The 72089-nt window shown below is 42.9% G+C and overlaps 1 protein-coding gene and 1 long non-coding RNA gene across 8 annotated transcripts; one reads left to right on the top strand and one right to left on the bottom strand.

The window, feature by feature from the left end:
* The first annotated feature begins 14549 nt into the window (after positions 1-14549).
* LOC125551660 (uncharacterized) lies at positions 14550-26523 on the top strand. Its single transcript, XM_048714936.2, has 3 exons — positions 14550-15422; positions 24345-24640; positions 26019-26523. Exons 1-3 carry the CDS (start codon positions 14644-14646, stop codon positions 26360-26362), a joined length of 1419 nt encoding a protein of 472 aa, XP_048570893.2. The 5' UTR covers positions 14550-14643; the 3' UTR covers positions 26363-26523.
* Positions 26524-26857: 334 nt separating this feature from the next.
* On the bottom strand, positions 26858-30790 carry LOC147975454 (uncharacterized). Of its 7 annotated transcripts, none has more exons than XR_015600801.1 (7): positions 29941-30789; positions 29572-29769; positions 29386-29487; positions 29221-29298; positions 28685-28758; positions 28494-28561; positions 26858-27315 (listed from the first exon to the last, which is right to left on the bottom strand). It is a non-coding gene; the product is annotated as an uncharacterized LOC147975454 (long non-coding RNA). The 7 variants fall into 7 exon arrangements; XR_015600799.1 differs by having other exon boundaries at positions 29221-29278; positions 29941-30788; XR_015600800.1 differs by having other exon boundaries at positions 29221-29634; positions 29711-29769; positions 29941-30790.
* Positions 30791-72089: the final 41299 nt, after the last annotated feature.

The following is a 72089-nucleotide window of genomic DNA, read 5'->3' as shown; positions in this document are numbered from 1 at the left end:
ATCCTCCCCTTCTTGAAATGAGGTCGTCCTCGACGGAAGCGCATCTTCCTCACCCAAATAAGGCTTCAAATCTGCAATGTTAAAAGTGGGACTAACCCCAAAATCTACAGGTAGCTCAAGTTTATATGCATTGTCATTTATTTTCTCTAACACCTTAAAAGGACCATCAGCACGTGGCATTAGCTTTGATTTGCGCAGATTAGGAAATCTGTCTTTACGCAAATGTAACCAAACAAGATCTCCAGGCGCAAACACAACATGTTTTCTACCCTTATCTCCAGCAAGTTTATATTTAGCATTCATACGCTCAATGTTTTCCTTAGTTAACTCATGCATTTTTAAAATCAATTCAGAACGTTCTTTAGCATCAAAATTAACCTTCTCTGAAGATGGAAGAGGCAACAAATCAATAGGTGCACGAGGTAGGAAACTATACACAATTTCAAAAGGGCACATCTTAGTAGTAGAATGCAATGAACGATTATAAGCAAATTCAATATGAGGCAAGCATTCTTCCCACATTTTCTTGTTATTCTTCAAAACAGCCCTAAGCATAGTAGACAATGTTCTATTGACTACTTCAGTTTGTCCATCAGTTTGGGGGTGACAAGTAGTACTAAAAAGCAGCTTAGTCCCCAACTTAGCCCATAAACATCTCCAAAAGTGGCTAAGAAATTTAGTATCACGATCTGAAACAATAGTATTTGGCACACCATGTAAGCGAATAATTTCACGAAAGAACAAATCAGCAACATTAACAGCATCATCGCTTTTATGACATGGTATAAAGTGTGCCATTTTCGAGAACCTATCCACGACAACAAATATGCTATCCCTCCCCTTCTTTGTTCGAGGTAAACCTAAAACAAAGTCCATAGATATATCCTCCCAAGGAACACTAGGTACAGGCAAAGGCATATATAAACCATGAGGATTGAGTCGTGACTTAGCTCTTTGACATGTAGTGCAGCGAGCAACAAAACGCTCAACATCCCGTCTCATCTTTGGCCAAAAGAAATGTGTAGCAAGTATATCCTCCGTCTTCTTGACGCCAAAGTGTCCCATTAATCCTCCTCCATGCGCCTCCTGCAACAACAAAAGACGAATGGAGCTAGCTGGAATGCATAGCTTGTTAGCACGAAACACAAATCCATCGTTCAGAACGAACTTGTTCCAAGTTCTCCCTTCCTTACAATTCTGCAATACATCTTTAAATTCAGCATCATGAACATATTGATCTTTGATGGTCTCCAAACCAAATATTTTAAAGTCAAGTTGTGAAAGCATAGTATAACGACGAGACAAGGCATCAGCAATAACATTTTCTTTACCCTTCTTGTGTTTAATGACATAAGGGAAAGTCTCAATGAATTCAACCCATTTAGCATGTCTACGATTCAGTTTTGCTTGACTTTTAATGTGTTTCAAAGATTCATGATCAGAATGTATAACAAATTCCTTGGGCCATAAATAATGTTGCCATGTTTCTAAGGTCCGAACAAGAGCATATAATTCTTTATCATAAGTAGAATAGTTCAGACTAGGCCCACTCAATTTTTCAGAAAAGTATGCAACAGGTTTTCCATCTTGTAAGAACACACCTCCTAATCCAATTCCACTAGCATCACATTCAAGCTCAAAAGTCTTATTGAAATTAGGAAGTTGGAGTAAAGGAGCATGTGTCAATTTATCTTTTAATACCGTGAAGGCTTCTTCTTGTGCGGTACCCCAAACAAAAGGCACATCCTTCTTTGTAAGCTCGTTGAGAGGTGCAGCAATGGTGCTGAAATCTCGCACAAAACGCCTATAGAAACCAGCGAGGCCAAGGAAACTCCTCACTTGTGTGACCGTTTTGGGCTGCGGCCAACTCTCAATAGCTTCAATCTTGGCTTTATCAACTTCAATTCCCTGTGGAGTAACAACATAGCCAAGAAAAGATACTCGGTCGGTGCAAAAGGTGCACTTTCCAAGGTTTCCAAACAAACGTGCATCACGTAGAGCAATAAAAACAGCACGTAAATGTTCCAAATGTTCCTCCAAAGATTTGCTATAAATCAATATGTCATCAAAGTAAACTACCACAAATCGTCCAATGAAAGAACGTAAAACTTCGTTCATTAACCTCATGAAAGTACTAGGTGCATTAGTTAACCCAAAAGGCATGACTAACCACTCATATAATCCAAACTTAGTTTTAAATGTTGTTTTCCATTCATCTCCCAATTTCATACGAATTTGATGGTATCCACTACGCAAATCAACTTTGGAGAATATTGTAGAGCCACTCAATTCATCAAGCATATCATCTAACCTAGGAATAGGATGACGATAACGAATAGTAATATTATTAATGCCTCTACAATCAACGCACATACGTGACATACCATCCTTTTTCGGCACTAAAATGATAGGAACAGCACAAGGACTAAGGGATTCGCGTATATAACCTTTGTCGAGCAGTTCTTGTACTTGACGCATAATCTCCTTCATCTCCTCTGGATTGGTACGGTATGGTGCACGGTTGGTTAGCGAAGCACCGGGAATTAAGTCAATTTGATGCTCAATCCCTCGAGTAGGTGGTAATCCCGGTGGCACGTCTTGTGGAAAGACGTCAGCGAACTCCTGCAAAATGTTAGTGACAACAGGGGGCAAAGAGGAAGGCACGTCCTCGAATGAAAATAATGCCTCTTTGCACACAAAAGCATAGCAAACAGATTTGCTAAAATCTAGCTCATCAATATCAGATTTGGTGGCAAGTAAACATGCACTTTTCAATTTAATTTCAGAAACAACAATAGATGGTTTATTATTAGGCTTCATTTGGTGCTCAAATTCTTTTGCCACAATCTGATTTTCACTCTTATTTGTCTCCCGTTTTGCTTTATTAGCTCTATTAATATCATCTTTCAAAATGGAATCAGGAGTCATAGGAAGCAAAGTAATATTTTTATCGTTATGAACAAGAGTATATTGATTGTTTCTACCATGGTGTACAGAATTTTTATCAAATTGCCAAGGTCTACCAAGTAATAAGGAACATGCTTGCATGGGTACCACATCACAATCAACATAATCAGCATATGTAGAGATACTAAAATGCACACGAACAGTACGTGTTACCTTAATCTTGCCGCTGTTGTTGAACCATTGGATGTAGTAAGGATGTGGATGTGGTCTTGTGGTGAGAGATAGCTTCTCCACCATCTCCATGCTAGCCAAGTTATTGCAGCTCCCTCCATCTATGATCACGCGAACAGAACGTTCCTTCACAACTCCCTTTGTATGGAACAAATTATGCCTCTGATTTTGCTCAGCTTGTGTAACCTGCACACTCAAAACACGTTGAGCAACTAAACATTCATACCTGTCAGCATCTTCAGGAGCCATGTATTGCGTCTCATGATCGGAATCGTCTCCACCGTGTTCGTCACGTGTAATAAGAGCCAAAGTCTCCTCATCATAGTCACTAGCGGACTCATACCCACCATCCTCAGTAACAATCATCACACGCTTAGATGGGCATTCTCTCGCATAATGACCTCCACCCTTGCAACGTCGACAAATAATATCATGTGTTTGCCCTGTTGATGCCATGGATGAAGAAGAGCTCTTTGCAGGCCCAGAAGGTGTGCTCTTGGCAGATAGTGGTGATTGTGCCTGCTTTATTGTATCACGGTTGGAGGTGGCAGCCGACGGAGGCGCCGGTGTAGCAGAACGTGTGGAAGTAGATGATGCACGTGGTGTCCATGATGAAGGTCGACCTGCAGAAAAGTTAGTCCGCACCAATGCCTGTCGATCCTGCACTTCATGTTCAGCTTTACAAGCAAGATGGAATAAACGAGTGATATTAGTATACTCCTTATACTCTAGAATCGTCTGAATCTCTCTATTTAATCCACCCATAAAACGTGCAAGCATAGCTTCATTCTCCTCAACAATACCACATCTAATCATGCCAGTTTGTAATTCCTGATAATATTCTTCTACAGAATTTTTTCCCTGTCTTAAGCGCTGCAATTTTTGAAGTAATTCACATTGATAATATGGTGGAACCCAACGAGTACGCATAGCAGTTTTCAAAGCAGCCTAAGTAGCCGGAAAAGGATATAATCTACAATGCTCAGACCACCAAACACATGCAAAACTAGTGAAAGCACAAACAGCAGCAGGAACACGTCTCTCCTCGGGATATTGTAAACATGTAAATCGTTGTTCAGTTTCTAACTCCCAAGTAAGATATATATCAGGAACATATCTACCCTCAAATGGTGGAATATTCAATTTTAGTTTAGGGAGATGGTCATGATCTCGTACCTGAGGGTGAGCCCTACCATTGCCATTATTTGCATGTGGACGACCTGGTGGTTGCTGTGCTGGTGGTGGCACGTAGTTCTGATTTTGATCAACCTCATCCTCATAATCTCCCACATAATCCTCCTCCACATCAGCAGTAGGAGCCACAGAAGTATCAACAGCAGCACCAGCAGTTTGGCCCGACTGAAGAGGGACACGGCTCGCTCGGCGGAGGGCTGCTTCCCGACGTGGAGGTAGTCGGTGTTGTTGTTGTTGTTGCAGAGGTGCGGCAGGAGCAGCCGGTGGTGGTGGTGGTGGAAAACGCGAAAGCAATTCAGCAAACTTGTTATCGAGCTTTGTTTCAAACGTCTTCTCCATGCCATCTATCTTCTCCATGGCCTCTTCAAATCTGTTTATCACATCTTGCACCTGTCCACTCATCATTTGCTTAAACGTATCATGAAGCTCCTTGTTCATTAAGTTCTCCCAGTCAGTCTCGTCGGCTTGTGATCCTGGCATGGTTAGCAGCAATAGAAACACACAAGAATATGATCCTACAGTGTAACGCCCTCGATGCAGCTATAGCTCCCACGTGTCGAGGCACGACTTAGAGACATAACCGCATTGAAAGCAATGTCGCAAGTCAGGTAACCATTACAACATCCCATGTATAATATAATAAAAGGGGGAGAAACATAGTTGGCTTACACTCGCCACGTCACATCAGAGTACATAAATAACATCCATCATACAAGCACACATGGCCCGACTACGGCGCCAAAATAGAAGAAAACCCAACACGCGACTAGGCCCTGAATCAAACCCCAACTAGGCACCACTACTGATCATCGCGAAAGGAAACATAATAACGCTGAGAGTCCTCGTCGAACTCCCACTTGAGCTCGTACTCGTCACCTGGAGCGGAATCACCTGGACCTGCATCTGGAGTTATAGTATCTGTGAGCCATGGGGACTCAGCAATCTCGCACCCTCGCGATCAAGACTATTTAAGCTTATAGGAATGGATAAGGCAAATATAAGTGGAGCTGCAGCAAGCGACTAGCATGTATGGTGGCTATCTTATACGCAAAAGAGAGCGAGAAGAGGAGGCAAAGCGCGAGCGAGAATCTAGAAGAACAACCTGCGCAAGCATTACTCCAACACCGTGTCCACTTCCCGGACTCCGCCGAGAAGAGGCCATCACGGTAACACACTCAGTTGATTCATTTTAATTAATTAAGGTTCAAGTTATCTACAACCGGACATTAACAAATTCCCATCTGCCCATAACCGCGGGCACGGCTTTCGAAAGTTCAATCCCTGCAGGGGGTCCCAACTTAGACCATGACAAGCTCTCACGGTCAACGAAGGAATAGACCTCCACCCGAGACACACCGATCAGACTCGGTATCCCGGTACAACAAGACAATTCGACAGTTAAAACAAGACCAGCAACACCACCCGAATGTGCCGACAAATCCCGATAGGAGCTGCACATATCTCTTTCTCAGGGCACACTCAGATTGTCCAAACTTCCGGTAGGCCAGCCCAGAGTTGCCCCTGGTAGCCACCGGCGGCTGACGGTTTGGACCAACACTCAGAGGAGCACTGGCCCGGGGGAGGGTTAAAAAGATGACCCTTGAGTCTGCAGAACCCAAGGGAAAGAAAAGGCTAGGTGGCAAATGGTAAAACCAATGTTGGGCATTGCTAGAAAAGTTTTAATCAAGGCGAACTATCAAGGGGTTCCCATTATAACCCAACCGCGTAAGGAACGCAAAATCCGGGAACATAACACCGATATGACGGAAACTAGGGCGGTAAGAGTGGAACAAAACACTAGGCGAGAGGCCGAGCCTTCCACCCTTTACCAAGTATATAGATGCATTAAGATAACATAGCCATATAATGATATCCCAACAAGCAAATAAATGTCCCAACAAGGGACGGCCTCCAATCTTCACCTGCAACTAGCAACGCTATAAGAGAGGCTGAGCAAAGCGGTAACATAGCCAATCAACGGTTTGCTAGGACATGGTGGGTTAGAGGTTTGACATGGCAATTGGGAGGCTGACAAGCAAAAGGTAGGCATCATAGCATTGGCATAGCAAGAGCGAGCAAACTAGCATAGCAAAGATAGTAGTGATTTCGAGGGTATGATCATCTTGCCTGCACAGTTGTCAGAGTTGACTGGATCCTCACAAGCAAACTCAACGGGATCCTCCGTAGCGAACTCGTCTCCCGGCTCTACCCAACAAGACAAACAAGCAACAAGGATACAATCAACCACGTGCAAGACCAAGCAATAAGATGAAATGACGATATGCTATGCGGGATGCGATGCGGGATGCAAAAAGCAAGATATGACAGGAAACGCATGAACCTGGCCTCAACTTGGAATTCCAAGGGTGCCACTGGAAATATGAGATGAAATCGCTTGAAAACGATATAAAGAACGCCGGAATCGGAGTTACGGTTTGGAAATGGCAAGCGTTTCAAAAACGACACCGGTCTGCGATTTACAGCAAGTAGGCATCTAAACGCAACGAAATGAACATGCTACAGCCATCAAACATGACAACAAAAGACATGGCAGGGATGTACACAAGATGCTTAACAAAATACTAGCACTGAGCCACGGCCAATTCATCCATTATGGGGTTCAAACAAGCATGGAAAAAATGCAAATGCAAAACAAATTCCAGACTTAGTGAAATTAACACTTGTCTGAAATTTCAGATCACGAAGCCCTTTTCGGAGCAGCAAAACAACATGATACATGACCTGATTAAGACAAGTAAGAACATGTCATGGAGCTACTCAACAAGCTTAACAAAAGACCCAAAGTGACCTGGGGCCAAAAGGGTTCACAAAATATATTAACAGGCACACGAACATAGCTAAAACACAATCAGTTTTCAGACTTAGTGAAAACTGAGACATGCTGAAATATAACTCACGAAGGCATGTAAACGAGCTCGATGCACTCACCACGGTGCAAGTCATGGCAAGAAAAGCATACATCCACTAAGAAGGCATAAAATTCTAGCTAGACATGTCAATAACAATGGCATAGCATGCACGGATCAACTACAATAACATCGGCAAAATCGCAAACGAGTTGACGATCTGCCCAGATTCACCACAAAGCAAAAGTAGAGCTCGATTGACTCAAGCTAGGTTGCACCATAATTGCAAACAAAGACATGGATGGATAGAGCATAACATGGTTAACAAAACTCCTTTACTGATCATCCTCAAAAGAGGCACGGATCACTAGGAAACAAGCTGAACATATGACCTCATGAACTAAATAATCCCAGACTTAGTGAAAACAACTAAGTCTCTGAAAACAGATTTCCCGGGTGCCTCTCTTTGCGAGCCTGCACAAGTCACCACACACATCCTAAAAATGCATGGGTTGCACTTCTGAAAATAAGACAAAATGCTTAACAATACATATGAAGGACTCACAGGCATAGCATGCACACATTAATCATGGCAAAAATGACAAAAGTCTAAGATGAACTAGCAGATCTGACAATTAACTCACGAAGCCTCCTTCTAACAGCATTTTGGGCATCAAGATGAGCTCAAATGAAAATGATGCAATGGAATGAAATGATGTACTCGACGAGTCGAACATTTCGATATATAATATGCCCAAATCGGAGCTACGGATGCAAAGTTACGGCAGGTCAAAGTATGCTCGAAAAATTAGGGTTAGGAGATAAAAGTCAACCGAGGTGACCCAGATCTGGATCTGGCACGGATTACGAGGATCGCCGGTTTAACTGTAGCTCGCCGGAGATCTTCGTGGCCGGAGAGGAAGGAGAGGGCCGGGGCGAGGCCGGCCTTGGCGCGGCTCCCGAGGACGGCGGCGGCTTGGACGGGACGGCGCCGGCGGCGAGGGGCGGCCGGGCGCGGGCGGCGAGGCGGCGCAGGCAGCGGGCGCGCGCGGCGGCTCCGGGCTCCTGCGGCGGCCGGACGCGAAGAGGAGGGCGGCGGCTGGGCAGACGGCGGCGGGGCGGAGGACTGGGCCGCGGGGGCCCGCGTTGGGCTCGGCGGGCCTCGCGGCGGCGGCGGCGAAGCGGTCCCGCGAGGGACACGTGGCGGCTGACGGTTGGTGCGGGCGGAGGCGGCGGACGTTGTCCGGCCGGGGGCGGACACGTCCGTCGGTGCGGGGATCTGCTTTTTTTAGACTAGGGTTTCGGGGAGAGGGAGAGATCCGAAAATGGAGGGGTCTATTTATAGGCATAAGTGGAGCTAGGAGAGTCCAAATGAGGTGCGGTTTTCGGCCACGCGATCGTGATCGAACGCTCTAGGACATGGAGCAGAGTTTGGTGGGTTTTGGGCCAAAAATGAGGGGTGTTGGGCTGCAACACACACGAGGCCTTTTTGGTCCCTCGGTTAACCGTTGGAGTATCAAACGAAGTCCAAATGATACGAAACTTGACAGGCGGTCTACCGGTAGTAAACCAAGGCCGCATGGCAAGTCTCGGTTCAATCCGGAAATGTTTAATCCCCACACACGAAAGAAAGCTAGAAATGGCCACCGGAGGAGAACGAAGCGCCGGAATGCAAAACGGACAACGGGGAAAATGCTCGAATGCATGAGATGAACACGTATGCAAATGCAATGCACATGATGACATGATATGAGATGCATGAAAACGAAAACAACACACGGAGACAAAGACCCGAACCCGAGAAATAAATATAACTTAACGCCGGAAACGACAAGAGTTGGAGTACAAATTGGGAAAGTTACATCCGGGGTGTTACATACAGACTACTAACAAGTGGTGGTGGTGGCGGGTGTCACAAATCCGTCAAGCAAATCTCAAATTCTTACCAGTTCTTACCCAGCAGCAGGCGGTGATCGGCAACCGTTGTAGTCAAAACTCTCAAAAGCTTGGATAGAGCGATTGCCAGGGAGAGTCAAACGCACGACGTAGATGTATGTGGAGCTGGGAAGGCTTATAGTATGGTAGCAAAAAAAGGTCAGCAATAATCAATTCAGAGATGCAAAGTTGAATAAACGCTCAACGACGGTACTGTGCTGGTCCTAGGCTAGACCGTGCTAGAGACGTGAGCCTAGAACACTAACAAAATCACGACGCTGCACGTAAATAAGGGAAAAGCACACTCTGGAACTCTCTTTTTTTTGCTCTTTTTTTTGCGCTCCTTTTTTTGCGCTCCTCTTTTTTTTGCGGAAAATCACTATAATGGCGAGTGTCTCAAAACTCTTCCCTCATCAAACTGATAGGATGGGCACGAAATTTTTTTCACTTTTTTTTCGGAAATCAGGGCAGCGACGACGAAAAAGTGCGACAAAAAATCACTATGATGGCACGTGGCTCAAAAGACTCAGAAAGGCCTAAAAATAGGATAGGGAAAAAAAATTTGCCCGTGAAAATTTTGGCCTAAAAACTGCCCGAGGGTCTCCAGACTCCTTTTTTCCGAGACCTACACAGGCAAGGAAACACGACTCGGAATTTAGATTGATCTCAAGAACAAACCTAATATGAGAAGAACTCGGATTGGTGGTGGATATATGGTTGTGGTATATGGCAGCGGTGGTGGTATATGGTAGCGGTGGTGGTATATGGATAGAGATTAGTGGTGGTATATGGATACGGATTGGTGGTGGTATATGGATATGGATTCAGAGCGGTGGCGGATAAGCAAAAGTGGTAGATGGACGATGATGATGGTGCGGCGGCGGCGTGACAACTTATGACCAGAACTCGAAACTCTAAAAGACTAGACTCTAAGACCAGCAACTTGACACGACGATGCAACCGCAAATTCAACAAAGCAAAAACCCTAAAAAGATTATGCAAAGGCTCAGATTGGTTCGGATATGATGAACTAACCCTAATTTTTTTTGTGGCTTTTTCGTGGACTGTAGGTATGAAGAACAGACTCGATCTAATCTACGAAAAACTGTAAAATCTCACTGAGCAACCTGGAAATCTGATACCACTTGATAGAGGCTAAGGTGTCCCGATGTTTTGATGAGATGGTGGCTATCGTTTTCTGTGGGAGTCGACCTTGACGATCTGACTACGAACGTGCTAGACGTCGCGCCTTAGCAATCGCTAAACCAACTTCCGAGGGTTATTGACCACGCCGGAGCACGATCAACCTGACCACGAGGGTCTGTTTCCTGCGAACAAACGAAGAACAAGCAAGAAACTGAGATTGCAATCGGGATATTGCGAATATAAGATGAAAGCTTTATTGATCAAGGTGGGGTTCTGTGACGTCTTGGTCTGGTCGTTGGACACAAACGAAGTACGCGAAGTTGCAGCTATGGCGAACTTTTAATCTAAACAAAACCCAAAGTCTAAACGATGCCCTAAGGGCTGTATATATGGAGGAAGAGGGGGAAATTTCGTGGCCCTTGAGGGTGGGGTCCGAAACCAACCCTAACTCTTGTTTCCCCACACATACGGACTCTAAAAATAGCCTATACTTAAGTATTTCAAAATTACATGGGCCTGGCCCATTAATAAGGTGACGCGGCACCTAGAATAGCCTATGGACGAATATTATGAAGTGGCATCTTGTATATTTCGTCCAAGACTTCATGCACTCCTTATGGCGGCTTCAAAGTCCTGAAATCATCACTTGTAACTCCGTTCTTGATCCCCTTGCGCATGCCATCAACTCCATGTGTGTTCTTGCTCCAATGTTCATCCTTCTCCAAGCTAGGCCCTTCATTTGTAAGCAAAACAAATGTATCCAATTTAGGCAGCATCATAATCTCATGAACATTAGAATCATTACCAAGAAACGAAAGTACCTAGTAATTTAATTGGCGTGCGCGAGCTCTAGTAATTGGTCCAGTATATGTAACAGTAGGGGCTGTGGGTGTAACAATGGTATTAATGTCCTCATCACCAAAGACACAACAATTGATCATTGATCTCTTAGCCGTGTGCGGTGCCCCCTTCCACCATAATCCTCGATAATATTGTAGCGGTGATTAGGCGAAGCCCTGCGACAGTAGAACATCAAGATCGTCACCACGCCGTCGTGCTGACGGAACTCTTCTCCGACATTTTGCTGGATCGGAGTCCGGGGATCGTCATCGAGCTGAACGTGTGCTAGAGCTCGGAGGTGCCGTAGTTTTGGTGCTTGATCGGTCGGGCCGTGAAGACGTACGACTACATCAACCGCGTTGTGCTAACGCTTCCGCTTTCGGTCTATGAGGGTACGTAGACAACACTCTCCTCTCTCGTTGCTATGCATCACCATGATCTTGCATCTGCGTAGGAAAATTTTGATATTACTACGTTCCCCAACAGTTATGTTCCTTGATTTTGCGTTTCTAACACGGTCGGGGTTTATGGGCCCCTCTTGATAGTTCGTTTTGAATAAAACTCTTCCAGCAAGGCCCAACATTGGTTTTACCATTTGGCTAATAACAACTAAAACTTGCATAAGGACTTCCCGGGCCCTGAGGATAATTAATTAACACCACCGGTCCAGTGCTCCTCATGAGTGTTGGTCCAAACTAGAGCCACTTGCGACGCCACCTGGGGCAACTCGGGTTTTTGGCTGTCGTACGTAGTGTTCATCCAATCGTGGCCTGAGATGAGATACGCGTGGCTACTATCAAGGTGTCGGCATGTCGGGAGGTCTTGCTGGATTTGTTTTACCATTGTCGAAATGTCTTGTGAACCGGGATTCCGAGCTTGACCGGGTTGTTCCGGAAGGAGGATTTTTCTCCGTTTATCGTGAGAGTTTGTGATGGACTAAATTGGGACACCCCTGCGGGGTTTAATCTTTCCAGATGCCGTGCCCGCGGTTATGTGGCAGATGGAAATTTTTAATATCCGATTGTAGAGAACTTGACACCAGATTCGAAATAAAATACACCAACCGCGTGCGTAACCGTGACTGTCTCTTTTCGAGTGAGTTCGAGAAGAGAACACAATGAGGTTATGTTTGACTCGTAAGTAGTTCAACATCACTTCTTGATCATTACTATTTTGTGACCGTTATGCGTAGCTTCTCATCTTACTCTTGTACTCGTAAGTTAGTCACCATACAATGCTTAGTGTTTCCTGCAACCTCATCACTTATCCAATTCATACCCATTAAGCTTTGCTAGACTTGATACCCGTGGTAATGGGATTGTTGAGTCCTCGTGGCTCACAGATTACTACAACAACAGGTGCAGGTATAGGTAATGCGATCATCTGACACGAGAATGATGCATGCTTGTTTTGGAATTCTTATTATGCTTCTTCTTCGATCAAGGGATAGGTTCCAGGTCGGGAGCCTGGGATTAGCAGGGTGGATGTCATTTTTCTTTTTCGTTTGATTTCATCCGTAGTCGGATCCTGCTCTTCTGTATGATGATTGATATGTATTGATGAACTGTTGTATTCATGTTGTAGCTTGTGGCGAGTGTAAACCTTTATCTTGTATTCTCATCTATTCAGTACATGGTATGTTGTAATAATATCCACCTTACGATGCACTCGAAATGCGGTTGTGCCCCAATCATGAGTTCATCACGTGATTGAGATAGAGTCACATATTGGGCGCTACACTGCCACTATTGTATTTCAGGTGCTTCTTCTATAACTTAGTATTAGTTTGCAGAGGGAGTATATTTTGCTGTCCCTTCTCATTTCCTGGCGAACCTCTTACTGTGTACATTTCAAATCGTTGGAAGTTGTCTTATACTATTTTTAAAGGTTTTATCCAAACTACTAGCTGTCTGACTTGCTTTTTCGGAACAAAGTGTTCCAAGGATTGCCTTTTTACATATGATTATGCTCCATATGGCTACCTATGTACACATATGAAGGTTCTGTTTAGACTGTACTCAAATCACGTGGAGCTGTTAATTTTTCAGTTGTGCCATCGCCATGTTTACTCCAGGGAAATGAAATATGCAAACTTCTTTCTTGATTAGTTAAATACTTGCTTTGCCTTAAATACAATCCCCATCTATGTCCCAGGTTTTCTTTTTTAATGAATTTCATACTCCCTGGAATACAATAACACACTGTCCTAATGGACAAGTCCACCAGCACCATTCCATGGGATTTTAGAAAATATATGTGAAATTGTATACATTTTCTAAATATTTATCTTTTCTTATCCATGCTCCCTCTAGACAAATAGTAGGATCAAAAGAAATGAATATTCACTTATGTTCAAATCTAAATGAAGTGTGTTTCACGCTTCTATTTCTGCAATATGTTTAAGAGTATATGATTTAATTTTCCTACTTTCTCAGTTACAATATATTGTGTACTTCATTCTTAGCCTTGCTTTTGGAAACAATATGCAAGCTATAATTACCATAAAGTTCAAAAATGCTAATTTGAAATTGAACAAGCAACAATCCAGTTACGCTGCTTTCTTTCCCTTAAACTTGCTAACGATACGGGCGAATACCCACTACAAATTTATCATTGAATGAAAAACTAAATATGACGATTAGAAAATTGTCGGTCAAGAGGCATGAATAGGAGATGAAAAGGAAATGAAAAGCTAAAACTTTTTGTGAAATTTGTATACATAGGGATCTAAATTCTTAATGTGCGTGCTTGCTCAACAAAGCTTACTAAAAATACACATATTTTCAGCATAGCATGGTTTTCAATGCAACTGTGATGCCAAATTTAAATGTATGTGTATATCTCATTGTAAACAACAAGCCACCGTTTTTTATTAAAGGGCTAAAATTTGTTACCATATTTGCTTGCCCACAACTAAATCAACCAAATAATGATTTGGGAGAGAAGACAACTCCTCTTTAATGGCAAGTGCGATTATTGATGATTGCTATTTCATGCTGATAGATTTTAATCATGTAATTTATAATCATTATAATAGAGAGAGTAATAAAGTAGCTCTGATCATTATAATAGTGAGAAATAAAATAGTTCATGAATTTGTTAGGATAATCAAGTTTTCTCCTCCTTTTATCTGGATGGATTCATCACCAAATATACTACTTGTAAACGATGCCTCTATTTTGCTAAGTGAATAAAAGAGAAGAAGTTCTGTCAAAAAAGAAAAACTAATAATGATTTTCCTTTCCATGTGTACATGAATTTAACGGGTCTTTGCATTATTTGGGACAACGGGTCATTTTTTTTTAAGCATGAGTATGAATCCTGATGAGTTGAGAATATTACTGTCCACCTAACCAACTCAACCATAGGTTGATTCGCTCGGGCACCGGGTCCTTAGTTTGTTAAACTTTCTGAAAAGAAAAGAGATTCGGTTTCCTCCTCTCTGTCCGATCCCCACTTTCTCCTGCAAATCCAATCCAATCCCATCCCGGCCGATACCCTAGCCAGAACAAAATCCTCCGCCATGAAAGCCGCCGCCAAGCCCAATCCTCCTCCGCTGCCATCGGCGGCGACTTCGACGCAGCCGTCGACCAAGGCGGCATCGTCCTCCTCCTCCGCCGCCGCCGATCCCAACCCCAAGCGCATCCTCCCCACCGCGGCCGACGCCGCGCACTCAACCCCCTCGCACCCTAATCCAAATCCCAACGGCGCGCCCAACCCACCCCCGCTCCTCCCGTCCCCGCACGTCGCCCACCTACAGCCCCTGCCCCCGCCGCGCCCGCTGCTCACCGTCGCGGCGGTGGAGGCCGCCATGGCATCCATTCCACCCCCGCCGCAGTATGGTCTCGAGTGCCTCGACCGCCGCACCGTCGCGCTCTCCGACGGCACGGTTCGCACCTACTTTGCGTTGCCCCTAGAGCCTCCACCGCAACTCCGCCAGCCGCCGATATTCCCTGCGCCCCACTTAGGCCCGCCCGGCCCGGGGCCTGGCCTTAACAGGTGGATTCCGCCACTGATGCACGCCGTACCTCCTCCCTGGCCGCCCCAGAAGCGCAAGCGGGAGGGTCAGAGCAATGGTGGCCCCCCCGTTGAGTCCTCGGGCCGCCAACACCAACAACATCAGAAACCAGAGGAGAGGCGTACTGCAAAGCAGGTCAAGGTCGAGACGTCAGAGCTGGATGCGAAAACACTCGAGAGCTCCTTTCTTAAGATGGTGAGGGTGATCAACGAAAACACGGAGGTGAAGAAGAATTACCGGGCCAATGGACAGATTTCCCAGCTGAGATGCGTTGTCTGTAATAGGTTTGTTCTTCAATGCAAAATCTTTGCCTGTTGATTTATTTTGCACATACTCTACCAACTGAGCATAATTAGCAGTTTAGTATAGATCAAATTTCTGCAAGCGATTGCAGTGGATACAGCTTTATTTGTTAGTATTTTGCTACCGCTAGTTCTAGGATATCTGTAGCTATCAATGCAATTTGTTCATTTTTTTTCGCGGGTGAATGCAATTTGTTCTTTAGCTGACAGAGGAAATCTTCTGATTGATGCCTCATGTTCTCTATTAACCCAGAACTGTTCTAGAAGGCAATCCTGTAGCATTAAAAAAGGCCTAGGTGCTAGGCGTCACCCTCTGTATCCCTGAGTTGTCGTGATGTGCCACTCCAGCTTGCATCTTATCGAGCATTGGTAGTTCTATAGTTGTCTAACATTCCTTGTATGAAACTGTTTTAGTTTAGCGTTAGTGTTAGCTATCCACAGCTCAAAACAGTTCTGTTTATTTATGTTTTTGGAGCTATAAAGCATGAAGCTCCACCAAATAGTTTATGCAGGGCATGCCTCTGGGTAAATTAGACATCATGGCTAAATCTGAGAATAGTTTTGGATTAACCGGGTGTATCGATTTGGTTTCTGCTGACGGGTTTGTTTGGTTCAGGTGTTAATAGGTTGACTCTGAAAGAGTTTGGTTCAGTTTGGTTTCTTATAGCAAATGGTTGGGTATGGTCAGTTATAGGCCTGAACAGGTCCAGCTCCAAAAAGTTTAGACCCGTAGTTCATGCCCGGTTGTTGACGTTGGTTCCGTTCGTAATTCTCTAGCCCATTCTTCTCAGCCCATCGGACTTCAATGGCTGCAGCTCGCCTTTGCGCATCGGCGCCGGAGTAGCTCCCTGGCCCCACCTTCGCAGGTATCGCGCACAGCTTGCCGGACTGACCTCCCGGCCACTACCGTCGAGCGTCGCTCACGTGCGGCTCTCTGGACCTGCCTCTGTGGCCGCTGCCGTCGAGCGCCGCTCGTGCGCAGCTCTCTGGACCTGCCTCTGTGGCCGCCACGCGCGGCTTGCCGGACTGGCCTCCACGTCAAGCGCCGCTCACGTGTGGCTCCTCGACCCCGCCTCGGCAGTCGCTGTCGTCGCCCCGCTCGTCAGACTGGCCTCCGCAGCCGCCCGCCGCCCAGATCAGCATTCGTCGTCTCTCCGCAGGCCCTCACCACAGCCGGCAGCCCAAACTCCCGAAACCACCTCGCAAACTCCAGAGCCGGAGTCCACTTCCCCCATGTAGGCAGCAAGAACGGCGTTCGCGAAGACGCCATTCCTGATGGAGCTTTCGTCGAACAGCCTGCAGGCATCCAGGAACCGGCCAGACCCGCCGTAGGACACGGCGAGCACGCAGGGCACAAAGACGCTGCTGAGCCACCCGGACCTCGCGGCGAGCAGGTGTAGGGGACCCGGTACGAGTCGAGCGGGCCACGTTGGGCGAGCGATCAGGGAGTTGAAGCAGAGGCTGGGTCTGCCATAGGACGATGGTTATTCTTACTACTCGAATGGTTTTCAAACCATTTCAGGAACTGGCTTCAACCACGGGTAAGCACTCAGTTTTAGTTCGATTTGGGTGGAAAGTCAAGTTGATTTGGTTTTGGTTGGGCTGACATAAATATACACTTGAGTTTAATTTGGTTTGGGTTGCCACGTTTATTCGAGCAGGTTTGGTTGAGGTATGGTTTAGTTCTCAAACTTTTCTCAGATTTAATCATGGCAAGGGCCATTTTGCCATTTGGCGATTTGCTTACTTTGCGGATACATGACTTGCTATCATATTTTTTCTCCTCCATGAGTTACATTATGGGTTGACTTCTTATGTAGAAAAGTTAATCGCTGTTGCGGTAGCATCAAGTTCGTCGTCGTCTATTGTTTTGTACAATATTGTTTATGAATGTAGTCCCACTAGTTGGTACCTCATATACTTTTGATAATATCTAGTGCTATAGATAGTAGATACCCATCTATGCAGAGGACCATATGAATGAAGAAACAAGGAACCTTGGTCACTCTTGGTTAACTTTCGTGGTTCCTAGAACTTGGCCTGAAACTTTGACCAAGTAGTTTATGCTGCCCACGTTTCCCCACTCTTAAATTTTTGGCAACAATTTGTTCATCATTTTTTTCTTTATATTTGAAAACAAAAGGCTTATCCTTAATTTTCTCTCACACGAGTTTGTTTGCAATGTTTAGTTTTCTACTTGTGGAAACAAATTTGTTACACGTCTTTGTGGTTCTTTATTCAGGTCTGGGCTCATATGCCTACGTTTTTTATTTTCTAACGTTGTTATGGTTGTCTGAATTTTGATGTCGAGTTGCAGTAGCAAGCAAAACTATTTTCCTAAAAGGGCAGAATCCCCGTTTTTTGTTTAAGCACTCGTTCTGTTTTCTCTTGTTCTTTACATTTCCCAACCTATGTTGTTCTTGAAATTTTAGCAACCTTTTGGCTCATACAAAATTGACCAGTTATATAGTTATATACATGTCCTATAAGCCAGTTATATGCTTGATTTTTTAAGACAATTTCATGCAATTTCCTTTTAAAGATGCCCGTATGGATATAATTTGATTACAGGGACTATATAGGTTTGCATGTGTTGAAGTGGAAAGAATAGCAACTGATGTTATTAGGAGGCCAAAGCCAACATATATATGTGTACAAGGGGATACCAAAAGACTAGAATACAAAAGGCCAAAAGACATCGTTAATATAACTCTAACACCCCCCCTCCCTCAAACTCATTGTGGATCCACAACACTGAGTTTGGAGAGGTGAAATCCATGTTGCGCTCTAGTCTGGGCCTTCATGAAAAAGTCTGCTAGCTGTAACTCAGAAGGCACATATTGAAGAGCAATAACATGATCCTGCACAGTAGCTCGCACATAAGAAGCATCAACACCAATATGCTTGGTGAGCTCATGCTTCACGGGATCCCGCGCAATACTGATAGCATCTGTATTGTCTGACAAGAGGATGGTAGGTGTAGTAACAGAAACACCAAAATCCTCCAGTAACAATTGTAACCAAGTCACCTCTGCCGTCGCAAGAGCCATAGCTTGTAACTCAGCCTCTGCGCTCGAACGGGAAATTGCAGTATGTGTCTTCGTCTTCCAGGCAATGAGAGAACCACCCAGAAAAACACAGTAAGCAGAAAGTGAACGGCGATCCGTAGGATCACTAGCCCACGTAGCACCCGAATAGGCATGGAGCTGTAACGAGCTAGAATGGGAGAAAAAGAGACGATGAGAGATAGTGCCACGAAGATATCGTAAAACACAAAGAAGGTGACTACAGTGAACTGAAGTAGGAGCAGAAACAAACTAACTTAGAATATAAACAGGATAAGAGATATCTGGACGAGTGACGGACAGATAGACAAGACTCCCAACAAGATGACGATAACGCGTCGGATCAGACAAGGGCTCACCATCAGAAGCGCGAAGATGAACATTGAGCTCCATAGGAGTCTCAATAGTGCGCTCATCACTAAGAGCCGCACGAGCAAGAAGATCCTGGATATACTTTTCCTGGGAAATAAAAAAGCCATCAAAGGTGGAGGAAACCTCAATCTCAAGAAAGTAATGAAGAGGACCAAGATCAGACATAAGGAACGTCTCATTAAGACGGTCCTTGACAAAGGCAATGTACTCAGAATCGTCGCCAGTGATGATCATGTCATCAACATATAGAAGAAGAAGAGTGCGGCCACGAGCAGAAATGTGGACAAATAACGTTGGATCATGATCACTAGGAGAAAAACCAGCTGCGGTGATCACAAAGGCAAAATGCTCAAACCAAGCACGAGAGGCTTGCTTAAGGCTATAGAGAGAGTGACGAAGACGACACACCATTCCATCAAGAACTGAATACCCAGGTGGTGGCTGCATATAAACCTCCTCACGCAACTCACCATTAAGAAAGGCATTCTTAACATCAAGCTGAGACGCAGACCAGTGGCGAACAGAGGCCACGGCGAGAAGCGTGCAGACAGTGGTCATATGGGCCACAGGAGCAAATGTCTCGTTGTAATCACGACCATGCTCATGTTGAAAGCCACGAGCCACAAGACGAGCTTTATAACGCTCAAGAGAACCATTAGAGCGGGTCTTAATCTTATAGACCCACTTGCAAGTGATGGGACGAACGCGAGGAGGAAGAGAAACCAGATCCCACGTGCGGTTGCGCTCAAGTGTGGCAATCTCCTCTGCCATCGCAAACTGCCATTCAGGATGAACAACATCACGATAAGAGGTAGGCTCAAGTACAATCGAAAGACCATATTGACTAGGAGAATAGTGATCAGGAGGAGGGCAACGTCGAGCCCGAAGACCATAAGTCGGCTGGGAAGATGAAGATGGCGCACCCGAAGTAGATGGCACATCAGTAGAATCATCCACAACACGTGGACGATGGGTATAATGAAAACGGAAGGTGGGACGATAAGGAACCACATGAGGTGATGGAGATGGGGAAGACATCGTTGATGAAGGTGGAGAGTCATGCGGCAAGGGAGGAGACGAAAGTGTAGGAGGAGGTGGCGGTGGATCTGCAGTAGTGGGATGAGGAGTAGGAATACGAGGCACAGAGGGACGTGTATCAGGAAACGTGAGAAAAGAGATCCTCATCTGAAATGGCCGAGGAGGATGGTCGTGGGTAGAATGGACGAGACTCATCAAAAGTCACATCCCGAGAAATACGCATCCGACGATCGACTGGATCCCAACACCGGTACTCCTTATGCTCATCACTATAGCCTAGAAAAACACACTTAACAGACTGAGCGGTTAGTTTGGTGCGTTCTCGGGGCGCAAGGAGAACATAGCAAACACAACGAACAACCGAAGCGCTGAATAATCAGGAGGACGATCAAAAAGACGCTCTAGAGGAATATGACCCTGCAGAGCATATGATGGTTGAATGTTTATGAGATATGTGGCCATGGAGACAACCTCAGCCCAAAAATGAGGTGGAAGAGAGGCGGCAATCATCATTGCACGAGCTGTCTCAAGAAGGTGACGATGTTTGTGCTCAGCCACACCATTCTGAGCGTGAGCACCAGGACATGAGAACTGAGCAATAGTACCTTGCTCGGCAAGAAAACCAAGCAACATTTTGGAGATAAATTCGCCCGCAGAATCAGCACGAAATACACGAATAGGTGTAGAGAACTGAGTGTGGATCATGGCAGCAAAACGCTTATAAATAGAGAGAACCTCACTACGAGAAGACATAAAGTAAAGCCAAGTGTAGCAAGAGAAATCATCTATAAAAATAATATAGTATTGATGACCCCCTTTGGAAGTGAAGGGAGCCGGACCCCATACACCGGAATGTACTAAATCAAAAGGGCGTTGAGACACCGACTCACTAGTAGGATAAGGTAACTGGACCTGTTTACCAAGCCTACAACCCTGACACTGTAAGGAGACATCTCCTGAGACAGGTCCCAAAAGACCATGACGAACTAAAGATGATAGTCGAGAACCACAAGGGTGACCAAGTCGATGATGCCACTGCTGGAAGGAGCTGGTAGTTGAAGCGACGAAGGCAGATGAATTGGCGAGTGTGGTAGCAGCAGAAGGCACATGAAGCCAGTCTAACTCCCAAAGGCCCTGAGAATCATGGCAGCGAGGGCCAGCCCCAACCAGGGCCTTCGTGTGATGATCCTGGATAGTGCAAGAATCAACATCAAGAATGACACGACAACCAGAATCAGTAAGCTGACTCGCGGAAAAAAGGTTCATGGTAAGACAAGGAACATGAGAAACATCTGGAACATAAAATGAAGAAGTGGAAAGAGTGCCTCGACTAGTAACAGGAAGAGGAGTACCATCGGGAGTATGAACATTAATAGGGAAATCGAGAGATCTAAGAGAGGACAAGACAGAAGAATCAGAAGACATATGAAATGAAGCTCCAGAATCCAGAACCCATGGGGATGTATCTGACTGTGTTGACAGTGGTCGCCCAGCACTAGAAGCACCAGTCACAGAGCCTGCAGTACCTGTCGAAGAACCTGAAGCAACAAGTAGACGCTTAAGCTTCACAATATCCTGCTCAGTAAAAGGGACCGTAGACGGCGTCGAGGAAGAAGCATGAGTCCCAGCAGACGAATTGCACTCCCTATTACGCATATCACACTTCTTGAAGCAATCAGACTCGGGGTGATCATTCCTGTTGCAGTAGCCGCAATGAGTACGAGGACGAGAGCTGCCCTCACGAGAGCGACCCTCACTACCAGAAGGAGTGGGCAGTAGTGGCGGAGCACTGGAGCGAGAAACCACTGGTGGCGCGGCAGCTCGAGTAGTGAGCACAGAGGAAACCCGAAGCAAACCAGCACCACGGAGGCGAGTCTCCTCAGCATGCAGCTCAGAAAGCACCTCAGAAATAGAAACACGGCCACGAGCAAACAACTGAGCACGTCGAGGCTCAAACTCCCCACGGAGGCGCGACAAGAACTCATACACTCGCTGAAATTCGAAGTCTGACCTCACAGTCTGGCAACACGGGCAAGTTCCACAAACAGCGGTGCAGAGGGAGTCAAGCTGGCGCCAGATAGCAGACTCTGAGTGTAGAACTCATCAATAGTGGAGTCTCCCTGCCGAAGAGCATGCTCCTGACAAACCACAGACAAATAGAGAGCATCACCAGAGGGCTGATAGCGCTGGTGAAGATGAGCCCACATCTCAAAGATAGTGCTGAGGCCCATAAACTCAGAAGCAAACTGAGGTAGGACACTGGAAGTGAGGACAGCCGCTGCACGAGCATCATCATCACACTACCCAGTGTAAGCAGCCAAATCATCACGATAAATGGAAAGGGCATTTGAATAATCCAAGATCTGTTGGTCATAAGCAGCAGCCGCGTCATCAGTAGCAACCCTGGCAACAACCCTATCAGCATCAGAAGCATCTGCGGCAAGAGCCGGTGCGGGTGGCGGTGGGGTAGGAGCCATAGGAGCAACTGGACGTGGAGGACAAGGTACCTCGCCGGAAAGAACACCCCTGAAACGAAGGCCACGCATGTGAATGCGCATAAAACCAACAAACTCAGCATAGTTACCCCATCAAATATCAGTGGGCAACGCGGGATGGCGACATAGCCAGATGACGTCGACGACATGGTGCTCCTTTCTCCTCTCTCTTCTTTTAATAGGAGGATACCAAGTCAACCGAAGCATCAGGAAGTAGTCACAACAACAGATCGCACGCACCCCAGTCGAGCACCTCGATGGAGGAAGCGGGCAGAGCGATATGATGGGCGGCAGCCAAAGAGACGACTGAACCACAAATCGCAGACCATCGAAACCAAACTGGCACACACGAGAGAACTTGAGGCCAGAAGAATAACCAGCGGTGGTTGGCAGGCCAGGAGAAGCCGGCGAGCAGCGGCGGTTGGCGGACCAGGAGAAGCCGGCAGCGAGCGGCGGCTGGCGGACCAGGAGAAGCCGCCGGCGGAGGGTATCCCGGGGCCGCGGATCAGGAGTGGCCGACAGAGAGAATCCCGGGACAGTGGGCCGGAAGGAGGCAACGGCCGGCGACGAAGATCCCTGGGCCGCTAGCGACGGCTGCCTGGAAGCAGACGCGGTCGACCTGGGCGACACAGAGACGACTGCAGCCGGCGGCCGATCTTGGAGTTGGAGGAGACGACGGGCCGGTAGGTGTGGAGGTCAAGCACCGAACGAAGCAGGGGATAGCCACCGCTCGATGGATGTGTGTAGAGGATAAAGATCAGGAAGGAAACCGATCTGGAGGTCGATCAGGGGGAGCAATCGATCAGCCACAGATCGAAAAAAATTAAGAAATCCAATTGCAGCATGAGTTGCAGCGTGCGGAAGGGACCTTAGACCAGGCTCGATACCATGTTGAAGTGGAAAGAATAGCAACTGATGTTATTAGGAGGCCAAAGCCAACATATATACGTGTACAAGGGGATACCAAAAGACTATAGAATACAAAAGGCCAAAAGGCATCGCTAATATAACTCTAACAGCATGCACTCCTAAATTGTTCATACAATACGAAGAATGCAGAGCTTCATGCTGCTCATCCTGAGTTTATGCAGCCTATGCTTCTCCACTCTTAATCAATGTTCAAAAAAGCGGAAAGCGTAAGCGATGCGGAAGGACACAGCTTAGAGCAATGGGCGCTTCAGCGTTTTCAAAATTGGCTGTTTTTGAATTATATGCACAGGAAAATAGGAAACATGGCACATAGGTAATTGAAATAGCATCTAAAGTGCAGTTCACACCATAGCAAATACACATGAGGTTCACACAGCAAGGAAATTAACAACTAAAGTGCAGTTCAGTTGAAATAGACATTGTCTAATAGAGATCATGTTGCCAGAGTTTGGCCAGAATCTGAAGGAAATAGTTCCGAAACAGACCCTAATAATAAGATAAATGGCATATGCTATTAGTGCGTAAGCAGCCAAGCAGAAGTAGTTCAAAAACAGCCAAATTTTGGCCAAAATTTTAAAAAAGCGCTCAATCTACCACTTAGGGCCAAAGCGAAGCATTTTGCCATCACCCAGCGCTTAAGCGTACTTAAGTGTCGCTTAAAAACGCTTTCTTGAACACTGCTCTGAATTTCGTGGCAATGATTTGTTTTTCCTTCTTTTTACTTATATTTGAAAACAAAAGACTTATCCAGTTGTCCTTCATTTTCTTTACATGAGTTTGTTTGCGATCTTTAATTTCCTTGTTTCAGCATTCTTTCTGTTTTCTTTTGTTTTTACATTTCTCAACCTGTATTGTTCTTGAAATGTCAGCAACTTTTTGGCCCACGAAATTGACTAATTATATACTTCTATGTATGTTTTATTAGACAGTTATATGCATGGTTTTTGAAGACAATGTCATGCGATTTATTTTTGAAGATGCCTGTATGCATAATTTGGTTACAGGGACTCGATGGACTTGCATGCACTCCTCAATCATTCATACAATACGAGGAATCCAGAGCTTCGTGCAGATCATCTTGGGTTGCACAAAGCTATATGTGTTCTTATGGGTTGGAACTACTCCATAGATCCTGTAAACAGAAAGGCTTACCAAACATTATCTACTGCTGATGCTGAAGCCAATCAAGGAGATCATATTTTATGGCCACCAACAATCATAGTTGAGAACACATACAAGTCAAATAACGACGGGCAAAAGGATGTCATGACTAATAAAGAGATGGATGGCAAGCTCAGAGGTACTCATCAAATACTTGCTCTGTCACTGTGACTTTGGCAGTTCAAATTGATTACTTTGTTAATGAGCAGATTGTGATGTTTAGCCTCTTCGTGTTTGTTTGAAGGAGTGTGACAAATCAATTGCTTGGACCAAAGCGAAAGCTTTATAAAACCATTTTCCTTGATAAGACTTAGCCCTGCCAGAAGATAATCTTCGAGGGTCACTTATAAAATTTTGAAAACTATACTGGCACGTTTTTTAAATGACCAATACAACTTTTCTCTTGGAAGGATTAATCACACCATTTGGTCTCTGGAAATTGCATTAGATGGTTTTCTCACCCCTTATGTTTTTCACCCTCCCTTGAGGAAATTTCCGTGAAGAGTAGGCTTGCTACCCTTATGCTTCAGCTGAAAATGTTTTTGGTCTACCTGACTTATTCGAGCTCCCTTGTCCATGTTTTATTACACCTTATGTCAGCTGGCTTATCATTTCTAATTTGCCCATGACATGGTTGACAGTATTTTGTCAGCTAAAAAGTTTATTTACTTTCCAACAATGTAGTCATTTGCCTGTCTTATATATTGGCTAATGCAGTGTGGTTTCAAAGAGTTGGATTGCATCTTAACGTTTCATGGTCTGTTACCCGTCAGTGTGACCTTGGAATTATTTGGATAGATAGGGGGTTTAGGCCTGCCCGATCCCTTGTGGTGGGAAGTTAAGTTGATGTAACATGAGTGCTCATTCAAGGGATTGGATTGTACCCTGTCTGTCAAAATAAGCCCTTAGTGTGGGTTTCCCTGTAGTTTTAATCTCAAATGTGCATATACCATATAGTGAGGTTGGTTCTAAAATATGTATATACAAAGTGTGTTAATATTGGCAAGTTATACTGCAGTTGTTACAGCATGGAGCTTAGAATCTTATATAATTTTGGCCTGGCTAATAATATGGGGTGTGCCCTCTATCTATGCGTGCTCTTTGATGGAAGCAGGTTAAGTAACAGAGAGCGTCGGTTGGGTGGTAGAGAACCACAGCATCAATGATGTTTTCTTGCTTAAATGTCATTTAGTCAGGCAAACCCAGCCACGTCCGCACTAATCCTGTTTTAGGGCGTTGTGCAGATTCTCCATGAGGGGGTTAAGCGAACACACAAATTGTTTGGTGGTCAAGTGAGCGTGACCAATAGAATAATAGATTGGGGGATTGAAGTGTAGTTTCTCCTAGTACAACTTTCAGTTAGTTGAGCCTTTTTCTCTGCTTCAAATATTGTGCATCTTAGCAGTTTGCTCATACCCAGTTAACATTCGATTCAATTGTCTCTGCTGCATTTAGTTTGTTTTAAAATTCATTACGAGTCCCAGGCACTAATCCATGAATATCTATTTGTTGTCCAGAAATGGGGTTCGCCGGTGTGAGTGTGAAGCCACTAGTGGGCAAGGATGGAGCCATGCTAGTGACATTCGCAAGCAACCTGGCTGGTCTGAAGGAAGCTGCGCGGCTTGCTGAGCTCTTGGAGACTGAAGGCCATGGACGAGCGCAGTGGGTCCACGCCCGGGGCCTCACCCCGTCTTTTGTTGGGGGCAGTAACCCCATGTTTGTCAAGGTGGATGAGACGGGCCAACCGACATGGGTCCTCTATGGCTATTTGGCCACGGCATGGGACTTGGACACGCTTGACGCGGAGTCGAGGCAAAATGTTGTAATAAAGAGCAGGAAAGAGTTCGATTTATCTGAGTAGGACCCACCCTGTTACAAGTGTGTATTTTATAAGTTATAAAACGGACTAGTTTGTCGACAGCGACAGCCACATTTCACAAGTTTATCTGACTATGATGCAGGTCTCATCCTTGTTAGTCATTTCATCGACTCATTGGTTTTAATGTGAAATCCTTTTTGATATGGTTGCTCAAGTGTTGCCTCCTTGACATGAACTAGTGGTTGGGGCGTGCCATTGGCACGCTTTCTGAGCGTTCATGTGCGTACTTTGGTCCAGGTTAAGCGGACCAGGTTAATCTTTGATGACATTTATATACAGCCAAAGTGATTTGACTACAAATGAATATGCAAAGATTGACTACAGATGAATATGCAAATCTTTGCTGACTTTAACCTCCCGATTTGTTCCATAATTTATTATAAACCTGCTATTATGAGGACATGTGCTTCTTTGCCGTCATGTGCGCACCAGTCTTGTCAATACAAGTGCAGTAGGAAAGTGTTGAGTCGTCAGGCATAGCAAGGTAATAGGTCTATATTAACAGATAGTGGCAGTCTTACAAGGTCGATGATATAGCACACCCTGCAAACCGACAATTACACTTCATGGAAACACAATTCAATCATGTTCATAGGTGTGTCCATGGAAAAAAAGATGGTCATGTTGAATACTAAATGACATGAGTTCATTCTGCATGAAATGAATACTAAATAAAATGAATTCTTAAGTGTGTCCAGAAAAGCATTTTCACATCTTTGACAATTCGAAATGAGTTCATTGTAGCCACTGGGGCGGGCCTGTTGGGCCTCTTCAAACTTCCCATATCCCAGGATTCAGGACCATTGAGCTTTTTGGTTGTTGATATAATTATATACCAAAATAATTTACAGTGAACTAATGAATAAGTGGTGTACATATGTAATCTTGACATCACAACCTAATGAAAAAATAAATCAGTGCGATGATATATGAACCTGAAAAAAAAAGAACAAAAGGTCAGGACATACATGTATGTGTTAATTCGTATACATCAAACTTTCACTGGTTAGATATATTATGAAGCAATTCATATCAACAAATGGACCTCCAAACCAAAAGAGGAACTTCTTCATGATGCGAGTGAATATACTTGACTATATCTACCAAAATCCAAATGGACGAGTTGGGTAAGAGCTCTGGTATAAAGTAGAAATCCATGATTTTGACTCCATTTTCCATATGCTATCTTTTGGACGAGTCTGGTTATATATACATGAATCAGGAAAACTTGTGTCTATATATGTATGTCAACTTTACATTAAACCAAACATGCCCCCTAGCAATTTCAGAACTCCTTTCTAACTACAAAGTTCATCTAGACATAACACAAAACGTTGAATACTTCATCATTGCCATTTGATGTAGATGATTGCAAACTAAGTGGGGAGTTGCAAACCAAACTATTGTGTTCATTTGATTTTGAAACCTGTTCGTAAATGTACATATCTTGAAAAAACAAAAACAAATGCACTAATAAGAGTGGTACTTTGCTGGTGAAAAATAAACAGAAGACTACTCATGTGCATCATATCCCACAATTAATTTATGATGCTAGCGGAGCTGTAAGAAAACAGCTGGATATGCAGAGGGTACAAGCACAACATGGCTTGGACATGTCGTGGCCTAATCTACCTTAGCTAGTAGCAATGGTGCTGCACGGTGTTAAGTGCAAACTTCTTCTGAATGGCCTTGCTTATTCAGTGTTTTTAATTATTGTGCAGACTTTAATCCTAATTTAACGGACCTCATCTGGCTCTCAAATGAAATGTACTACAGCTCAAAGAGCAGCAGCTTTCTTTGCTTCAGCCTTTCGCCCTAACAAATAAAGTGCCCATTCAATGTGCAGGCTGCAGTTTCAAGTAATCACAAGGCAAAACAAGCACAAGAGAGTAGCCTGAACCCTGCAAGCCAAATTGTATTCCTCACATCTGAACCCACAGTGTCTTGAACAATGTTCGGCATCACCAGTGCAGACGTATCGTATCAAACAGATCGTCCAAATTCTAAACATTAACAAGTTCAGTTTTCGTTGCTCCCATCGAATATACGGCCTTAATACCGACATAGTTGCATAAAGTAAGAAACACAGAGATATGAAAGCAATATATCTTGCCTTTGAGGTTGTTGTTGACGCCTCCGTCATCCCCAAGATCCTCCTTCGACGTTCCGCTCGCTTAAGCTCTAAAAACAACACGCACCATAGTACACAGAGAAAACACAACATTAAGCAGTCAGCAGTCCATAACTACCATATACACATCGAATCTGATCCGACGAAGCAAGAAAGATTCAAAATCTACTCACTGTGTCGTGATTGTCCTGGTTGATCAGGAGTCCAGGAAGGCTTCCCCGAGCTGGCTTTGGCACATGAGCGAATCCTGAAGTAGAGAAACACCAGAAGAAACAGATCATCACCATGCCAATAAAAAATGAGAGGTCTAGTGAAGATCAAAGAAACACCACAACAACCTAATCGACTATATCTCTTCTTTAATAATTTCTTTTCTTCTTTGTAATTCTAATTAGTCAACATGGCAGAAGGATTTATCCCTCTTTAATTTTACATTAATATCTAAATTTACGGTGTGGCATATATGTTAATACCCCCAGCCTAAAATCTGAGAAGAGCAAAAACAAAAAAACTGAGAAAGTTCCCTTGGTTATTCTAAGTTTCCGTTGAACTGGCGAAATCATCTGTAGGTAGTTCAAGTTTTACGCCGCATACAAGAACTGAACATCCTCGGACACCTCACAAATGTAGGACAAGTCAGGCAAGCGACAATATATTGAGGGTGAAAAAAATGCTTATCGATTCATGAGTTGAGAAACCAATCATATACCTTCATATTTAGCAACGCAATTATCCAAGAAAGATGTTAAGCCTGGGGAGCTCTTCAACTGAATGAAAAACAACAAGTCTACATATCAATTAACAGAAGAGACAGTTTGTTAGGAAATCCAGCAGTAAACAAAAAAACACGCTGCTAATTCTTAATATCATAAACCTGTAAGATTGTACACACGAAGTCATGTCCGTAATTATTACGCCAAATCAGTATACCGCCGCCATAGTACTACACCGTCTAATTACCTATACAATTAACAGACTAAAGAAAACCATTTCAACATGAATTAGACGAACCATACAGAACTAATTAAGGGATATTTAAGGTGTAAATGCAGGTACATACCTCTGCTTATAGAAGTCTCTATTACAGTACTCTCTTTCACAGCTTGATTACAGATCTAAGCTTCTATATATTAACAAGTATATTTCTTCAAGTCAGAGGCAGAAAAATGAGAACACTCATTCAGTTACCATTTTCTAACCTTTACATCCTCATTCCTCTTCCACGAAAAGCATGCTAACTGAATAATATTAGTACTCCCTGTCATAAGAATGATATTAGTTAGATACCAAGCAATGCCAGGTTGCTGGATTAGTTCAAGGGATACTTTAGACAGCCAAAATAACAATAGCACGCACGCATCAGATTCCTCACTGTTTTTGCGTGGCTGACTGACTGTAGAGAAGGTTATGGAGGATTGTGTGATCTCACCTGAGAGGACCTCCATTTGTTGCCGTGCGCGACGAAGAGGGGTGCGGAAGGAGGCGGCTGTGTGTGACGAAGATGTTGCCGGGGATGGAGGCGGCAGCGTTGACCAGAAGCGAGGGGGGGGGGGGGGGGGGGGGGGGGGGGGGGGGAGATGCGATGGTCGGTGATGCTCTCCCATCTGCCGCTGCAGCTCCCTCTCCTCGTTCCTCTCTTTCTCCCTCCTCTCCTTCCTTCTCTCTCCTGAAGGGACCAGTCCATTAAGCTGGATCAAATCGAGCGCCCCGCCGTAGCCCTTGGCCTGCAGGTCGCCGCCGCTACTGGAGACGCCCGCCACCGTGCCCGCAAGCCTCTCATCCGGCGGGATCCCCTACTCCTCCCCCATCGAGAGGACCAGACGATGACTGACGAGGGAGGAGGGAGTGGTGCGAGCGACGCCCGCTTGCCACCTCGACGAATCCAGATTCATGGTGATGAGAGAGGTGGCGTGGAGACGAAGACATGGACGTGGGACTCGATCCTTTGTGTGGCAGCGGCTAGCGTCGCGGTCGATGGCGCCCCTGCTGCCCACCTCCATGGATCCATATTGAGAAGAGAAAGGGGAAGGAGATAGGTCACATAGAGGGGGAGGGGGGCTGGGATGGGGAGATGAGGTGGCGGCGTGTTGGGGTCGAGGGCTCGGGACGGGAGATGAAGCACGAGCGCCGGTGAGGCTGGCGGCGGCGGCGGAGAGAAGAGAACGAAGGCCGTGAGCCAGAGGTGCGAGGGGTGCGTTGTTTCTGTCCTCCCTTGACACAGTAAAACGCGACAGTAAAAACCTGCGGATGTGGCACTCGTGAGCGGGCTCCCATGCCGCGACTGTCTTCAATACGCCCAACCCAAAGGCTACATGTGATAACTTTAGTTTCTATTTTTTTTTGCATATAAAGCATTTCCAATGTTGACTTGCATTAAGGGGTTGCGGAAAAAGATTCTACTCCCTCCGTTCCTAAATATTTGTCTTTCTAGACATTTCAAATGACTACTACATACGGATGTATGTAGACATATTTTAGAGTGTAGATTCACTCGTTTTGCTCCGTATGCAGTCACTTGTTGAAATGCCTAGAAAGACAAGTATTTAGAAATGGAGGGAGTAGCATTTACTGAAAGTTTAGAGATTACAATTTCGTCTAACAATATTCAACGACCTCTTGTAGGCTGAACAACAGTTTGGCAATGAAAACTATTAAAATTAGCCATAACATGACTCCCTATTATAGCTCCTATGAATATGAGTAATGCAAGAATCACATCCCTATATACTGTTTTTGATCTCTCTAATCATGTGTAAGGTCTTATATGCGGTACTATTCTCAACATAGACCATTCGATCTGTATATATATCAATATAAAAAGACTCAAAAAGGCAGATCCAATTAATCTTAACCATCAAATCATGTCAATCCAACGACCTAGATTGCTTCTATATCGAGCGATCACCATGTTTAGCGTGCAGTTAATTTCATACCAAATATAATGTTAATCACATAATAACACGCAAACAATATCCTACTTAATATCCGCATGCACTTAATATACTTCCAAATTAACGTGCATTGCACGTACACATTGACTAGTATAGAATAGAAGCGCATATAGTACAACTATAACATAGACTTTCATATCATATACATGCACGGTCATATGCCGCAGACTTTACAAATTAAATATAACAACAATATCACTATAGAAAATGCAACAATATAGATATGAATATGGCATACAAATGACAGGATCTAAATTTATTACAATTGGAGACCACTTGGTCCAACATTACATTAACACAAATTTAAGATAACAAAAGCCTGAGTACAAACAAAATCCACATTTGCCTAAGAGGCTAGAATGTAAAACAGACAATCCCTTCCTTGGGTTCCAGGTTGCCATTCAGAATCCACTAATCTACTCGTCGATGTCGTCGAACTCAAATAATAGCGCCCAAACTCCGCATCCCAATTGTAGAACTCTGCAAGTTTGTTAATTGTGCCAAGGGTGAGTACAAATGTACTCAACAAGTCTCATTACCAGTGGTACGAGCACTAACAATACAATTAGTATAGAATAGAAGCGCATATAGTACAACTGTAACATAGACTTTCATATCATATACATGCACAGTCATATGCCGCGGACTTTACAAATTAAATATCACAACAATATCACTATAGAAAATGCAATAATATAGATATGAATATGGCATACAAGTGACAAGATCTAAATTCATTACAATTAGAGACCACTTGGTCCAACATTACATTAACACAAACTTAAGATAACAAAAGCCCGAGTACAAACAAAATTCACATTTGCCTAAGAGGCTAGAATATAAAGCAGACAATCCCTTCCTTGGGTTTCAAGTTGTCATTCAGAATCCACTAATCTATTCGTTGATGTCGTCGAACTCAAATAATAGTGCCCAAACTCCGCATCCCAATTGTAGAACTCTGCAAGTTTGTTAGTTGTGCCAAGGGTGAGTACAAATGTACTCAAGAAGTCTCATTACCAGTGGTACGAGCACTAACAATACAATTAGTATAGAATAGAAGCACATATAGTACAACTGTAACATAGACTTTCATATCATATACATGCATAGTCATATGCCGCAGACTTTACAAATTAAATATCACAACAATATCACTATAGAAAATGCAACAATATAGATATGAATATGGCATACAAGTGACAAGGTCTAAATTTATTACAATTAGAGACCACTTGGTACAATATTACATTAACACAAACTTAAGATAACAAAAGGCTGAGTACAAACAAAATCCACATTTGCCTAAGAGGCTAGAATGTAAAGCAGACAATCCCTTCCTTGGGTTCCAGGTTGCCATTAAGAATCCACTAATCTACTCGTCAATGTCGTCGAACTCAAATAATAGCGCCCAAACTCCGCATCCCAATTGTAGAACTCTGCAAGTTTGTTAGTTGTGCCAAGAGTGAGTACAAATATACTCAACAAGCCTCATTACCAGTGGCACGAGCACTAACAATACAATTAAGTATGGAGGGAATAAGCGGTGAATCTACATGCACTAAGCATCATATACTAGAACTTACGTCCATAGGATATAAGATAGAGAGTGTAATCCAAAGCAAGATATCTCTTATACCAATCACCCTATTCACTTGTCTATGCAAACATAACACTACCTTAGTCCCTCGTTCACTTACCACAATGAAGTGAAGAGACATTCAAGGAACTCACGCGTTGGTTAGTTTTAATTATTAGGTTGAAGTTGCTTCACAAACTGTTATCAAGCTCCAAGTCGTCCATAACCGCGAACATGCCTTTTCAGGCTTTGGCGGGACCTCGAGGTCACGGAGAAGAAGCTGGCGCAGCAGATGACCGCGGCCCAGGAGGGTGAAAAGAGGGTCGTCCAACTATAAAGGGAGAGCAATGAGGTGACCTCCCAGCTGCTAAGGCACATCAGAACTACCGTAACCTGGAGGCTGCTGCAAAAGGTATGGCTCATGAGATCTGTCTTGTTTGTCCGTTTTGTGTCTTTAGGAGCCGCTATCTTGATGCGTGCCTCTTTGTGCTTTCAGCTCCTCTTCCGGAGATTCAGAATGATGACATGGAGCCCACTCCGGGAGGTCGCGGCGGTGGCTGAGAAGATGAAAAACACACTCGAGGTTGCCATGGGCACTCTCTTCCGTGGCGACCCTAGGCTGACAACTAACATCGAGACTATCCTGACCTTGCTCGGGAAGTCCTGTGAGCCGTTGGAGGGCTGGATTTACTCTGCGTCCTTGAAAGGAGCCCGCCAGGTTCTTGCTTGCGTGAGGGCGCACCACCCCAACATGAATCTATGGCCCTTGGTGCGAGTCCCTCCTGGAGGTCGCAATCCGCAATAGTTTTTGGATGAAATCACCGAGGAAGCCGAGTATGCTACAGGAGTTTGTCCCCTACAAAACATTGTTAAGCGGGTGCCCAAGTCTGATAGTCCTGCAAATTAAAGTTTTGCATTGGAGACTGTAATGTACTTGCTGATTAGTACTAATTTTTTGTTTGTTTGGTTTGGACATGTCATTGCTTGTGTCGTGCGACATCTTTTATATCCGATGTGAGAACGCTGTTGTTCAACCAATTAACTTGTGTGCTAGCGTTCGTTATCTGGAACCGGGGCCCCTTAGGAGCTCGACATGCTTTCCTGTGCGCTCTTGAGCAGACTTGACAACGAGTTTTGCGTCGGTCCTCAACATTTGTTAAGACCATGTGTCGCAACTCAAGCAACAAGGTAGACCATAAGCCTTTGACGTCCTATGTATTGGACGACTGAGGTTGGTGTACTGCGAATGCAACCCCCGGTACTTGTATTTGTAGGGTTACTGGCCCCTATACATACCTCGGGGAGATCCAAAAAACGATGCAGGCCCCGAGTCTCGAAAACAGGGAGGTCTCTTGAACCAAGCCACACATATTTCTTGGGGAGGTTCGGTAACGACCCGACACCGACGCTTCAGACGCCTTCCATGTATTCCGAGTTTCGTCGTGTGATTTGTTTTGCTTGTTGCATTCATCATGACATCATTTGCATTGCATCATGTCATCATGCCACTAAATCTTTGTAACTCAAATAAATAAATTGCATGGATCTTTGATCCATTTAAATTGAGGGAAATGCACATGGTGATTTTTCTTTAAAACATATTGAAAGTCTCCTACTATTATTAGGGAGCTATATTAAAATATTCCATTAACTTTGGAATCACCATAACACACTTGCAATTTAATTCTCATGCCTTTTTGCTTCATGTTTGTTCTCCAAACTTTCCCTATAATTCTTTCTCCATTTATCGAGGCTCATCCTAAATTCTCAACATTTTTTGGGCACTTCTAAATCCCTAGTTCAAACCCATTTGAATTAATTCAAATGGGGTGGAATTCAACTCCATGCCCATGCTCACTTTCTATTTTTCTTGGATAAAGCTTATTTTTACGAGTCTAGGAAAATTGTCCTCGTGCTCAAATTCCTTTCCCTAACCCCTCTTCCCTTTCCTTCTCTCTAATGCTTTTCTGTTAAAGAAAATTAGAGGGAGAGAGAAGAGAGCCAGCCCAAATGGGCCTCCCAGCTACCACACGGCGCCGGCCCATCTGCGCCTAGGCCCAGCCGCGCCCCTGCTTAACCCTAGCCTCTCCCCTACTCGATCCCCATCTTCCTCGCAGCCTCTCTTCCTCCCCTCGTGCCCCATCGTGCACCGCCACCTCGTGCCCGATCCCCTCTCAGCCTCCCGCGTGCCTCCCTCTACTGCACTGCGTCGCCGGACCGCCGCTGCCTCCCCGCCTCTAGCGAGGGGCGCTGCCCTGCACCATCTCATGGATAGCACATCCCTGTCGACCCGCCTCCTCCTCGCGTCTCCGGCTTCGTCCCCGACCCGCGTCCACCACCAGCACCATGCACCATGCACCAGCAACCTCTCGCCTTGCAGCCCGACCTCCTGTCCCACACCACCGTTCTCGCGACATCGGCCTCCCCTTCGGCCTATGTTGTCGCACCTCCGCGGTTCACGGTTGCCCTCTGCCTCGAATCCGAGCTCGAGCCCTGCCGGACGCTGCCATGGACAGCCACCTCGCCTGCCTCCTCCCATCGGCCCTCTCTGCCTTATACTGATCTGCCATCTCCGGCCTCTGCGTTGACCGACCGCGACGTCCCCGAGCAGGAGCTCCGCTGCTGTGTCTCTTTGTCGTTTCGTGAGCACATGTATCACTGTCGCGAAGTTCATCTACGGTGACCATACGGACCACCAAGATCGACTACGATCCATCAAGACCATCATGTTGCACGCCAACATGAGTAGGACAACGGACGGCTACCTCTAGATGGATTTCGTCAAGTTCAACGATCGAGCCAAGTACCTCTACCGATGACTTGAACGTCTATGAACCGTGTACAACTACCGTCGCCCTGAAAACGTTGGATTCATCAAGGTAACTCTCCAAACGAACGTGTACCACTACTTCCACTACCGTTGCGAGAACGTCTACGTCCCTCAACAAACTTGATCCGTTCCAAAAATTGCACGCTTCGAAGGTATAACCCCGAGACGACCGTCCGTGGACCGAATGCATGTGTTGTATGAGATGCTCGTGTTTGCACTGTGTCCGAGTTGTCATTGCACGTTCCTCCTCGTTTGCCATGCCGTCGACCCGTGGGAACCCAGTAACCGGGATCACCCACCATATCTAGCATGTTCCGCACATCTCATACTTGTTCCTTTGCACCGATATCTCAATGAGTTGTCGGATTATGGAAATGTTGCCGTGGCACCATTTCCATTGTTGTTTTCATGGCACCCCTTCCGTTCCGCCATTGTGACCAAATGCTTCATAACATGCTCATGTCAACTTTTTCAAAAAAAATCGCATAAAACTTGTGCATGTCATCGCATCATGATAACAACATTTAAAAAGCTTAAAATTGTTGTTTGCATTAAATTGCTAAATATGCATATGGGGATTTTCTGGAATTATTGTTGTTGTTTCCAGCCTCATTTAAAATACCTAAATGTGTAGTTTACTTATGTTTCACCTCTTGCCATGTTAACCAGCATTTAATCTTGTCTTGTTCATAAACAAGAGCGAACTAAATACATGAATGTGGTGTTTTGTCAATATGCAACTCGTTGCATATTGAGCTCCACTTAACTTGTAGTATTGTTTCTGCACTTTGCCATGCCATGATTCATTAAACCGGACATGCATCATACTTGATTGTACATCATGCCATGTTTATGTGACGGTTGTTTACCATGTTGTTTGCTTCTTTCTGGTTGTGCTTCTTCTCGATAGTTCTTGTTTCGTTGCAATCGTGAGGATTCGTTCGACTACTTCATGGATTCGATCTTCTTCCTAGTGGGATTTCAGACAAGATGACCTTCACCTTGGCTCTCACTACTATCTTTGCTCTGCTAGTTGTCTTGATTCTATCCCTATGTCGCACTACCTACCACTTGTTTATCAAGCCTCCCAAATTGCTATGATAGCCTCTAACATTTTTTCCACCATCCTAGCAAACTGTTGTTTGGCTACGTTACCGCTTTGCTCAGCCCCTCTTATAGCGTTGCTAGTTGCAAGTGCAGTTGCAGGTTGTTCCATGTTGGGACATGGATATCATGGGTATCACAATATCTCTTATTTAATTAATGCACGTATATACTTGGTAAAGGATGGAAGGCTCGGCCTTTTGCCTGGTGTTTTGTTCCACTCTTGCCGCCTTAGTTTCCGTCATACCGGTGTTATGTTCCTTGATTTTGCGTCGCTAATGCGGTGAGGGTTTATGGGCCCCTCTTGATAGTTCGCTTTGAATAAAACTCTTCTAGTAAGGCCCGACCTTGGTTTTACCATTTGCCTAATAATAACTAAAACTTGCATAGGGACCAGCTAGCACCCGAGGACTCTTAATCAACCCCCGGGCCAGTGCTCCTCATGAGTGTTGGTCCAAACCTGTCAACCGCCAGTGACCGCCATGGGAAACTCTGGATTTGGCCTACCAGAAGTTTGGACAATCCGATCGTGGCCTGAGACGAGATACGCGCGGCTACTATCAGGGTGTCGGCATGTCAGGAGGATTTGCTGGACTTGTTTTACCATTGTCGAAATGTCTTGTGCATCGGGATTTCGAGTCTGATCGGAGGGTCCCGAGATGGAGGATTGTCTCTGCGGATCGTGAGCTTGTCATGGGCTAAGTTGGGACACCCCTGCAGGGTTTAAACTTTCAAGAGCCGTGCCCGCGGTTATGTGGCAGATGGGAATTTGTTAATATCCGGTTAGTGGACTTGAACTAAACTCAATTAAAATATACCAACCGCATGCGTAATCGTGCCCGTCTCTTTTCGAGTGAGTTCGAGAAGAGAACATGGTGGGGTTATGTTTGAATGTAAGTAGTTCAGGATCACTTTTTGATCATTACTAATTGGCGACCATTTGCATAGTTTCTCATCTTACTCTTGTACTCATAAGTTAGCCACCATACATTGCTTAGTCGCTTGCTACAACCTCACCACTTATCCATTCCATACCCATTAAGCTTGGCTAGTTTTGATACCCATGGTAATGGGATTGCTGAGTCCTCGTGGCTCACAGATTACTATAACAACAGTTGCAGGTATAGGTAATGTGATGGTCTGACGCGAGTGCGATGCTTGCTTGTTTGGAGTTCTCCTTCTTCGATCAAGGGATAGGTTCCGGGTAGGGGAGCTTGGGATTAGTAGGGTGGATGTCGTTCTTCTTTTTTGTTTGATTTCATCCGTAGTCAGATCCTGCTTTTCTGTATGATGATTGCTATGTATTGATGAACTGTTCTATTCATATTGTAGCTTGTGGCGAGTGTATGCCTTTATCTTGTATTCTCATCTATTCAGTACATGGTATGTTGTAATGATATCCACCTTGCTATGCGCTTGAAATGCGGTTGTGCCCCAATCATGAATTCATCACGTGATTGGGATAGAATCGCATCTTGGGCGCTACAGGTTTAGTACTAAATGCTTTGTGTACTCCATTTAGCAATCATATGATTTATAGAAATAGAAGTCTTTGTGGGACAAATCACTTTTTGTTTGATCAAGCTAATATGATTATTCCACAAAGTCTTTCACGGATAAGGGGTCTAGGTACCTCCAAGGGATGCCATTGACGAATCAACCATAGAGGCATTTGCGACAATTAAGTGTTTACCCCATGGACGCGGCCTCTCTAAGGCTTCTTGATACATCCATTTTGCATCATGCTTTTATATTGATATTTATTGCATTATGGGATGTTATTACACATTATGTCACAATACTTATGCCTATTCTCTCTTATTTTACAAGGTTTACATGAAGAGGGAGAATGCCGGCAGCTGGAATTCTGGGCTGAAAAAGGAGCAAATATTAGAGACCTATTCTGCACAACTCCAAAAGTCCTGAAACTCCACGGGAGAATGTTTCAGAATATATAAACAATATTGGGCGAATGAAGTACCAGAGGGGGGGCCACCCATCGTCCACGAGGGTGGGGGCGCGCCCTACCCCCTGGGCTCGCCCCCTGCCTCATGGGCCCCCTGGTGGCCCTCTGATGCCCATCTTTGGCTATATAGAGTCTTTCGTTGAGAAAAAAATCGTAAGCAAGCTCACGGGACGAAACTCCGCCGCCACGAGGCGGAACCTTGGTGGAACCAATCTAGGGCTCCGCCGAAGCTGTTCTGCCGGGGAAACTTCCCTCCGGGAGGGGGAAATCATCACCATCGTCATCACCAACGATCCTCTCATCGGGAGGGGGTCAATCTCCATCAACATCTTCACCAGCACCATCTCATCTCAAACTGTAGGATCGAAAGTATGTCTAGAGGGGGGTGATTAGACTACTTGACCAAATAAAAACTTAACCTTTTCCCAGTTTTAGTTCTTGGCAGATTTTAGCTATTTTAGGACAAGTCAAGCAATCATCACATAATTCAAGCAAGCATGCAAAGAGTATATTGGCAGCGGAAAGTAAAGCATGCAACTTGCAAGAATGTAAAGGGAAGGGTTTGAAGAATTCAAACGCAATTGGAGACACGGATGTTTTTCCCGTGGTTCGGATAGGTGGTGCTATCCTACATCCACGTTGATGGAGACTTCAACCCACAAAGGGTAACGGTTGCGAGAGTCCACACATGGCTCCACCCACAAAGGGTAATGGTTGCGCGAGTCCACACAGGGCTCCACCCACGAAGTGTCCACGAAGAAGCAACCACCCACGAAGGGTCCACGAAGAAGCAACCTTGTCTATCCCACCATGGCCATCGCCCACACAGGACTTGCCTCACTAGCGGTAGATCTTCACGAAGTAGGCGATCTCCTTGCCCTTACAAACTTCTTGGTTCAACTCCACAATCTTGTCGGAGGCTCCCAAGTGACACCTAGCCAATCTAGGAGACACCACTCTCCAAGAAGTAACAAATGGTGTGTGGGTAATGAACTCCTTGCTCTTGTGCTTCAAATGATAGTCTCCCCAACACTCAACTCTCTCTCATAGGATTTGGATTTGGTGGAAAGATGATTTGAGTGGAAAGCAACTTGGGAAGGCTAGAGATCAAGATTCATATGGTAGGAATGGAATATCTTGGTCTCAACACATGAGTAGGTGGTTCTCTCTCAGAACATACGAGTTGGAATGGTGTATGTGTTCTGATGGCTCTCTCTTCGAATGAAGAGGAGGTGGAGGGGTATATATAGCCTCCACACAAAATCCAACCGTTACACAGTTTTCCAATCTCGGTGGGACCGAATCAACAAACTCGGTCGGACCGAAAATGTAAACCTAGTGACCGTTAGAGATTTTCGGTGGGACTGACATGCAACTCGGTAGGACCGATATGGTTAGGGTTTGGGCATAACGTAATCTTGGTGAGACCGATTACACAAACTCGGTGAGACCGAATTTGGTAATTAGCTAACCAGAGAGTTGGTCAAGCAAACTCGGTGGGACCGATTTGCTCTTTCGGTGAGACCGAAAAGTTACAAAGGGGAAACACTGAATTTACATTGCAATCTCGGTGGGACCGATTCGCTCTTTCGGTGAGACCGAAAAGTTACGAAAGGGAAACAGAGAGTTTGCAATCCCATCTCGGTGAGACCGAGATCCCTATCGGTAGAACTGAATTGCTAGGGTTTGGCAGTGGCTAATGACAAGTGAAACTCGGTGGCGCCGGATAGGAAGAATCGGTAGGACCGAGTTTGGCTTAGGGTTTAGGTCATATGTGGATATGGGAAAGTAGTTGAGGGTTTTTGGAGCATATCACTAAGCACATGAAGCAAGAGGCTCATTATGCAACACCTCATCCCTCCTTGATAGTATTGGCTTTTCCTAAAGACTCAATGTGATCTTGGATCACTAAAATATAAAATGAAGAGTCTTGAGCTTTTGAGCTTGAGCCAATCCTTTTTCCTTAGCATTTTGAGGGTTCCACTTTCACATCCATGCCATGCCAATCATTGAGCTTTCCTGAAATAATCATCTTGGAATAGCATTACCTCAATGAGCTATATGTTGTTATGAATTACCAAAACCACCTAGGGATAGTTGCACTTTCAATCTCCCCCTTTTTGGTAATTGATGACAACATATAGATCAAAGCTTCGACAAATGATAATAAGCATGATATATATCGTCGCTTTGAGAAGTATGTGATAAGTAAGAGCTCCCCCTAAATTTGTGCATATTTAAAATTTGCTTTGGACTGCAAATGCACAAGGAGTTAGAGTCATGGGTTACTCTTCCATGTCACATACATCTTGGTGGAGCGCTTAAAATGATAAGAATGAAATATATGCACTCATCACCAAGAATAGTGAAAGATCACATAAGATAGATAAGATAATATTATTAAGCAAGCATTAAGTGTAGCTTATAATCAAACACATGATCATCAAAGTCTCACAAATAATGACGTAGTATCTCAAGCACTCAAAAGCAAACAAGTTTGAAAAACCACCAAATAAAGCAAGAGAGAAAAGCAACACTCTCTCTCTCGAAGCCTATGATCTATACATTTTTCTCCCCCTTTGGCAACAATTTACCAAAAAGTTCCTAGAAAATGCATAGTACTAGATCGACGCTCAGGCTTGATCTTCTGGTGGTGGTGGAGTCCGGATCACTTCAAGGACGAATGCTTCTATAGATGCTGAAGTAGACGCTGGAGTTGGAGCTGAAGTAGATGCTGGAGCTGGTGGAACTGAGGCTGTAGCTGGTGCTGAGGTGGTGGCTCTTGTGTCAGCAACTGGCACGGCAGACGACCTCGGACCTCGTGGCACTCTGGCAAAGGCATGAGTGGTAGTCCTGCCTCTCCTCTCCTGCATATCATCTTGGAGCTGCTCCACTGCAGTCTGAATCTCCGTTACCTTGACATCCAAGTCATAGAACTTTTGTTCCATGATTCTCTCTAGGCTTGCCTGGTTTTGAGTTAGGGTGGCTAGTCCTTGCTCAATCCGCAGGGTGGATGCAATCAGGTAACCAAGCTGCTCTTGTTTGGTCTTCAAGAAATACTCAGATGCCTCCTCTTGAGTTGGCATCTTGGCAGCTTTCTCCTTCCTTGCCTTCTCCTTCTTTGCGTATGCTTGGGCAGATGATGGCTTGTTCTCAGTCATGACAACTTGATTATCCTCAAAATCTGAACGGATGGGCAGGTGTTCCTTATCCAATAAATATATGCCCGTGCCCATCTTGGAGTTAATGAGCTCCTGGATCTGAGGGGCATATCCGCAACTCCTCTTCTGATCTGCTGCAGTCCTTTTGATAGTTTCCACTATGAGGCTCATCACCTTGAACTTCTGAGGCACATCAAATACATGTAGCAAGTTGATAGCATGGCCTCTGATCATCTTGTGATCTCCAGACTTGGGCAATAAGGTGTGCCTCAAGATCCAATTGATAGTTGGCAGCCCTGACAGAAGGTAATGCACAGACCCAAACTTGAAGGTGTCAAGAACTTCATTGGGAATTTCCTTGTACATATTGGACATAGAGTTATGGTCCATCTTCTTCTTGGCATATATGTCCAAGTCATCATCATGCTCCTCTGGGGCATTAATGATCTGTGCCCACTCAGCAACTGTGGATTGGTACCTTGTACCCTCAGACATCCATGTGATCCTCCCATCTGAATAAAAATGTGCTGTGGAGTAGAACTGCATTATAAGCTCCTCATTCCACTTTGTGAGCTTCTGCCCAACAAAGTCAGCTACTCCACAAGCTATGAAGCTGTCTTGCACTCCAGGATAGTGCTCCTCATTGTCCTTGATGTACTGCCAGTCAACCCATCTCATATCACAGACTATTGGCTTCTTATCAAGCAGCACTGTCTCATAGAAGTCCTGCTGTTCCTTAGTGTGGAACCTGTAGTCAACAGCAGTCCTCCTCCTTGAAGCATACGGGTCTGCTTCTCTCCACTTCCTCAGCCCTGAATCTCTCCTGAGCTTCATGTCCTCAGCCACAGGGTGCGCATCGTTGTGGTCTGGGATCTTGGGCTTGAGCTTTCTCAGAACTTGCTCTTCATCCTCTTCTTCAGCAACAGTCTCAGGCACTGGGGCCTTGTTCTTCTCAGCTGCAGGAATGCTCCTTGTATTCCTCTTTGGTTTTGGCTTGGAGGCAGCTTTGGGCTTAGATGCAGTAGCCCCTGATCTTATGGCATCACCCATCAGCTTGGGTGCCTTGGGTGCTGGTGCAGCTACCTCTTCTTCCTCTTCCTCTTCCATGATGGAAGCCTTTCCTAGCACTCTGGCTACGGTCTTCTTGACCCTTTCCTTTCTTTTCTTTCCCTCAGCAGCAGCTGGCTCTTTGGGTGCAGGCTTCTCAGTTGAAGCTCTTGCCTTTGACATGGGCTGCCTGCCTGCTGGCCTTTTGATTTTCAGCCCTGGCTTTGTGCCTTGAGCTGGATCAACTCTCTTTGATGTGGCCTCTTCCTCTGCCACATAATCTTCATCTTCGGAATCAGAAGTTCTCTTCTTCCTCTGTCTGGTGGCAGCTTTTGGCAAGTTGCTAGGTGTGCTCCTTTTGCCCTCATCGAAGAGCTGGAGGGACTAGTGCCCTCACTCATGTGCACCTGCTGCTCTGACATGTTCTGGCTCTCACTTTGATCAGACATGCTGCAAGCTCTGACTGCTGACCCTGTGAACAGTTTATAGATGAGGTAGAAAAGATGAGCATCACAAAATGCAGAGATTTTTGCAAAAGAATGATCCAAAAACTTAGTTTTAGTTTCCCACTGAAATCATCTCGGATCTACCGATTTTCAAACTCGGTGATACCGAAGCAGTTTTGGAACCTAAACTAGTGAACTCGGTAGGACCGAGTCACAGTTCGGTGGCACCGAGACTGCTAGGGTTTCACAGAGTTCAAAAATCGGTCACACCGATAAGTGATTCTCGGTCAGACTGAGTCTCACTTGTGCAATGGCATAAGCCAAATCGGTGGGACCGAGTTTTTCAACTCGGTGGGTCCGAGATGGTTTCGGCGGAAACCTAACCCTAAAATTTTCGAATCAAAGCTAATATAGGGGCGTATTGACTGGATAGGAGTGTTTCAATCATGGCAAGAATCATGAAGAACACAATGTGCTAGGAATCGGACGGGGAATAGCACTGTGATCGAGTCCATACCCTAGTTCGGCGGAGACTCGCTACGGCGGCAACGGCGGGGCAGAATTCCCGTTGACGGCGACGGAGACCAGCGACTGGAGGCGGCTGGCAGCGAGAAGACGATCCGGAGACCACGTTGGCAGAGCAGGCTATCGCGCGGGCGAAGGGGTTCGGAGAAATTTCCAAATTTTGCCCGTGACTATATATAGCCCGACCCTGTCGGTGTGACCGAGTGGAACAACTCGGTGGCACCGAGATTCATAACTACAGGCAGTTACTGAAACTCGGTGTGACCGAAATGTTCAAATCGGTTGCACCGAGATCGAAAACCTAGATCAACTTAATGATCTCGGTAGGACCGAAGTGTGGTATCGGTCAAACCGAGAATCATAAATAGGTTTTGGAAGTTTAAGTCTATGACGAATCGGGGACTCCGAGCGCTCCTCACACAGAGTGGTTCGAATCTGACTTGATCAAATTTTGTGATGCAGCATGAATAGAGTTTGAGACGAGAAAAGCATAGATAGCTAGAGGTACTTAGGCATTCTTGTCCATCCACTTGGCAAAAGAAAATAAAACCAAACAATCAAAACAACAAGTGGATGTCCTCAAATGAGTAAAATATGCAACCAGCATGCTCACACAATAAGATGGCAAATGAAATATGTGGCAAGGCATGCACAACCAATTCTAGCATCTATCAAGCAATTTGCGATGACTAGGTCATCTATATATGAGTATATTGACTTAGGAGTCAAGTGAGAGCACTTGATCATAGGTCATACTCATCGTTTAAGCTCAAGTGGGGTTACCACTTTTACATAAAGCATTGTTGTGTTCACATCTTTAGAGTTGCTTTAGCTCAAGTCTTAGAGTAAAGCTCCCCCTAGATGTGATATCCCCCCTAAGAGGGATGAACTAACCTTGGGTTTTGTCGATGATGACTTCATGTAGATGTTGAAGATGTGGATGCTCAATGTTGATGTAGATCACTTGGAGCTATCCATTTGAGTGAATTGCACTTTCAATACCTACATGGGTTAGTCCCACAAGGAACAAACAAGGATATCCATAGACATAGAGTGATGCACACAAAAGATGATGTCCATGAAAACTTTTAGGTTACCTTGTCCCTTGTCTTACCAACAAGAGGGTTTGTGACTCCTTGAACTAGTGCAAGATGTGGAAGTTGATTGCACTTGTTCTTGCCAAAATGATAAGAGTGAACTATGTTGGCGGAGTCACCCTCAAAAACTCTCTAGTTCTTCTTCTTTTGGATCCACATCATCTTGATGGGAATCCTTGGAGTTGTAGTCGTACTTGATGAAGTGGAACTTGAAGTAGTCTTGGGAATCCACTTGATTAAGGTCTTAGGAGCTTCTTCAAATGCGTCAATTTCCTCTTGAAGCTTGTCCTTGCCTTTTTGCTTGTAGTCTTGTGGTGGAAGATCATCTTGAGCTTGTGTCCCCTTGAAAGAAGTATCATACTTCTCTTGTTGAGGAACAAACTTTGTCTTGGGGTATTGATCTTCTTCCCACTCAACTCCATTGGCATTGAACTTTCGTTCAAAACCAACACCTTGATTCTTCCGGTGCATTCCTTGCTTGCGCACAATTTCCTCGAATTTCTTACTCCCGGCAAGGCTTTTGTACACTCCTTTCTCTATAATTCCCTTCAATAAACTATTTTCTTGCTCAAGTGTAACTTGGCTAAGAGAATCATTAGTGGAATCAAGAGAACTACTAGAAGCAACAATATTGGATTTAGCATGATCATTGTTACTGCTAGAGGAAGAATCTTTCTTGTTCTTGTTACTAGACTTGACTTGAGGCATGTAAGTGGATAAGAGTAAACGCTTGGCAATGTGAGAAGAACTTTTCTTGCGGAGATCATCATTGATTGCTTTTAAGAACTCATGCTCTTGCTCAAGATTGAGCTTTTCAAAGCGTAATTTCTCATGAGCTCTTAAAAGTTCTCGATGATCTTCGAAGATAGTTTCATGAGCTAACTTAAGAGTGTTTAGTTCTTTAGTTAGAGCCTCAATCTTCTCCTTATAATTGTCATTCGTTTTATCTTGATTAGCATGTTTAATTGACGTTTCATCATAGTATTCATCACTAGAGTTGTCAACAAGAAAATCATCACCTAACAAGTCATCTTCATCACTATTGAAATCAACATACTCGGGGTGTGTTACCTTAGGACCTTTGGCCATGAAGCATCTTCCAATTCCTTCATTTGGTGAGTCAAATATGTCGTAGGAGTTGGTTGACACAAGTGCTAGACCGGCAACACCTTCATCTTGAGTATCTTCGGAGTCGGAGTGATAATTTCTCTCGGAGTGGCTGTCGGAGTCGGAGCCGGATACCCATTCACCAACATGAGCTTGATGTCTTCGTCTTGTGTAGCTCCTTGATGATTTTTTCTTCCTTTCCGAATCCTTGCTTCTCCATGAGTATCTTCGTTCATAACGATCATCTCTACTCCTCCTCTCTCTTGGTGGTGATTCTTTGCTTCTTCTTTTTGGAGAATCTTCTCTTCTCTTGTAGGGAGCCGTACACTCATTGGAATAGTGTCCGGGTCTTCCACAACTGTAGCAGTTTCGCTCTCGACTAGAAGATCTTTTGTCATTGTAGGACCTTGACTTGAAGCTTCTATCTTTGCTTCTACTCTTGTAGAACTTGTTGAAGTTCTTTACCATTAAGCTCAATTCTTCATTGAAGTCTTGTTTCTCACTTGATGATGTAGGGGCTTCACATGAGGCTTTATAGGCACCACTTGATTTGTTGTGAAGTTCCTCTTTATCCTTAAGTGACATCTCATGAGCAACAATTCTTCCAATCACCTCCGTTGGCTTGAGATCTTTGTAATTTGGCATCATTTGGATCAATGTGCACACGGTATCATATTTTCCATCCAAGGCTCTTAGAATCTTCTTGATGATGAATCTGTCGGTCATCTCTTCACTTCCTAAGCCGGCAATCTCATTTGTGATGAGAGCAAGCCTAGAGTACATTTCAGCGACACCTTCACCATCCTTCATCTTGAACTTGTCAAGTTGGCTTTGAAGCACATCCAACTTGGATTCCTTGACGGAGTCGGTACCTTCGTGCATATCAATCAAAGCGTCCCAAATTTCCTTCGCATTCTCAAGACGGCTGATTTTGTTGAATTCTTCGGGGCACAATCCGTTGAATAGAATATCACAAGCTTGAGCATTGTATTGCAACATCTTCAACTCATCCGCGGTAGCTTCACGGTTTGGTTCTCTCCCATCAAAGAAGTCACCTTGCAAACCAACACACACAATAGCCCAAACGGCGGGGTTATGTCCAAGAATATGCATTTTCATTTTATACTTCCAACTAGCAAAATTAGTACCATCAAAGTAGGGACCTCTACGGTGGTAATTTCCCTCGCTAGACGCCATACTCTCCTAGGTTGTGAAACCAAGGCTATGACCACCAAAGCTATGGAGATCAAAGCAAATGGAGACCAAGGCTCTGATACCACTTGTAGGATCGAAAGTATGTCTAGAGGGGGGTGATTAGACTACTTGACCAAATAAAAACTTAACCTTTTCCCAGTTTTAGTTCTTGGCAGATTTTAGCTATTTTAGGACAAGTCAAGCAATCATCACATAATTCAAGCAAGCATGCAAAGAGTATATTGGCAGCAGAAAGTAAAGCATGCAAATTGCAAGAATGTAAAGGGAAGGGTTTGGAGAATTCAAACGCAATTGGAGACACGGATGTTTTTCCCGTGGTTCGGATAGGTGGTGCTATCCTACATCCACGTTGATGGAGACTTCAACCCACAAAGGGTAACGGTTGCGAGAGTCCACACAGGGCTCCACCCACAAAGGGTAATGGTTGAGCGAGTCCACACAGGGCTCCACCCACGAAGGGTCCACGAAGAAGCAACCACCCATGAAGGGTCCACGAAGAAGCAACCTTGTCTATCCCACCATGGCCATCGCCCACACAGGACTTGCCTCACTAGCGGTAGATCTTCACGAAGTAGGCGATCTCCTTGCCCTTACAAACTTCTTGGTTCAACTCCACAATCTTGTCGGAGGCTCCCAAGTGACACCTAGCCAATCTAGGAGACACCACTCTCCAAGAAGTAACAAATGGTGTGTGGGTAATGAACTCCTTGCTCTTGTGCTTCAAATGATAGTCTCCCCAACACTCAACTCTCTCCCATAGGATTTGGATTTGGTGGAAAGAAGATTTGAGTGGAAAGCAACTTGGGAAGGCTAGAGATCAAGATTCATATGGTAGGAATGGAATATCTTGGTCTCAACACATGAGTAGGTGGTTCTCTCTCAGAACATACGAGTTGGAATGGTGTATGTGTTCTGATGGCTCTCTCTTCGAATGAAGAGGAGGTGGAGGGGTATATATAGCCTCCACACAAAATCCAACCGTTACACAGTTTTCCAATCTCGGTGGGACCGAATCAACAAACTCGGTCGGACCGAAAATGTAAACCTAGTGACCATTAGAGATTTTCGGTGGGACTGACATGCAACTCGGTAGGATCGATATGGTTAGGGTTTGGGCATAACGTAATCTCGGTGAGACCGATTACACAAACTCGGTGAGACCGAATTTGGTAATTAGCTAACCAGAGAGTTGGTCGGGCAAACTCGGTGGGACCGATTTGCTCTTTCGGTGAGACCGAAAAGTTACAAAGGGGAAACACTGAATTTACATTGCAATCTCGGTGGGACCGATTCGCTCTTTCGGTGAGACCGAAAAGTTACGAAAGGGAAGCAGAGAGTTTGCAATCCCATCTCGGTGAGACCGAGATCCCTATCGGTAGAACCGAATTGCTAGGGTTTGGCAGTGGCTAATGACAAGTGAAACTCGGTGGCGCCGGATAGGAAGAATCGGTAGGACCGAGTTTGGCTTAGGGTTTAGGTCATATGTGGATATGGGAAAGTAGTTGAGGGTTTTCGGAGCATATCACTTAGCACATGAAGCAAGAGGCTCATTATGCAACACCTCATCCCTCCTTGATAGTATTGGCTTTTCCTAAAGACTCAATGTGATCTTGGATCACTAAAATATAAAATGAAGAGTCTTGAGCTTTTGAGCTTGAGCCAATCCTTTTTCCTTAGCATTTTGAGGGTTCCACTTTCACATCCATGCCATGCCAATCATTGAGCTTTCCTGAAATAATCATCTTGGAATAGCATTACCTCAATGAGCTATATGTTGTTATGAATTACCAAAACCACCTAGGGATAGTTGCACTTTCACAAACCCTAGTTCATCTCTTGTATCCAATCTTTGTCCCAAAGCCTCAGATTGGTACCTGTGGGTTGCTAGTAGTGTTGATTACTCCTTGTAGTTGATGCTAGTTGGTTTACTTGGTGGAAGATCATATGTTCAGATCCATTATGCATATTAATACCCCTCTGATTATGAACATGAATATGCTTTGTGAGTAGTTAAGTTTGTTCCTAAGGACATGAGAGAAGTCTTGTTATAAGTAGTCATGTGAATTTGGTATTCGTTCGATATTTTGATGACACTTCACCATTGTTTGGGCCTAGAGGAAGGCCTTGGGAAGTAATAAGTAGATGATGGGTTGCTAGAGTGACAGAAGCTTAAACCCTAGTTTATGCGTTGCTTCGTAAGGGGCTTATTCGGATCCGTATGTTTCATGCTATGGTTAGGTTTACCTTAATACTTCTGTTGTAGTTGCAGTTGCTTGCAATAGGGGTTAATCATAAGTGGGATTCTTGTCCAAGGAAGGACAGTACCCAAGCACCGGTCCAGCCACATATCAAATGATCAAAGTACCGAACGTGAATCATATGAGCGTGATGAAAACTAGCTTGACGATAATTCCCATGTGTCCTCGGGAGTGTTTTCCTTTATATAAGAGTTTGTCCAGGCTTGTCCTTTGCTACAAAAAGGATTGGGCCATCTTGCTGCACCTTATTTACTTTTACTATTTGTTACCGGTTACAAATTACCTTATCACAAAACTATCTGTTACCGATAATTTCAGTGCTTGCAGAGAATACCTTACTGAAAACTGCTTATCATTTCCTTCTGCTCCTCGTTGGGTTTGACACTCTTACTTATCGAAAGGACTATGATAGATCGCCTACACTTGTGGGTCATCAAGACTCTTTTCTGGCGCCGTTGCCGGGGAGTGAAGTGCCTTTGGTAGGTGGAATTTGGTAAGAAAAAATTTATATAGTGTGCTGAAATTTACTGTCACTTGTTACTATGGAACATAATCCTTTGAGGGGCTTATTCATGGTATCTTCACCCCGACCAGTAGATCAAAGAGTTGCTCCTCAACCTACTGAGCCTAATGAAAATGTTTACTTTTAAATTCCTTCAGGTATGATAGAGAAACTGCTAGCTAATACTTTTACAGGAGATGGAACATTGCATCCCGATTTGCACCTAATCTATGTGGATAAAGTTTGTGGATTATTTAAGCTTGCAGTTATGCCCAAGGATGTGATCAAGAAGAAGGTCTTCCCTTTATCTTTTAAGGGAGAGGCATTGACATGGTTTAGTCTATGTGATGATATGGGATCATGGAACTATAACCGATTGAAATTGGAATTTCATCAGAAGTTTTATCCTATGCATCTTGTTCATCGTGATCGTAATTATATATATAATTTTTGGCCCCGCCAAGGAGAAAGCATCGCTCAAGCTTGGGGGAGGCTTAAGTCAATGTTATATTCATCCCCCAATCATGAGCTCTGAAAAGAAATGATTATTCAAAAATTTTATGCTCGGCTTTCTCTCAGTAATCGCTCCATGCTCGATACTTCTTGTACTGGATCTTTTATGATGAAGACTATTGAATTCAAATGGGATTTATTGGAAAGAATTAAACGCAACTTTGAAGATTGGGACCTCGACGAAGGTAAGGAGTCAGGTATAACACCCAAGTTTGATTGTGTTAAATCTTTTATGGATACCGATGCTTTCCGTGAATTTAGCACTAAATATGGACTTGACTCTGAGATAGTAGCTTCTTTATGTGAATCCTTTGCTACTCATGTTGATCTCCCTAAGGAGAAGTGGTTTAAATATAATCCTCCCATTGAAGTATAAGTATTTGCACCTATTAAAGTTGAAGAAAAGACTATCACTTATAATGATCCTGTTGTTCCCACTGCTTATATTGAGAAACCACCTTTCCCTGTTAGAATAAAGGATCATGCTAAAGCTTCAACTGTGGTTCGTAAGAGCAATACTAGAACACGTACTCCCTCTGAGCAAATTAAAGTTGAACCTAGTGTTGCTATGGTTAAAGATCTCTTGGCTGATAATATTGATGGGCATGTTATTTACTTCTATAATGAAGCTGCTAGAATTGCTAGACCTAATACTAAAAATAAACATAGACCTATTGTAGGCATGCCTATTATTTCTATTAAAATAGGAGATCATTGCTATCATGGATTATTTGATATGGGTGCTAGTGCAAGTGCAATACCTCATTCCTTATACAAAGAAATTATGCATGATATTGCACCTGCTGAGTTAGAAGAAATTGATGTTACAATTAAGCTTGCCAATAGAGACACTATTTCACCCGTTGGGATTGTTAGAGATGTTGAAGTCTTGCGTGGGAAAGTTAAATATCCTGCTGATTTTCTTGTTCTCGGTTCCCCACAAGATGACTTTTGTCCCATTATTTCTGGTAGACCCTTCTTGAATACTGTTAATGCTAAGATAGACTGCAATAAGGATATTGTTTCTGTTGGTTTAGGGGATATGTCTCATGAGTTTAATTTTGCTAAGTTTCATAGACAACCCCATGATAAAGAATTGCCTAGTAAAGATGAAATTATTGGTCTTGCTTCTATTGCTGTGCCTCCTAATGATCCTTTAGAGCAATATTTGCTAGACCATGAAAATGATATGTTTATGAATGAAAGAAGTGGGACCTATTTTGAAACACAACTTGCATGTTGAAATCCTAGGGGATCCTCCTCCACCCAAGGGTGATCCCGTGTTTGAGCTTAAACCTTTACCTGATACTCTTAAATATTCTTATCTTGATGAGAAAGAGATATATCCTGTTATTATTAGTGCTAACCTTTCAGAGCATGAAGAAAAGAAATTATTGAAAACTCTGAAGAAGCACCGTGCTGCTATTGGATATACTCTTGATGATCTTAAGGGCATTAGTCCCACTCTTTGCCAGCACAAAATAAAATTGGATAAAGACACGAAACCGGTTGTTGATCACCAACGACGGTTAAATCCTAAGATGAAAGAAGTGGTAAGAAAATAAATACTGAAGCTTCTGGAGGCAGGTATAATTTATCCCGTTGCTGATAGTCAGTGGGTAAGCCCTGTTCATTGTGTCCCTAAGAAGGGAGGTATTACTGTTGTTCCTAATGATAAAGATGAATTGATCCCGCAAAGAACTGTTATAGGTTATAGAATGGTAATTGATTTCCGTAAACTAAATAAAGCTACTAAAAAGGATCATTACCCTTTACCTTTTATTGATCAAATGCTACAAAGACTATCCAAACATACACATTTTTGCTTTCTAGATGGTTATTCTGGTTTCTCTCAAATACCTGTGTCAAAAGAGGATCAAGAAAAGACAACTTTTACTTGTCCTTTAGGTACCTTTGCTTACAGACGTATGCCTTTTGGTTTATGCAATGCACCTGCTACTTTTCAAAGATGTATGACTACTATATTCTCTGACTTTTGTGAAAAGATTGTTGAGGTTTTCATGGATGATTTCTCCGTTTACAGAACCTCCTTTGATGATTTCTTAAGCAACCTTGATCGAGTTTTGCAGAGATGTGAAGAAACTAATCTTGTCTTGAATTGGGAGAAGTGCCACTTTATGGTTAATGAAGGTATTGTCTTGGGGCATAAAATTTCTAAAAGAGGTATTGAAGTTGATAAAGCTAAAGTTGGTGCTATTGAAAAGATGCAGTGTCCTAAGGACATTAAAGGTATAAGAAGCTTCCTTGGTCATGCCAATTTTTATAGGAGGTTCATGAAGGACTTCTCTAAAATTTCTTGGCCTCTGACTAATCTCTTACAAAAATAAGTTCCTTTTGTCTTTGATGATGACTGTTAGAAGCATTTGAAATACTTAAGAAAGCTTTGGTTTCTGCACCTATTGTTCAACCTCCTGATTGGAATTTACCATTTGAAATTATGTGTGATGCTAGTGATTATTAGGGGCTGTTCTAGGACAAAGAGTTGATAAGAAATTAAATGTTATTCAATATGTTAGTAAAACTCTAGGCTGTGCCCTGAGAAACTATGCTACTACTGAAAAGGAATTTTTAGTAGTTGTATTGCTTGTGATAAGTTCAGACCTTACATTGTTGATTCTAAAGTAACTGTTCACACTGATCATGGTGCTATTAAATATCTTATGGAAAAGAAAGATGCTAAACCTAGACTTATTAGATGGGTTCTCTTACTACAAGAATTTGATTTGCATATCATTGATAGAAAGGGAGCTGAGAACCCCATTGCAGACAACTTGTCTAGGTTAGAGAATGTTCTTGATGACCCACTACCTATTGATGATAGCTTTCTTGATGAACAATTAGCTGTCATAAATGCTTCTCGTACTGCTCCATGGTATGCTGATTATGCTAATTACATTGTTGCTAAATTTATACCACCTAGTATCACATACCAGCAAAAGAAAAAGTCCTTCTATGATTTAAGACATTACTTTTGGGATGACCCACATCTTTATAAAGAAGGAGTAGATGGTGTTATTAGACGTTGTGTACCTAAGCATGAATAGGAACAGATCCTACGCAAGTGTCACTCCGAGGCTTATGGAGGACACCATGCTGGAGACAGAACTGCACATAAGGTATTGCAATCCGGTTTTTATTGGCCTACTCTCTTCAAAGATGCCCACAAGTTTGTCTTGTCTTGTGATGAATGTCAAAGAATTGGTAATATTAGTAGACATCAAGAAACGCCTATGAATTATTCACTTGTTATTGAACCATTTAATGTTTGGGGCTTTGATTATATGGGACCTTTTACTTCCTCTAATGGGTACACACATATTTTAGTTGTTGTTGATTACATTACTAAGTGGGTAGAAGCTATTCCAACTAGTAGTGCTGATCATAACACCTCTATTAAGATGCTTAAAGAAGTTATTTTTCCGAGGTTTGGAGTCCCTAGATACTTAATGACTGATGGTGGTTCACATCTTATTCATGGTGCTTTTCGTAAAATTCTTGCTAAGTATGATGTTAATCATAGAATTGCATCTCCATATCATGCACAATCTAGTGGTCAAGTAGAGTTAAGTAATAGAGAACTTAAATTAATTTTGCAAAAGACTATTAATAGATCTAGAAAGAATTGGTCCAAGAAACTTGATGATGCATTATGGGCCTATAGAACTGCATATAAAAATCCTATGGGTATGTCTCCGTATAAAATGGTTTATGGAAAGGCATGCCATTTACCTCTTGAACTAAAACATAAGGCATATTGGGCCATTAAAGAGCTCGATTATGATTTCAAACTTGCCAGTGAGAAGAGGCTTTTTGACATTAGCTCACTTGATTAATGGAGAACCCAGGCTTATGAGTTATGAGAATGCTAAACTGTTTAAAGAAAAGGTTAAAAGATGGCATGACAATACAAAACGTGAGTTTAATGTAGGTGACTATGTATTGTTATACAACTCTCGTTTAAGATTTTTTGCAGGCAAACTTCTCTCTAAATGGAAAGGTCCTTACGTTACCGAGGAGGTGTACCGTTCCGATGCCATAAAAATCAACAACTTCGAAGGCACAAATCCGAGGGTGGTGAACAGTCAAAGAATCAAATATTATATCTCAGGTAATCCCATAAATGTTGAAACTAATGTTATTGATACCGTAACCCCAGAGGAATACATAAGGGACACTTTCCGGAACGTTTCAGACTCCGAAAAGGAATAGGTATGTGGTACGGTAAGTAAACCGACTCCAAAACAGTTCTAATAGCAATTTTTCTCCATTTTGGAATATTTAAGAAAATAGGAAAATAAGAAGCAGTCCGGGAAGGACTCGACTCCAATCATATAATGATCATGGAGTTCACCAACTACCACAAGCTGGATGACAAGAACATTGGGGAGGCCATCTTCAAGCTTCACGAGAAAATCGAGCGCCTCCAAGCCCAGATCTATGACCTACAAAACCAAAACTGTGAGTATGAATATGGATTCAAGAGGATGAGTTTGGCTGCAGATTTGAGGATCCCGGAGACTCGATCATCCTTCTATGATGGTGAGCCTATGCCTTGGAAGATGGACGACAAGCCTACATCATCAACAACTCCATCATCACCACCCCCGAAGAAGGAGACATAAACACATGGGTATGAGCACTCCCCTTGGCAACTGCCAAGCTTGGGGGAGTGCCCCGGTATCATATCATCATCACTTTTATCTTTACCATTTTTCTTAGCTCGATCCATTTGGTAATATCTTGATCTAGTAGAATAAAGTTTTAGTATGATCTAGTCTTTAGTTTTGCTTTATGATCCTTTTATGTAATCGAGTCCGTGAGCTATATATAATAAAGATTAGTGTTGAGTCCAGGGCTTGGTTATTTTGCCATGATCTCGAGGGAATAAAATAAAAGAGAAAGAATAAAAATAAATAAAGAGATCATATGGATCTTATGGAGAGTAATGACTTCACATATAAAGAGTATGATGAATAAAAGTTGTTGGGAGTTGACAAACATAGTTTTTGGTCATCGTTACAATTAATAGGAAATAATAAGGAAAGAGAGGTTTCCACATATAAATATACTATCTTGGACATCTTTTATGATTGTGAGCACTCATTAAAATATGACATGCTAAAGAGTTGATGTTGGACAAGGAATACAACGTAATGGGTTATGTTTTCTTACATCTGAGATAAATTATATTGTCATGGATCATCCAACATGTTGAGCTTGCCTTTCCCTCTCATGCTAGCCAATTTCTATGCACCAAGTAGAGATACTACTTGTGCTTCCAAATATCCTTAAACCTAGTTTTGCCATGAGAGTCCACCATATCTACCTATGGATTGAGTAAGATCCTTCAAGTAAGTTGTCATCATTGCAAGCAATAAAAATTGCTCTCTAAATATGTATGAGTTATTAGTGTGGAGAAAATAAGCTTTATACGATCTTGTGATGTGGAAGAAATAAAAGCGACGGACTGCATAATAAAGGTCTATATCACAAGTGGCAATATAAAGTGACGTTCTTTCGCATTAAGATTTTGTGCACCCAACCATAAAAGCACATGATAACCTCTGCTTCCCTCTACGAAGGGCCTATCTTTTATTCTTGTCTTATACTTCATGCAAAGAGTCAAAGTGATCTTCACCTTTCCTTTTTACATTTTATCCTTTGGCAAGCACAATGTGTTGGAAAGATCCTGATATATATAGCTAATTGGATGTGAGTTTTCATGAACTATTATTGTTGACATTATCCTTGAGGTAAAAGGTTGGGAGGCAAAACTATAAGCCCCTATCTTTCTCTATGTTCGATTAAAACTTCATAACCATAAATATCGCGTGAGTGTTAGCAATTGTGAAAGACTAAATGATGGTTGAGTATGTGGACTTGCTGAAAAGCTCTTATTGACTCTTTCTGATGTTATGATAAATTGCAATTTCCTCAATGACTGAGATTAGAGTTTGTTGGTTCTCAACGAAGTTTATGATTCATACTTGAAATTATGATTGAATTGTTACTTTAGCATAAGAGATCATATGACAATATATATATGTTGTTGTTCTAAGAATGATCATGATGCCCTCATGTCCGTATTTTATTTTTATCGACACCTCTATCTCTAAACACGTGGACATATTTTTTGATTTCTGCTTTCGCTTGAGGACATGCTCCTACGGGGATATATTGGTAGGAAAATACCATCGCTCGTCCCTGACCGCCACTCATAAGGAAGGCAATCAAAGAAACACCTCATGCTTCAAATTTGTCACACAACGGTTACCATACGTGCATGCTACGAGACTTGCAAACCTCAACACAAGTATTTCTCAAATTCACAATTACTCAACTAGCATGACTCTAATATTACCATCTTCATATCTCAAAACAATTATCAACTATCAAACTTCTCATAGTATTCAATGCACTTATATGAAAGTTTTTATTATACCCATCTTGGATGCCCATCATAGTAGGACTAATTTTATAACCAAAGAAAATTACCATGCTGTTCTAAAAGACTCTCAAAATAATATAAGTGAAGCATGAGAGTTCATCTATTTCTTCAAAATAAAACTACCGTCGTGCTCTAAAAACATATAAGTGAAGCACTAGAGCAAACGACAAACTACTCCAAAAGATATAAGTGAAGATCAATGAGTAGTCGAATAATTATGCAACTATGTGAAGACTCTAACATTTAAGAATTACAGATCTTGGAAATTTATTCAAACAGCAAGCAAAACAAAATAAAATAAAATGATGCTCCAAGCAAAACACATATCATGTGGTGAATAAAAATATAGCTCCAAGTAAAGTTACCGATGAACGAAGACGAAAGTGGGGATGCCATCCGGGGAATCCCCAAGCTTAGGCTCTTGGTTGTCCTTGAATATTACCTTGGGGTGCCTTGGGCATCCCCAAGCTTAGGCTCTTGCCACTCCTTATTCCATAGTCCATCGAATCTTTACCCCAAACTTGAAAACTTCACAACACAAAACTTAACAGAAAACTCATAAGCTCCGTAAGTATAAGAAAATAAATCACCAATTAGTTATTGTTGTGAACTCATTCTAAATTCATATTGGTGTAATATCTACTGTATTCCAACTTCTTTATGGTTCATACCCTCCGATACTACTCATAGATTCATCAAAATAAGCAAACAACACAATGAAAACAGAATCTGTCAAAAACAGAACAGTCTGTAGTAATCTGTATCATTCGAATAATTCTGTCAATCCAAAAATTCTGAAATAAATTGGTGGGCCTGAGTAATTTGTATATTAATAATTTGCAAAAAGAATCAACCTAAACGCACTCTCCAGTAAAAAATGACAGCTAATCTCGTGAGCGCAAAAGTTTCTGTTTTTTACAGCAAGATCGCAAAGACTTCACCCAAGTCTTCCCAAAGGTTCTACTTGGCACAAACACTAATTAAAACATAAAAAACACAATCATAACAGAGTCTAGATGAATTATTTATTTCTAAACAGGAACGAAAAGTAAATAACAAAAATAAACTCGGGTTGCCTCCCAACAAGCGCTATCGTTTAACACCCCTAGCTAGGCATGATGATTTCAATGATGCTCATATAAAAGAAAAAGATTTGAAACATAAAGAGAGCATCATGAAGAATATGACTAGCACATTTAAGTCTAACCCACTTCCTATGCATAGGGATTTTGTGAGCAAACAACTTATGGGAATAATAATCAACTAGCACAGGAAGGCAAAACAAGCATAGCTTCAAGATTTTCAACATGTAGAGAGGAAACTTGATATTATTGCAATTCCTACGAGCATATATTCCTCCCTCATAATAATTACATGTAGGATCATAAGCAAATTCAACAATATATCTATCACAAAACATATTCTTAACATGATCCACATGTATGCAAAGTTGACACTCTTCCAAAATAGTGGGATTAACATTAACTCAAGTCATGACCTCTCCAAACCCACTTTCATAATTATCACAATAAGATTCAACACCCTCCAAAATAGTGGGATCATTACTTCCTAAAGTTGACACTCTTCCAAACCCACTTTCATCAATATAATCATCATAAATAGGAGGCATGCTATCATCATAATAAATTTGCTCATCAAAACTTGGGGGACAAAAAATATCATCTTCATCAAACATAGCATCCCCAAGCTTGTGGCTTTGCATATCATTAGCATCATGGATATTCAAAGAATTCATACTAACAACATTGCAATCATGCTCATCATTCAAATATTTAGTGCCAAACATTCTAATGCATTCTTCCTCGAGCAAATGAGCACAATCATCGGAATCCTTATTTTCACGGAAGACATTAAAAAGATGAAGCATATGAGGCACCCTCAATTCCATGTTTTTTTGTAATTTTCTTTTATAAACTAACTAGTGATAAAACAAGAAACAAAAAGATTCGATTGCAACATCTAACGATATACCTTCAAGCGCTAACCTCCCCGGCAACGGCGCCAGAAAAGAGCTTGATGTCTACTACACAACCTTCTACTTGTAGACGTTGTTGGGCCTCCAAGTGCAGAGGTTTGTAGGACAGTAGAAAATTTCCCTCAAGTGGATGACCTAAGGTTTATCAATCCGTGGGAGGTGTAGGATGAAGATGTTCTCTCTCAAGCAACCCTGCAACCAAATAGCGAAGAGTCCCTTGTGTCCCCAACACACCCAATACAGCGGTAAATTGTATAGGTGCACTAGTTCGGTGAAGAGATGGTGATACAAGTGCAATATGGATGGTAGATATAGGTTTTTGTAATCTGAAAGTATAAAAACAGCAAGGTAACTAATGATAAAAGTGAGCACAAACGGTATTGCAATGCGTTGAAACAAGGCCTAGGGTTCATAGTTTCACTAGTGCAAGTTCTCTCAACAATAATAACATAATTGGATCATATAACTATCCCTCAACATGCAACAAGAGTCACTCCAAAGTCACTAATAATGGAGAACAAATGAAGAGATTATTGTAGGGTACGAAACCACCTCAAAGTTATCCTTTCTGATCGATCTATTCAAGAATCCGTAGTAAAATAACACAAAACTATCCTTTCCATTCAATATATCATAGAGTTCGCACTAGAATAACACCTTAAGATACAAATCAACCAAAACCCTAATGTCACCTAGATACTCCAATGTCACCTCAAGTATCCGTGGGTATGATTATACGATATGCATCACACAATCTCAGATTCACCTATTCAACCAACACAAAGAACTTCAAAGAGTGCCCCAAAGTTTCTACCGGAGAGTCAAGACGAAAACGCGTGCCAACCCCTATGCATAAGTTCACGAGGTCACGGACTCGCAAGTTGATCACAAAAATATAGATCAAGTGGATCACGTGATATCCATTGTCACCACAGATAAGCACATGCAAGACATACATCAAGTGTTCTCAAATCCTTAAAGACTCAATCCGATAAGATAACTTCAAAGGGAAAACTCAATTCATCACAAGAGAGTAGAGGGGGAGAAACATCATAAGATCCAACTATAATAGCAAAGCTCGCGATACATCAAGATCGTGCCTAATCAAGAACATGAGAGAGAGAGATTAAACACATAGCTACTGGTACATACCCTCAGCCTCGAGGGTGAACTACTCCCTCCTTGTCATGGAGAGCATTGGATGATGAATATGACCACCGGAGAGGGATTCCCCCCTCCGGTAGGGTGCCGGAATGGGTCTAGATTGGTTTTTGGTGGCTACAGAGGCTTGCGGCGGTGGAACTCCCGATCTAGGTTTCTTTCTGGAAGTTTGGGTATATATAAGAGGTGTTCGCATTGGGAACAAGTCAGGGGGGTCCCCGAGGCGGCCATGAGGTTTGGGGCGCGCCCAGGGGGGTAGGGTGCGCCCCCACCCTCGTGGGTGCCTCGAGACTCTTCTGGCCCATCTCCGATACTCCGTGGGCTTCTTCTGGTCCAAAAATAATCTCCGTGAAATTTCAGGTCAATTGGACTCCGTTGGTTTTCCTTTTCTACAATACTCAAAAACAAGGAAAAAACAGAAACTGGCACTGGGCTCTAGGTTAATAGGTTATCCCAAAAATCATATAAAATAGCATATAAATGCATATAAAACATCCATGGTTGATAATATAATAGCATGGAACAATAAAAAATTATAGATACGTTGGAGACGTATCAATGGGCCTGGGTATCCCCAGTCCCACGGGCCCAATAGTAGCCCCCAAGCCTGCGGTGCGCACGACCCCGCTCACGGTGGAGGAGAAGAGAGGGGGCAAAGCGACACGGGACCCAACCGCCTACGGGCCAAGCTTGATGCGTGGCGCACAGCAGGGCATGGGACGTCCCCACTTCCCCATGATGCCTCGTCGATTTCCCAGGCTAACATAAAGGCTTGCGGATGCCACGGGGCCATCATTGATCTGAAGGCGAAGGGGCACAGACCGGTCTGCTCTGATCGCAATAAAAGTGTGAGGGGACAGACCCCTCAGGCCAATCTCCGTCTTCTCGCCTCTCAATCTCCCACCATCATTGCCGTTTGCATGGTACCCTTGCGGAGGTTTTCCTCCACTGAGAAGGGGAAGGCGACGCTGGAGCGAGCTAAGCAGCCGCTGCAGGCGAGGGGGCGAGGCCGTCCTTGCAAGTCCGCCGTGGGGCCCAGGGCGCCTCCCTAGGGGCGTGGGCGCCCTCCATTGTCCTCCTACACCAACTCGAGCAGCCGCGGCCATAATTCAGCCTGCGGATGCGGGCGCGATGGCCAAAGGGGTCGTGCTTGAGGGGGAAGGAATGGCGCCGGTGTCCGGCTACCCCCATCGTGGAGCCACTCTGCCGACCTGGGCCGCGAGTTCATCCTGGGGTGATATGTCCATTTTGCATCAAGATTTTTTGTTGATACTTATTGCATTATGGACTGTTACTTCACATTATGGTACAATACTTATGCCTTTTCTTGCTTATTTTACAAGATTTACAGGAAGAGGGAGAATGCCAACAGCTGGAATTCTGGACCAGAGAGGAGCAAATCTGATATACCTATTCTGCACAACTCCAAATGTCCTGAAATGTTACAGAGAATTATTTTGGAATATATACAAATACTGGGCGAAGAAATACCAGAGGGGGACCCACCAGGTGGCCACAAGCCTGGGGGCGCGCACCCAGGGCTTGTGGGCCCCTTGGCAGGTCTCTGGCTCCCATGTTTTGCTATATGAAAGGTTTAGACCTAAAAAATTAGAAGGAAGCTTTCGGGACAAAGCGCCGCCGTCTCGAGGTGGAAACTGAGCAGAAACAATCCAGGGCTCCGGCGGAGCTATTCTGCCAGGGAAACTTCCCTCCGGGAGGGGGAATCGAAGCCATCGTTATCACCAATGACCCTCTCATCGAGGGAGGGTCAATCTTCATCAACATCTTCACCAGCCCCATCTCCTCTCAAACCTAGTTCATCTCTTGTATTCAATCTTTGACCCAAAACCTCAGATTGGTACCTGTGGATTACTAGTAGTGTTGATTACTCCTCGTAGATGATGCTAGTTGGTTTATTTGGTGGAAGATCATATGTTCAGATCATTAATGATATTCAATACCCCTCCAATCTTGAAAATGTACATGCTTTGTGAGTAGTTATGTTCGTTCCTGAGGACATGGGAGAAGTCTTGTTATAAGTAATCACGTGAATTTGGTATTCGTTCGATATTTTGATGAGATGTGTGTTGTCTTTCCTCTAGTGGTGTTATGTGAACATTGACTACATGACACTTCACCATGATTTGGGCCTAGGTGAAGGAATTGGGAAGTAATAAGTAGATGATGGATTGCTAGAGTGACAGAAGCTTAAACACTAGTTTATGCGTTGCTTCGTAAGGGGCTTATTTGGATCCACATGTTTCATGTTATGGTTAGTTTTATCTTAATTCTTCTTTCGTAGTTGCGGATACTTGCGAGAGGGGTTAGTCATAAGTGGGAGGCTTGTCCAAGTAAGGACAATACCCAAGCATCGGTCCACCCACATATCAAATTATCAAAGTAACGAACGCGAATCATATGGGCATGATGAAAACTAACTTGACAATAATTCCATGTGTCCTCTGGAGCACTTTGCTTTATATAGGAATGTCTCCAGGCTTATCCTTTTCTATAAAAAGGATTGGGCCACCTTGCTTCACCTTTGCTACACTTGTTACCCGTTATGAATTATCTTATCACAAAACTATCTGTTACCGATAATTTCATTGCCCGCAGAAAACACCTTGCTGAAAACCGCTTGTCCATTTTTTGGGTTCGACACTCTTACTTATCTAAAGGACTACTATTGATCCCCTATACTTGTGGGTCATCAAGACTCTTTTCTGGTGCCATTGTCGGGGAGTGAAGCACTTCTGGTGAGTGGAATTTGGTAATGAAAAATTTATATTACGTGTTGTAATTTACTGTCACTTGTCATTATGGAAAATCATCCTTTGAGGGGCTTGTTCAGTGTATCTTCACCTCGACCAAAGAACAAAGAGTTGATCCCCAACCTACTGCACCTACTGAAAATATTTATTTTGAAATTCCTTCGGGTATGATAGAGAAACTGTTAGCTAATCCTTATGCAGGACATGGAACACTACATCCTGATTTGCATCTAATCTATGTGGATGAAGTTTGTGGATTATTTAATTTTGTAGGTTTACCCGAGGATGTAGTCAATAATAAGGTCTTACCTTTATCTTTGAAGGAAAGGCATTGACATGGTAGTCTATGCAATGATATTGGAGCCTGAATTACAACTGATTGAAATTGGAATTTCATCAGAAGTTCTATCCTATGTATCTGGTTCATCGTGATCGGAATTATATATATAATTTTTGGCCTCGTGAAGGAGAAAGCATTGCTCAATCTTGGGGGAGACTTAAGTCAATGTTACATTCATGCCCCAATCATGAGCTCTCATGGGAAATTATTATTCAGAATTTTTATGCCCGACTTTCTCGTAATGATCAATCCATGCTCGATACTTCTTGTACTGGTTGTTTTATGAAGAAGACTGTTGAATCTAAATGGGATCTTTTGGAGAGAATTAAACTCAACTCTGAAGATTGAGAGCTCAACAAAGGTAAGGAGTCAGGTATAAACCTTGAGTTTGATTGTGTTAAATCTTTTTATGGATACCGATATTTTTCGTGAAGATATGGACTTGACTCTGAGATAGTAGCTTCTTTTTGTGAATCATTTGCTACTCATGTTGATCTCCCTAAAGAGAAGTGGTTTAAACATCATCCTCCCATCAAAGTGAAAGTAGAACCCATTAAAACTGAAGAAGAAACCATTACTTATAATGTTGATCCATTTATTTCTACCGCTTATGTTGAGAAACCACCTTTTCCTGTTAGGATAAAAGAACATGCTAAAGCTTCAACTTTGGTTAGTAAGAGTTATACAAGAACACCTACACCCCTTGAACAAATTAAAGTTGAACCTAATGTTGCAATGGTTAAGGATATCTTGGTTGATAATATCGACATGCATGTTATTTATTTCTGTGATGAAGCTACTAGAATTGCTAAACCCGATGAAAAAGATAAACATAAACCTGTTGTTGGCATGCCTATTGTCTTTGTTAAAATAGGAGATCATTGTTATCATGGCTTATGTGATTTGGGTGCTAGTGTGAGTGCGATCCCTTTTACTTCATATCAAGAAATTATGAATGATATTGCACCCGCTGAAATAGAAGATATTGATGTTACCATTAAGCTTGCTAATAGAGATACTGTCACACCGCTTGGGATTGTTAGAGATGTTGAAGTCTTGTGTGGGAAAATAAAACACCCTACTGATTTTCTAGTTCTTGGTTCCCCACAAGATGATTTTTGTCCCATTATATTTGGTAGACCATTCTTGAACACTGTTAATGCTAAGATAGATTGTGAGAAAGAAACTGTTAGTGTAAGTTTTGGGGATGTGTCTCATGAGTTTATTTTTTCCAAATTCCGTAGAAAACCTCGTGATAAAGAATTGCCTAGTACAGATGAAATTATTGGTCTTGCTTCTATTGCCATGCCTCCTATTGATCCTTTAGAACTATATTTGCCAGACCATGAAAATGATATGTTTATGAATGAAAGAAATGAAATAGATGAAATATTCTTTAAACAAATGCCTATCTTGAAACACAATTTTCCTGTTGAGACTCTTGGAGATCCTCTACCACCTTAGAGAAATCCCGTGTTCGATCTTAAACAATAACCTGATACTTTGAAATATGCTTATCTTGATGAAAATAAGATATATCCTGTTATTATTAGTGCTAACCTTTCAGAGTATGAAGAAAAGAGATTATTGAAAACTCTAAGGAAGCACCATGCTGCTATTGGATATACTCTTGACGATCTTAAGGGCATCAGTCCCACTCTATGTCAGCATAAAATTAATACGGAGCCTGATGCTAAACCAGTTGTTGATCACCAACAACGATTAAATCCAAAGATGAAAGATTTGGTAAGAAATGAAATACTAAAGCTTCTGGAAGTAGGTATAATTTATCCTATTTCTGATAGTAGATGGGTAAGTCCTGTTCATTGTGTCCCTAAGAAATGAGGTATTACTATTGTTCCTAATGATAAAAATGAACTTATCCCACAAAGAATTGTCATAGTATAGAATGGTAATTGATTTTAGAAAATTAAACAAAGCTACTAGGAAAGATCATTACCTCTACCTTTTATTGATCAAATGCTAGAAATACTACCAAAACATACACACTTTTCCTTTCTAGATGGATACTCTAGGTTTTCCGAAATACCTGTGTTACAAGAGGATCAAGAAAAAACTACTTTTACATGCCCTTTTGGTACATTTGCTTATAGACGTATGCCTTTTGGTTTATGCAATGCACCTCCTACCTTTCAAAGATGTATGACTGCTATATTCTTTGAATTTTGTGAAAATATTGTTGAGGTTTTCATGGATGATTTTTCCGTATACGGAACTTCTTTTGATGATTGCTTAAGCAACCTTGATCGAGTTTTACAGAGATGTGAAGAAACTAATCTTGTCTTGAATTGGGATAAGTGCCACTTTATGGTTAACGAAGGTATTGTCCAGGGGGATAAAATCTCCGAAAGAGGTATTGAAGTTGATAAAGCTAAAGTTGATGCTATTGAAAAAAATCCGTGTCCTAAAGATATCAAAGGTATAAGAAGTTTCCTTCGCCATGTTAGTTTCTATAGGAGATTTATTAAAGGCTGCCCTAGAATTTCTAGGCCTCTTACTAATATTTTGCAAAAAGATGTTCCATTTGTTTTTGATGATGATTGTGTAGAAGCATTTGAGATCCTTAAGAAAGCCTTAATTTCTGCACCTATCGTTCAACCTCTTGATTGGAACCCATCCTTTGAAATTATGTGGGATGCTTGTGATTATGCTATTGGTGCTGTTCTAGGATAAAGAGTTGATAAGAAATTAAATGTTATCCATTGCGCTAGTAAAACTCTAGATAGTGCTAAAAGGAATTAAGGCTACTACTGAAAAAGAATTTTTTAGCAGTTGTGTTTGCTTGTGATAAATTCAGATCTTATATTGTTGATTCCAAAGGAATTGTTCACACCGATCATGCTGTATTAAATACCTTATGGAAAAGAAAGATGCTAAACCTAGACTCATTAGGTGGGTTCTCTTGCTACAAGAATTTGATTTACATATTATTGACAGAAAAGGAACTGAGAACCCCGTAGCAGATAACTTGTCTAGGTTAGAAAACATTCTTGATGACCCACTACCTATTGATGGTAGTTTTCCTGATGAACAATTAACCATTGTAAATGCTTCTCGTAGTACTCCATAGTATGCAGATTATGCTAATTACATTGTTGCTAAATTTATATCACCTAGTTTCACATAGCAACAAAAGAAAAAGTTTTTCTATGATTTAAGACATTACTGATGGGGTGACCCACACCTTTATAAAGGAGTAGATGGTGTTATTAGATGTTGTGTACCTGAGCATGAACAAGGACATATTCTATGCAAGTGTCACTCTGAGGCTTACGGAGGACACCACGCTAGAGACCAAACCGCGCACAAGGTATTACAATCTGGTTTTTATTAGCCTACTCTTTTCAAAGATGCTTGTAAGTTTTTCTTGTCTTGTGACGAATATCAAAAGAATTGGTAATTTTAGTAGACGTCAGGAACGTCCATTTTGCATCATGTTTTCCTACTGTTATTTATGATGTTTTATGCATAATAATGATTTTTGGAGTAATTCTAATGCCTTTTCTCTCATAATATGCAAGGTACACACAAAGAGGGAGAATTCCGGCAGCTGGAAATCTGGACCTAGAAAAGCTACGTCAGGCCACCTACTCTACACAACTCCAAACAAGCTAAGACTTCACAAGGATTTTTTATGGAATATATAAGAAATATTGGAGTCAATAAGTACCAGAGGGGCCGCACCAGGTGGGCACAACCCACTTGGGCGCGCCAGGGAGCCCAGGCGCGCCCTGGTGGGTTGTGCTCCCCTCGGCCCACCTCCGGTGCCCATCTTCTGGTATATAAGTCATTTTTACCTAGAAAAAATAGGGGGAGTACTTTCGAGACGGAGTGCCGCCGTCTCAAGGCGGAACTTTGGCAGGAGCACGTTTGCCCTCCGGCGGAGCGATTCCGCTGGGGGAACTTCCCTCTCGGAGGGGGAAATCATTGTCATCATCATCACTAACAACTCTCCCATCTTGGGGAGGAAAATATCCATCAACATCTTCAACAACACCATCTCCTCTCAAACCCTAGTTCATGTCTTGTGTTTAATCTTTGTACCAGAACTATAGATTGGTGCTTGTGGGTGAGTAGTAGTGTTGATTACATTTTGTAGTTGATCACTATATGGTTTATTTGGTGGAAGATTATATGTTCAGATCCATTATGCTATTTAATACCCCTCTGATCTTGAGCAAGTTTATCACTTGTGAGTAGTTACTTTTGTTCTTGAGGTCATGGAAGAAATCATGTTGCAAGTAATCATGTGAACTTGATATGTGTTCGATATTTTGATAGTATGTATGTTGTGATTCCCTTAGTCGTGTCATGTGAACATCGACTACATGACACTTCACCATATTTGGGCCTAAGGGAATGCATTATGGAGTAGTTATTAGATGATGGGTTGCGAGAGTGACAGAATCTTAAACCCTAGTTTATGCGCTATTCCGTAAGGGACCGATTTGATCCAAAAGTTTAATGCTATGGTTAGAATTTATTCTTAATACTTTTCTCGTAGTTGCGGATGCTTGTAAGGGGGTTAATCATAAGTAGGAGGTTTGCTCAAGTAAGAATAGCACCTAAGCACCGGTCCACCCACATATCAAATTATCAAAGTAGCGAACACGAATTGAATCAACATGATGAAAGTGACTAGATGAAATTCTCGTGTACCCTCAAGAACGCTTTGCTTATTATAAGAGACCGGTTTGGCATGTCCATTGCCTCAAAGGGATTGAGCTACCTTGCTGCTCTTTTGATACTACTATCATTACTTGCTCGTTACAAATTATCTTGCTATCAAACTACTCTGTTACTTACAATTTCAGCACTTGCAGACATTACCTTGCTGAAAACCACTTGTCATTTCCTTCTACTCCTCATTGGGTTCAACACTCTTACTTATTGAAAAGGCTACAATTGATCCCCTATACTTGTGGGCCAGCAAGGCTATTTTCTGGCACCGTTGCCGGGGAGTGAAGCGCTCTTGGTAAGGAAAAATTATCACTACGTGCTGAAATTTATTGTCACTTGTTAATATGGAAAACAATCCTTTGAGGGGTTTGTTCGGGGTATCTTCACCTCGATCAGAAGCACAATTAGTCACCCCTCAACCTATTTCACCTACTGAAAATATTGAGTATGAAATTCCTCCGGGTATGATAAAACAACTGCTAGCTAATCCCTATGCAGGAGAAGGAACCAAACATCCTGATATGCACTTGATATATGTGGAAGAAATTTGTGGATTATTTAAGCTTGCAGGTTTACCCGAAGATGAAGTTAAGAAGAAGGTTTTCCCTTTATCTTTGAAGGGAAAAGCATTGGCATGGTATAGGCTATGCGATGATATTGGATCTTGGAATTGGAATTGATTGAAATTGGCGTTTCACCAAAAAAATTATCCTATGCATCTAGTTCATCATGATCGGAATTATATATATAATTTTTGGCCTCGTGAAGGAGAAAGTATCGCTCTAGCTTGGGGGAGGCTTAAGTCAATGTTATATTCATGCCCCAATCATGAGCTCTCAAGAGAAATTATTATCCAGAATTTTTATGCTCGGCTTTCTCATAATGATCGATCCATGCTTGACACTTCTTGTGCTGGTTCTTTTTATAAAGAAGACTATTGAATTCTGCTGGAATCTTTTGGAGATAATTAAACGCAACTCTGAAGATTGGGAACTCGACGAAGGTAAAGAGTCAGGTATTAAGCTTAAGTTTGATTGTGTTAAATCTTTTATGAATACCGATGCTTTTCAAAAGTTTAGCACTAAATATGGAGTTAACTCTGAGGTAGTAGCCTCCTTTTGTGGATCACTTGCTACTCATGTTGATCTCCCTAAGGAGAGGTGGTTTAAATATCACCCACCTATTAAAGAAGGAATTAAAGAACCGGTACTAGCTAAGGAGGAAAGTAAAATTTATAATGCTGACCTAGTTGTTCCTACTGCTTATGTTGAGAAACCACCTTTCCCTGTTAGGATAAAGGGACATGCTAAAGTTTCAACCGTGGTTAACAAAATTTATATTAGAACACCTAAACCTGATGAACAAATCAAAGTAGAACCTAGTGTTGCTATGGTTAAGGATCTCCTGGAAGAAAATATAGATGGGCATGTTATTTTCTTCTCTAATAAATCTACTAGAATTGGCAAACCTGATAAAGAGGAAAAACATAGACCCGTTGTTGGCTTGCCCGTTGTCTCAGTTAAAATAGGAGATCATTGTTATCATGGTTTATGTGACATAGGTGATAGCGTGAGTTCTATTCCCTTTACCTTATATCAAGAAATTATGAATGACATAGCACCCGCCAAAATAGAAAAAATATATGCTATTATTAAACTTGCTAATAGAGACACCATCGCACCACTTGGGATTGTTAGAGATGTTGAAGTCTTGTGTGGGAAAATAAAATACCCTACTGATTTTCTTGTTCTTGGTTCCCCACAAGATGATTTTCCCCATTTTCTTTGATAGACCTTTCTTGAACATTGTTAATGCTAAAATAGATTGTGAGAAACAAACTGTCGGTGTTAGCTTTGGTGATGAGTCTCATGAGTTTAATTTCTCCAAGTTTAGTAGAAAGCTTCATGAAAAAGAATTGCCTAGTAAGGATGAAATAATTGGCATTGCTTCTATTGTTGTGCCTCCTACCGATCCTTTAGAACAATATCTGCTAGACCATGAAAATGATTTACATATGCATGAAAGAAATGAAATAGATAAGATTTTCTTTGAACAACGTCCTCTGCTTAAACACAATTTTCCTATTGAAACTCTCGGAGGTCATCCTCCACCTAAAGGTGATCCTGTGTTTGAATTAAAACATTTGCCAGACACTTTGAAATATGCTTATCTTGATGAGAAGAAGATACATCCTGTTATTATTAGTGCTAACCTTTCAGAACATGAAGAGGAAAGATTATTGGAAGTTCTAAGGAAGCACCGAGCTGCTATTGGATATACTCTTGATGATTTAAAGGGCATTAGTCCCATTCTATGTTAGCACAAGATAAATATGGAACCTGATGCTAAATCCGTTGTTGATCACCAACGTCGGTTAAATCCGAAGATGAAAGAAGTGGTAAGAACGGAAATATTAAAACTTCTAGAAGCAGGTATAATATATCCTATAGCTGATAGTAGATGGGTAAGTCTTGTTCATTGTGTCCCTAAGAAAGGGGGTATTACTATTGTTCCTAATGATAAGAATGAACTTATTCCACAAAGAATTGTTACAAGCTATAGAATAGGTATGTGATACGGTAAGTAAACCGACTCCAAAAATTTTCCAATGACAATTTTACTCCGTTTTGGAAAATTTTGAAAATTAGAAAATAACACATAGTCCGAATAGCGCATGAGGAGGCGACAAGCCATGGGGGCGCGCCTCCCAAGCTTGTGGCCACCTCGTGCGCCCTCCGGACTCTATTTTCTCCCAGAATACTTTTTATGCATGGTAAAAATTCATTATATAACCTCTCCAAGGTTTTGACCACCATATCATGGCAATCTCTCCTGTTCTTGTTTCGAGCTATTTTTGCAGCAGATTTGGAGCAAGATGTCTGCAAGAGTCGGTCGGGGAGAGTCGTGTCTCTCACCCGACACCGGATCCAAGAGCATACAATGAAGCTGGACACTTTGGGTGGTCAACGGAGGAAGAGATGGAAGCCGACCTGAAAAGAGTGGACGCTATGGTGGAGGAGCAAGAAGTCACTTCTCTTCCCCGACCCGATGACTGGCACGAAGAATTCACGAGCTCCGTCCTGCCTGATTCAGTTAAACCACACAACGCTAAGTTTATCTCTTATAATAACTTGAAAAAGAGTGTTGCTTTTTCCCCCGCAGCCAGGATGCATCCATGGGTGGATGGTGCTCTAACTGTCATAGGCAAACCCCACAAAGAGAATATGGACCTCAAGCAGCAAAATCAAAAGCTTGAAGAGGAGAATCGCATCCTGAAGGGCATTATTGCCAAGAACATTGCATCACCACCTTTGAAAAAGGAGACTTGAGTACATGGGTATAGGCACTCCCCTTGGCTTGTGCCAAGCTTGGGGGAGGTGGCCTGATATCATATTACCATCACATCTCTATTTTTATCATTTATCTTAGTTCGATCCTTTTGGTTATATCTTGATCTAGTAGAATGAAAGTCTTTAGTACGTTCTAGTCTTTGAGTTTTGCTTTGTGACTATCGGATGTGGGGCTCCGGCAAACCCTTAAGGTTCGAACACTGGGGTGCAAGCGAAGTCTTCCCCTCCTACCGATCTACGCTCTAGCTCACTAAGATCTTGCAGACGAACTCGACGAACTCACAACACAGAAAGACACGGGGTTTATACTGGTTCGGGCCATCGTTGTAGTGTAATACCCTACTCCAGTGTGGTGGTGGATTGCCTCTTGGGCTGATGATGAACCATACAAGGGGAGAACAACCTCCTGAGGTTGAGGTGTTCTTGCGCGTGAGAGCTTGTGGTGTGTCTCTCGATCTCTGATGATCTCCTCTAGCTCAGATGATGTTCTTC

This window comes from Triticum urartu, chromosome 4A, assembly GCF_056163025.1.
Source record: "Triticum urartu cultivar PI428250 chromosome 4A, HENAU_Tu73, whole genome shotgun sequence".
Classification (NCBI taxonomy): Eukaryota; Viridiplantae; Streptophyta; class Magnoliopsida; order Poales; family Poaceae; genus Triticum; species Triticum urartu.
The sequence above is the reverse complement of the archived record's forward strand: the minus strand, read 5'-3'. Positions and strand labels throughout refer to the sequence as shown.

Coding starts and splice junctions, on each gene's coding strand:
- LOC125551660 (XM_048714936.2), top strand. CDS start 14,644: ATGAAAGCCGCCGCCAAGCCCAATCCTCCTCCGCTGCCATCGGCGGCG. Junction 15,423..24,344: donor AGATGCGTTGTCTGTAATAG/GTTTGTTCTTCA, acceptor ATTTGGTTACAG/GGACTCGATGGACTTGCATG. Junction 24,641..26,018: donor GATGGATGGCAAGCTCAGAG/GTACTCATCAAA, acceptor TTTGTTGTCCAG/AAATGGGGTTCGCCGGTGTG.